We start from the raw sequence: 72,089 nt of genomic DNA on the forward strand, positions 1-72,089 counted from the left end.
TCCTTGGAAGGAAAGTTATGACCAACCTAGATAGCATATTCAAAAGCAGAGACGTTACTTTGCTAACAAAGGTCCGTCTAGTCAAGGCTATGGTTTCTCCTGTGGTCACGTATGGATGTGAGAGACTGTGAAGGCTGAGCGCCCAAGAATTGATGCTTTTGAACTGTGGTGTTGGAGAAGACTCTTGAGAGTCCCTTGGACTGCAAGGAGATCCAACCAGTCCATTCTGAAGGAGATCAGTCCTGGGTGTTCTTTGGAAGGATTGATGCTAAAGCTGAAACTCCAGTACTTTGGCCACTTCAGGCGAAGAGTTGACTCATTGGAAAAGACTCTGATTCTGGGAGGGATTGGGGGCAGGAGAAGGGGACGACAGAGGATGAGATGGCCGGATGGCATCACTGACTCGATGGACGTGAGTCTGAGTGAACTCCGGGAGTTGGTGATGGACAGGGAGGCCTGGCGTGCTGCAATTCATGGGGTCGCAAAGAGTCGGACACAACTGAGTGACTGAACTGAACTCTGTTAAACCATAGTGAGCTATATATCTCTGTAAGGAGTGACTGTGACGGATGACTGATGGTGAAGATAAATGCTAGTGATACCCCAGTGGTTTGGACATAGCATAATCACCCCTGCTGCTTAGAAAAGCAAGCATCTTGCTGACTAGGGCACAGTTTCTCCAGTGCATTCACTGCTTGCACGTCCAATTACCCTCCCTCACAGCAACCCCCATGCTCCTCCCTCTGAAAATCACTCCACTTCCACCTACTTAGTTTCCATGGGAACTGCCCTGTTCTTTCAAGACTCCATCCTACCCTGGCTGATGGGCCGCAGGGTAAGCACCAGATCCAAGCTGAGTTAATGAACCCCTTTCCTGGGACCTTTTTTTTTTAATTGTGGTAAAATATACATAACATAAAATTTACAATCTTAACCATTTTAAGTGTACAGTTCAGTACTATTAGGCATTTCATAGTTTTGTGCAGCCAATCTCCAAAACTTTTTTTCCATCTTGCAGAATTGAAACTATACCCATTAAGCAACTCCCCATTTCCTCCTTGCCCCAGGCCCTGGCAACTTCCTTTTTATTTTGTCTCTATGAATTTGACTACTTCAGATACCTCATGTAAGTGGAGTTGTATAAGGTTTTTTTGGACTGGTTTATTTCATTTACCATAATATCCTTAAGGTTCATCCAGGCTGTAGCATGTGTCAGAATTCCCTTCCTTAAGGCTGAATAATATTCCATTGTATGCATATACCACATTTTGGTTATCTGTTCATCTATCGATGGACAGTGAGGATTATTTCAACCTTTTGGCTACTGTGAATAATGCTATGAGCTCGAGTGTACAAAAACCTCAAGATCCTCCTTTTAGTTCTTTTGGGTATATATCCAGAAATGAAATTACTGGATCACATGGCAATTCTTTTTAAAGTTTTAGGAACACCAAATTGTTATCTATAGCAGCTGTACCATCTGACATTCCCACAAACAGTGCACAAGGGTTTCAATCTCTCTACATCCTCCTCAACACTTAAAACGATTTCCTTTTAATAGAATCCATCCTGATGAGTGTAGATGTTTCAGCACTTTTGAACTTAGAACCAGAGAAAGCTTCAGCAGAGTCTCTCAGATGTAAAAGCTGCAAGATGGAAAGTTTAGCTGTGATGGCAGTCCTGTCTCCTTCCACAGAGAAAGCCTGTTTGCAGTGACTGAAGCAAGGGGAACTCTGCAGCACCAGAGCAGCGACATTGGTGGTACCTGGGGCCTTGATGCTTCTCTGTGCTTGAATTTGATGAAACACCTCAGTAACTCTATCCTAAAACTCACTTTCTTGCTAAAGGTAGTTTGAGTCTGGCCTGTTTCATTTGTAACTGTTAAGTCTTACCTAACACAAACATCTTAGTAGAAGGGTTACTTCTTCAGGAATCTTATTTTTTTTTCTTTTTCTTGATATATATATGATATATATATATGATGCATATATATGTATATATACATACATATATATATATATATGATACATATATATATATATGATTCCTTCATATATATCAGTTCAGTTCAATTCAGTCATGTCTGACTCTTTGAGATCCCATGGACTGCAGCACGCCAGGCTTCCCTGTCCATCACCAACTCCTGGAGCTTGCTCAAACTTATGTCCATGGAGTCAGTGATGCCACCCAACCATCTCATTCTCTGTCGTCCCCTTCTCTTCCAGCCTTCAATCTTTCTCAATCTTCAATCTCAGGGTTTTTTCCAAGGAGTCAGTTCTTCGCATCACGTGGACAAAGTATTGGAACTTCAACTTCAGCATTAGTACTTCAATGAATATTCAGGACTGATTTCCTTTAGGATGGACTGGTTGATCTCCTTGCTGTCCAAGGGACTCTCAAGAGTCTCCTCCAACACCACAGTTCAAAAGCATCAATTCTTCAGCGTTCAGCTTTCTTTATGGTCCAACTCTCACATCCATATGTGACCACAGGAAAAACCACAGCCTTGACTAGACGGACCTTTGTTGGCAAAGTAATGTCTCTGGTTTTTAATATGCTATCTAGGTTGGTCATAGCTTTTCTTCCAAGGAGCAAGCATCTTTTAATTTCATGGCTGCAGTCACCATCTGCAGTGATTTTGGAGCCCAAGAAAATAAAGTCTCTCACTGTTTCCATTGTTTCTCCATCTGTTTGTCATGAAATGATGGCACCGGATGCCATGATCTTTGTATTTTGTATCTTGAGTTTTAAGCCAACTTTTTCACTCTCCTCTTTCGCTTCCATAAAGAGGCTCTTCAGTTCCTCTTCACTTTCTGCCATAAGGGTAGTGTCATCTGCATATCTGAAGTTGTTGATATTTCTCCCAGCAATCTTGATTCCAGCTTGTGCTTCATCCAGCCCAGCATTTCACATAATATACTCTGCATATAAGTTAAAATAGCAGGGTGACAATGTACAGGCTTGACGTACTCCTTTCCCAATTTAGAACTAGTCCATTGTTCCATGTCCAGTACTAACTGTTGCTTCTTGTCATGCATACAGATTTCTCAGGAGGCAGGTCAGGTGGTCTGGTATTCCCGTCTCTTTAAAGAATCTTCCACAGTTTGTTGTGATCCACACAAAGGATTTAGTGTAGTCAATGAAGCAGATGTTTTTCTGGAACTCTCTCACTTTTTCTATGATTCAATGGATGTTGGCAATTTGATCTCTGGTTCTTCTGCCTTTTCTAAATCCAGCTTGAACATCTGGAAGTTCTGGGTTCATGTACAGTTGAAGCCTCACAAGGAGAATTTTGAGCATTACTTTGCTAGCATGTGAGATGACTGCAATTGTGTGGTAGTTTCAACGTTCTTTGGCATTGCCTTTCTTTGGGATTGGAATAAAAACTGACCTTTTCCAGTCCTGTGACCACTGCTGAGTTTTCCAAATTTACTGGCATATTGAGTGCAGCACTTTCACAGCATCATCTTTTAGGATTTGAAATAGCTCAGCTGGAATTCCATCCACCTCCATCACCTTACTTCTTTATATAGATGGAATATAAATAATTTGTACATTTATAAAGCCCTAAAGGAATATCTTTGAAGAAGTACAACACAATGGCTAGAGCATAAGTTTTAAGTCAGCCCAAACTGATTTCATATCCTAGCTCAAGAAACGTTTACTGAGTGCCTTTCAAGGAGCAGGCCCCTTGTAGATGCCAGGGATGAAGCAGTTAACAGTGGACAAGAATCCCCATCCTCACAGAACTTTCTCTCTAGTCCTCAGCAAGTATTTGCATGTCTACTCTGCTGGCCATCATGAAGCTCTCTGTACATGTATGCCTGGTTATAAAATGGGAATAATACACTACCCTGTTCATTTGTTTAAAGAAATCATTATGAGGTATGTACTTGCGTGGGTGCTTAGCCGCTTCAGTGGTGTCCAACTCTTTGAGGCCCTGTGGACCGTAGCCTGTGGGTCTCCTCCATCCATGGGATCCTCCAGGCAAGAATATTGGAGTAGGTTCCCAACCCAAGGATCAAACCCGCATCTCCTATGTCTTCTGCATTGCAAGTGGATTCTTTACCCGCTGAGCCACCTGGGAAGCCCCCAAGTATACACGTCCTTAACACAAAAACCTGGCACACGGCAAAGCACTTAAGGAAGAGTAGCCATGTTTAGGGACTTCCCTGGTGGTCCAGTGATTAAGAATCCGCCTTGCAATGCAGGGTACACAGGGTTGATCCCTGGTCTAGGAACTAAGCTATCAAGGGGCAACTAAGCCCATGAGCTGTTAAGTTGAGTCTGTGTACCCTAGAGCCCATGCTCAGCAACAAGACGAGTCACAGCAATGAGCAGCTCTTGCACCGAAACTAAAGAGTAGCCCCTTTGCGCAGCAACGAAGACCCAGTACAATGAAAAAAAAAAAAGAGTAGCCATGTTTACATTTAGATATGCAGTTGTGTCTTGTCTCACATTCGCCTTAAGACAGGACTCACACCGTGGCAGGACTTACTCTCCAAGGAGAGCAACAGACAGTTATAGGCAACATGTGCGGTAGCAGAATAATGAGGAGGTCAAAGAACATGGTGGAGAAGAACACAAGACTTTGGAGCCACCCACCTGGTTTCACATCCCAGTTTGGCCTCCAGAAAATTACTTTTCTACTTGGTTTCCTCAACTGAAAAACAGAGGTAACAACAATGATGGTACCACCTCAGAGGGCTGTTGAAGGGCTTAATGAGTTATTATGTGCAAACTACTTAGAACACGACTGCTGTGTAGTACCATATGAAAGTACATGCTAATATCATGTATAAACTGCTATGGGAACATGAAGGAAGGAAAAACTAAGCCTCCCTTGAGGAGCCAAGGAAGCTTTGTCTAAGGAGAGGGCACCACATCTGGGCCTGGAAGTATGTGCAGAAGTTTACAAAGTGAAGAGCAGGGGAAACGGCATTTCAGGTAAATGAGACTGCTCATGCAAACAAGCTGACCCATGAAGAAATCATATGCATTAAAAACAGCAACAACAAGGACTAACAGCTGAAGCCTGGTTGGGTGACAGATAAAGCCTGAGGCACCGTTCCTGGCCATTAGTACAACGGAACATCAAGCCAGTCAGTTTCAAATATAATCTTGCCCTGATAACTTCTGGAAACTGACAACATACCATAAATCACCACTTAAGTAGCACTATTTTTTCCCCAACGAAGCAAATAAATCCAATTTATGCCTACCACTTACCATTGCAGCACCAAACACTATGCTGCTTTCAAAAGGACCTCATTTAATCCTTACAATGTCCCTTGCAATGGAGGTAGTAACATGATTTTATAAACAAGGCAACTCGGGCTACTTGAGCAGAACTTTCCCTGGGTCACACCAACAGCATATTAGACAGGCGGGCCTTCAGCTGCAGGTACAAATAGCAGTTTCTTTTTTCTCATATCAGTCTGGAGGTAGATGGTTACAGCCCTTACAGTGCTATCAAAATGCCTTCTGACTTCCCTCTCCACCACCTTTAGGGCATTAGCCATTGCCCCTAAGGCTCACTCAGTCTCATGTTAACTGTAACACTTTAATACTCATTTTAAAATCTCAACAGCCAAGAACTTCTCAAGCTTTACTTTTCGAAATGTTTCAAAGGTCAGCTCCTATCACTCGCTGATTTCACAGATGGGGATAAAAGATGTGCCCCTAGCAAGCTATCAGAGCTAATTAGATAAGCCAGCGCTCTTTCCACGAGACTAATTTAGTGTAGACTGCAAGTTGCCCACCAAAATCTGTTCTCCCATTCTTTTTTGGCACATGGCTTGACTCATTTCTCAGCCTTCTTTGCAGGTAGATATGGCCACAGGACTAAGTTCTTGCCAAGGCAAAGTGAGCAAAATTACGTGTGCCGATGCAGGGTCCCAGCCTTCCTCTACGCTTTGTCCCCTTCCCACTGACTGGAACCAGAGATGACCCAGCTTTAACCAGGCAGTGCTGACAACGCCCCCCAGACGATGGAGAGGCAACGTGATATAGATGGAATCAGTGTCCCTGGATGACCGCTCACAGCAGAGCCGCCCCACTGACCTGGACCGCTCACTTCGGAAATGCTAACTCCCCTCAGAGTTGTTAACGTGAGAAGGAAACAAACTTCTTTGTTCTTTAAGCCACTGCATTGTTGAGGCTCTTTGTCACAGCAGCTTAGCCTTTTACCCTAACTAATACAACCATGCAGAGGCCTTTGTATGTATTCAAAACAGCTTTACAAATGACCTGTTAGCCAGCTTTTCAGAAAACAGCCTTAACCACCCAAGTAGGTGATAATCAAATAATGAAATTCCTTTCTGTGCCTACTATCCCAAGATTTCTTCATCCCACTTAAAGGCTATTTAACAATTAAAAAACAGATTACTTATGTAGAAACCCACTAACTTCGAGGCTTTCACACAATTCAACAAATACTGAACTTTCTAGATGCTGGGGATATACAGACAGGTTGCTGAATTTGTAAAAGCCTTCTTTCTGGTTTTTTCTTTTTTAAATGTCGTGCTAAGTGTTTTAAGCAGAAAAAAATCTTTGTAGAATGTGGAACTGAGGCTAAGACTATAAATAATTATTGAGAATTGTCAATACAAAGGTTCAAACCACAAACCTAGGCTACAGATGAAATGTTCTCTTGCTAATCAAAATATTTTCAAGACTAAAAATCCACCTCTTTCCAGAGTTAAAATATTTCCTGTCTACTTAAAACAGCATTGTCTGAACTACAAGAAGTATCTAAAGTCTCATCAAGATTCCTACTTTATCTGTCCATTCTCTCTCGAAACTGAGAGGAGGCCAATTCATGTTGATATATGGCAGAGGCCACCACAATATTGTGAAGCAATTATCCTCCAAAAATTAAGAATAAACTGAGGGGAAAGGTTTTTACTAACAGAGGTAGATGGCCCTAAATAGCTTGCTGAGAGTTGGAGTTCCCAAAGCCATTTAGACAGCACTGCCACAGACTAGACTCTAGATACCTACACTGAAAGGTTCTGCTTGTCTAGGGATTAACTGGGGCACTTCTTATCCTCACTCTAGGCTGAACAGAATGCCCACAGGTGGTCCTCTCCTGCTCTCAAATGAGATCTGGTATGAGGCTGGGCAGCTGAGAGAGGAGACCTGAGCTTTGTGCTGGCTTTGTCACAACTTGCTCCATAACTATGAAACATCCATGTTTGGAGCCTCAGTTTCCCCACCTGTACAAGAAGGTGCTGAAGACCCTCTCACCTCTACATTTATGACAATCACTAGGCAGAACTGTTTCCTTCCCTACTGCTGCTGCTGCTAAGTCGCTTCAGTCATGTCCGACTCTGTGCGACCCCATAGACGGCAGCCCACCAGGCTCCCCTGTCCCTGGGATTCTCCAGGCAAGAATACTGGAGTGGGTTGCCATTTCCTTCTCCAATTCCTTCCCTACACACAACAGCAAAGTCATTCATGGGGCAGCAGGCCGAAAGGGGCAATCGACCTCAAGGCAGGGCCTCAGACCAGGACACCAGGCGGACTCCTAGTGAGGAGAGACTGGCTAGTGAGGATTCTGCCTTCCCCAAGGCCCTCTGCTGCGGGTACAGGAAATGTTATCTTGCTGAACTGACAGTTTCTAAGAACCCGGCAAAGAATCTGCCTGCTGACGCAAGAGATGCAGGTTCAATCCCTGGGTTGGGAAGATCCCTTGGAGAAGGAAATGGCAACCCACTCCAGTATTCTTGCCTGGAGAATCCCATGGACAGAGGAGTCTGGCGGGCTACAGACGACGGGGTCACACAGAGTCGGACACGACTGAAACGACCAAACAAGAATAGGGACAGTGGGCACAACCACACTGCTTCAGAGTGAAGTGTTTCATAAGTACTGGGTGCTTGGATTTTTCTCTTTCAAGAAATCCCTGATTGCCAGCTGCCACAGAGATAATTGGGATGGTTAGTTCAACGAGAAATTGTAGCTCCAGGTATTTCAGATGAATGGATTAAAGGCTTTTTAAGGAAGGATTGTTAAAACTAGTTTTTCCTACTTCTCCATTTAAATTTTTTTAAGGTTTAAAACATACTTAGCAACTTGAGTGAAGAGCATTTCAGAGACTAAGATTCCTCTTTAAATTCTGCCAGCTTAACACAGGGCTCAGCAGCTTGAACCCCGAATTCTGTGGCCTCGCTTCAATTCCAGCTTTGCCATGTACTGGCTTAGGTACCTTTGCTGAGCCCGTCTCCCCACTGGGAAACACACACAAAAGCAGTCTCTCTCTCCCAGGGCTGTACGAGAAGCTAATGTACATACACTGCGTGGTGCTGCCTGGCTCACAGTAAGGATTCATCTCTACTTCCAGAGGGGAGATGCCACCCCCCACCCCGTCAGCTCCTGAAGCAGTTAATACACGGACTGGGAAAATCACACCACATCTAATGTAGAAAATAAGATGATGTGGATTCAATGACAATTTCTTCTTTGACCAAAAAATACACTTATTCTTGAGATTCAAATCAGGTAATGTGGGTAAGGATCAATAAAACTCAAGGGACCCAGGACACCCCACAGACTGGGGGTGAGGGGTTGGGGGAAGGCAGTGAAGTTGTGAAATCTGGCTTCCAGATCACATGGTACTGTGTGCAGTCTTTGCTCCAGACTCATGCTGTGCCACAAGCACCTCAATACACACCTATGCACGCGCGCACACGCACACACACACACACACACACACACACACCAAGGAGGGGCAGGGCTGCGGATTACCTGTACTCACGGCTAGGGTCCTTTCTTTACAGCCCTTATCACAGCTGTAATTCTGTAACTATTTGACCGATGTGGGCTTTTTTAATCACTGAACCCCCAGAGTCTAGCACAGCACCTGGCTCAGTTCTAAAATATGTGCTGGCTGAATGAAAAAGCTGGCTACAGCCTGAGAATTCCTCAGAGGCTGGTTTTGGCCTCACCCTGGCATCTGAATGAAGTTCAGCAAACATGAGTGAACCCTGCTTAACGCCTGGTGTCAACTGGTATCCTTCAGGAGGGTGGTAAAGAAAAGAAACAGGAGACCTGCCTGAGGAGGCAGGAGAAAGCCACACACACTCAGGTATTGCCAACAAGTAAGGAAGCAAATGAAGCCAGTGTGCACTGCTTGTTATCTTTTGGGTAAGGAGAAGAAACAAGAACACACATTTGCATTTGTTCTTGTTTACTTAAAAAGACTCATGAGATATACATAAGAAAATGAATAAGTGATTATCTATAAGAGGAGAAGGGGATGGAAGTAGGAGTGAGATTTCTCAATGAATATCTCTTTTTATATCATTTTGATTTTTGAACTATATTAAAAAAATCTAAAAAATAAAACTTCTGCATAGTTCACAATACATTCACCAAGAACTGCTTCTTAAGGTCTGGTAGAAGTGCTCCTTCTTCCATGATCCCTCTTCTTTCTTCCCTCCAAGTGAAATTCTACACAGCCTCTATGGTTTTTGATATTCTCTTACCTAAATTTGTTGTTTGTGTATAGATAACAATATCTCAAGCTCTATGAAAGCAAGAATCACATTTCATTTTGACTCTGTACCCCTCGAGCCTACTCAGGGCCTCTCATATAGTGTGCGTGTGTGCGTGCTAAGTCGCTCAGTCATGTCTGACTCTTTGTGACCCCATGGACTGTAGCCCAACAGGCTCCTCTGTCCGTAGGGATTCTCCAGCCAAGAATACTGGAGTGGGTTGCCATGCCCTCCTCCAGGGGATCTTCCCAAACCAGGGATCAATTCCAGGTCTCCCGAATTGCAGGTGGATTCTAGATTCTAAACAAATAAAATACTGCTTAAGTGGGTAGTTAGTGCTTAATAGGTACAGTTTGTTGGGATGATGAAAAAGTTCTGGTTGCACAACATAAATGCTGCTGAACTGTGTACTTAAAAATGCTTAGCTTTATGTTACATTCATCTATGGCTGGTAGCTCAGTTCACTCCAGTAAGAGAGCTTCAACTGGAAATAACAAATCTCCAATTAAAAAAGAGTCCTCCTGGGACTTCCCTGGCGGTCCAGTGGTTAAGACTCAACACTTTCACTGCAGTGGGCACGGGACTGATCCCTGTTTTGGGGAACTAGGACCCCGCATGCCAAACAAACAAATGAAAAGACCCTTTCCAGATGTTTTCCAGGAATACAATTAAGTGCTCATAAACATCTGCTAAATAAACAGACAGACATTAAGAATGCTGACTTTGAGAAAAAGCTCTCATGTTGAAAACAAAGCACACGATATGTAAGTTAGACATCACATATACATCTTTTTAAGCACTAGAGAGGCTCCTAAAAACTTTTTCTTTATATTTAACTTTTAGTAAAAATAGATTCCTAACTCAGTAGGAATATACCAGTGATTATCACACAGGAGGAGCTCAACAAATGTCAAAAGTCTTCAGACTTTAAGTCCCAACCACCTCAGTCTGATTCTCTGCTTCTTCATGGAATTCCTGAAACTGGTTTGGTTCCCTTGGTTATCTCACTGGGGCTGATTCTTTCCTGCCATTCACTCCCATCCAGAACTCCGGAATTGTGGCTCACAATAACTCAGTCAGCTATAAAAGTGTCTGGAAATTAGGTATTTACAGCCAGAGTCAAGGACATAAAACTGTTTTTAAAGGGATACAGTGAATCCCAGTAGTTATCACCAAGATCAAATGTTAAAAAGTGCAATCTGTGCCTCTTTTAAAAATAGAACCTCTAAGATTAAAAGAAAAAAAAAAACCCTTTCCTGAACTCATCATTACCAGACCAGACACATCAGCCATACAGGGAGCTAACAAGACCTACTGTTTCCAGGGCAGAGAACATGAGACTTTAAAACCACAGCACTGAATGAAAGAACTGGACTCTTGCCACCTTTGCAAAGGTCACTGGACAAGTCCCTTAAATGCTGGCTTTCAGCTCTTTATCATTCTGCCCAAGAGATTCCTTTTCTTTAAGCTCTTTGTCATGGTCTGGGGAAACACTCTGACTTTCTACGGTGGTGACGGCATCTGAGTCCAACCTTCTTCTTTTCTTCAGTTGGTGCAAGTGGGATTTGGATTTCATATGTGCTAAGACAAAACAAACAAAAAAATTAGGATTTTCTACAATTAATTAATTCTGGTAGCATACAAAATTAACCATACAATTCTTGTCTCTAACAATAACAGGATCAACACATGTATTGGTATAGCTGCTTAGCATTTTAAAAAGAAGAATAAGTCATATGCCCAGCTAGCTAGCAAACTAGAGTGAGCTACAGACCATGAACCACATCTATCTGCTGGGTGCTTTCTATCACTAACCTGCACAACAATCTTGCGGGACAGTATTATTCAGCTCATTTTTTTTATACAGGAGACTGAAGTTCATGGAGGTCTTATATCTTTTCCAAGGTCACATAGCAGGTAAGCTCTTTGGCTTAGCTATAGCTCAAAAAGAGATTCAATTTTCCAGAATAGGGCTCTAGACTCGATTTTCCCATATGGGGCTGCCTGTTACAGATACATTTCAGCCCACGTGGCTCAAAAGTTACAAATCCAAATTCTTGTCTGTATTGTAGGCCTACAGTACCCTGAACTGTCTTCTCACTTCTTACCAGCTCGCTCAGGCTGCCCCTCTTGGTGTGAGAACCTTCTGCCTGCGTCAGATAAGCCATCTGAATGGCTAACCCAGACACTCACACTCTCCAGCACACAATGCACAGAGAGATCACAGCGAGTATTCTTCTGATGGTCCCTTTCAAGGGGTCACAGAAGCAGTAAAAAGCTACTCTCGGCTGATATCAATTTCTGACCTTTCACCCCAAAGGCAGTTCTCAGCTTGTACCTCAAAGATGTTCCTTTTTACTAGCCTGCTCTTTTTCAAGGAAATCTTATTTGGAAATACCTAAAAGGACAGAAAACGAGATTAAATTCTCTTTTACACTTACTCAAAACATCATTTTTAGGGATTTAGAAGCAAAGTAGGAAAGGAAGAGGTTAGAAGTCAAGGAAAAATTTACTTGAGGGAAAAAGTCAGCTTTTGTCTCCAGCTAGAGCCTAAGGCAAAAAATGACCTCTGGACTGACTCCCCATGGCAGCAGGAGATGGGAGCAAGGACTTGACAGATGGTACTATAGAAGGCTCACACAAGCTCCACTCACAAAGGCTCACAAATGTTGCTTCTCTATGGCAATCCCTGAAGGACATTCGACAAATCGAACCACTAAGTTTCCTTTAGAAAAAACAATCAGGCACTCTCTTTCTCGTCCCCTTTCATCATTATGAACCAACAATAATCGAGGCTTCTTCTGCTGCCTGGGCAATCACAGCCATCCCCAGACTCTGACAATGCAGTTCATTTTGCCAGCGTTAACAGTTAACAGAACTCATAGTTCTATTGGTTGGTATGGGGAGAAAAATCTACTTCTGTGAGAATCCCAACCATGCAAAGCAGTCCTCTGAACGGGAGGATTCCACTCACTGGGTAAAATACAAGTCCTACTTGTGCGTAAAAGGAGTGAGCTTTAAACAAGTTTCTGAATACCACGTAAATCCAAGGCTTGGCAGCTAGGGCCCTTTTGGGCTTTGCTGGATGACCGTAGAAATCCAACAGAGAACCGCAATGCGGCTGACTCTGTGGCGAAGACAGACCTAGATTCTGAAGCAAGGAGCTAGAACCCTGGGGCAGGCCAATCCTGGGTTGTTGGGAAGCACCTACTGGAGATACCACTTTTGAAGAATGTACTCAGGAGGAGTAACTGCACTTCCTGTCCCCTCTCAGCTGTTTCTGCCCCTTTGGTCTCTTGGGTGAGTTGCCCGGCTTCCCTTAAAATCCTACTTCACCCTCACTGAGGTCTAAACATGAGAGGCCATGAAACTCCTCTAAGGGAGGATTACAAAGTCATAGGAGCTCTGGAAAGTTAACTGCCAACCTCTCAGTATAAAATATCTACTCGAGGCAAAGGTACAGGGCATACAATCTTCCTTTGAAATTCAGAATACAGAGACAACTCTCCCGTTTGAGAAGGCCTCCATGAAATCTGAATACAGGCTACTAGAGGAATCTGGCCATCTTTTTACAAACAAGCAGACTCCCGCATTCAAGCTACCAAAGCCCTTAAATTTCATGAAGTCAGTGTGACCCGCCCTTACAGATTTCTCTGTGTTCTACCCCAGACTCTTACCTGCCCATTCACGGTCCCCAATGATGATTCGATCACAGAGCTCACACATGTGATAACTTCTCTTGTTCTCAGTTTCACTGCCTGGCATCTTTACTGGAGTGGCTGCAGGTTTGTGGCCCTGAAAGAACAAGGCAAGGATGGGGAAGAAGCATTTGTTCAAAGAGATCTGGATATCATTCTCTGATATTAAGAGGAGTGAGATTTTCCCAAGATTCCTTTTTTTCATCCCAGAGAGCAGGTGGGCTGTGAACAGATTTTAACAACAACCTTTCTGAATGTGAAAGTAGAAACACAGCCTCCAGGGATCTAAAAGCAGCCAGCCCTTCTGCTCTATTCCATGGAAAAGAATGCTTCATTCCCCAGCATAGCAACAAAGGTGTCAGCTACACAAAGCTCCCTGAAAATCAGACAATAGACGGGACCATGATTAATAATTACCTGGATGAAACTTCGCACAATTTCAAGGGCAGGTTCAAGAACAGACTCCTCCCACTTCGAAACATCAGATACTTCTAAGCCATATACTGGGGGGACACTGGTACCAGGTCCTAATGATGACAAAGAAAAGTCGCGAGAGGTCAGCTTCCAAGACCCAATCTACTCTGCTCCCAGGACTCCAAAATCCTCAAGGGAAAGATACGGGGCCAAAGGAATAAACATTCTGACCATGCCACTCCTTTTAATCAGTAACACAAACCAAACAACTACACACAGTCCAAGAAAGACCCAGAAGGTTGATGGGTCTGGAGCCAACACGTCTGGCTGTATAATCTAGAGTCTGAGGTGTGGGATCTTCCAGATCACTCAGGAAAACAACACATAGTAACAGCCCCAGTGGCCACTGTATGGGCTGCAATATAAAAGGCAGCATGTTATAGGGGGAAACTAGCAGCTTGAAGTGAACACCTGTTCTAAGGTCCATATCATCTGATGGTGATGTCACTCTGCGGCAAGAGAGTTCACAGCTTTCTTTAGAAACAGACACTAATCTCAGGTTTGTGTATCTCCCTTCAGCAGTCTGGCACTCACAAAACTCATTAATACCATACTGATAATCACGGGCTGGCAGCAGCAGGGTATCAGCCAGGGAGCTGCTGAATCTGAAAATTAGAAAAAAGCCTTGGAACTGAAGTAGTTGCGCCCTGTTTCTAAGAAACAGATCCAGAGAAGTCAGAGAAGTATTCAAGAAATACCCTATGGCGAATTACTTCTGAACAGAGGTAAGACCGGAGGTAGCCAAATGTACAGCTACAGGCATTTCATCCAACTGAGCCAACCATGTTTAGTCTCTGCTGCTGGCTTCCTCAGTCTGCGGACACACTAAATTGTCTTCCACATCTAGGTTAAGTCAGTTGCCTAAAGGCAAACAGCATCACCCCATGGACAAAAACATCAAAGTCCTCGGAATGCCAACGGCTGGCAGGTGCTGGCCTTTTGACTGTGCCAACCACAAATAAGAGTCTTCATAAACCGGACTGGGCTGCACCTGCCACCACATGGAAAGGTGAGACTGGGAGGGTGCAGGCGGCATCCACAGCACACCTGGCCGTGGCTAAGCTCTGCACCTGTTTCCAGGCCACTCTATATTTTCCTTTCCCTTCTAAGTCCTTTGTTGGGCTTCTGTGCCCTGTCTCAGCACCTTTCAACAAGTTCTCGGCTCCCAGCTGCTATTTCTGGCTCAGGTCCAAGGCCAAGCTGGGGTGGGGAAGTCCCTCTGGCTTTGTGCCAGAACCGTATCCCAGCAGACCAGCCCCTGGCCAATCACACATGGCTCCTGATTTACAGGGCAGCTGTGCCTTTCACTCCAGCACCAACGCTGTGTGGGCACACACACGAATGAGGAACGAGCATATGACGCACTGTGCCATCAACCCGGAGTGACTCAGAGATGGGGGGGGGTTATCGCAGCTTTACCACAGGAAGAAGTTCCAAATCATTACCCCCCAAAACCCCATCTTTTGTTACAGACTAATTGTTAGGTCTGGTGAAAAAAGAGGCTGTGTTAGAAATCTGTAGTAGTGAACTTCAGTTTCGGCTGACAAAAAGACTTCTGTCTAGAAGGACGTGCAGAGAAAGCAAGGTAAGTAGAAGAAGTGCACGGAAAACGCTGGCAGAGAATGAGAACTGAGAGAGCGATCCGTCCAACATGGACCAAGGCGTTTCTGTCCATAGGCACTGGGGCGGAGGGGAGGCCTCGGCTGTACTCATCTGTAACTAACTGAGAGCAGAAATTCAATGGCAAAGGTGAACAGGAGTTGATTCAAAAGCATATTTTAAAAGTGCCCAAAAGATAAAAACAGGGTTTCATTTATGCTTAACCTCCTTTAAATTAATCTTTTAGCTCATGACCACACCATTCCTGACCCAAGGCCCAGTACTAATGGTGTCCAGCTAAAGGTATGGGCTCAAGGAAACAAGTGTGGTGGGTGTACAGCTGAGTGCGGACTTTGGAGTCAGGCCTGCATCCAGTACTCTACTGCCTATTAGCAAGGGGATTTTGAGCAAGTTATTTAACTTCTCTAAGCCTCTATTTACTTATCCTCAGAAAGAAAAGGAAAATGCCCACCTTGAAGTCCCAGTAATAAATGTATTACACCCAATTTAGTGCTAAGGATATAGTACAGGGTCCAATGAATGAGAATTTCCTTCCCTTTTCCTTAAAAGTGCTATTCAACTGAAGTTAAGAGGTGCAGCAGCCTGAAACACCACGTATCTGAACACAAAAGTAATGCTAGAAGAACTGGTAAAGGCTTTGTCTTTTTATACTACTTATCTGGCCCCCAAACCATTTTAATTACGAAAGCCTTCCTACAGACATCTAATTGTTCTTCAGCTATAAAATTTGAAGCTAAGATCAACCCCAAACACCAACTCTACTAAGAAAATATTGCTACCTTGCTCTTACTAGCTTGCAGACAGTACTCAGGTGTTCAAGGCATAACGTAGCTTCTTCCTCAGGAAGAAGTGTTTCCTGAGGTATCAAAAGAAAATACCCCTGGATAATCACTTATGCAACACCCCCAGGTCAGATCCAGAAACTAAAGTTTACTTTTTGGATGAGCTGAGAATGCCGATGTTCTATTGAAAGCAGACCCAGAGCATAAGGAAAAACAATGAGACTTACTGCTCAAAAAACGGTTTTTAACCCATCGGTTTTGCTTCCGGGCATATCTCTTAGTCACTTGTTTCAGAGCCTCAATACCTGAAAGACAAAGCAGATATAAGAAGCTCTAAGTACTTCTCACTCTGCCGCAAGGAAGGTCCAGCCAGCCTGGCATTGGAGAAAACTAGCCACATCAGCATACTGGTGGATACTTGCTCCGTGAAAATCTCTGTTCTGAGCTGAAGGCCATTTGGGACTCTTTCAGCCTCAGTTCTTTCTCAGACCATACCAGCTAGACACTCTATCACTCAAGGATGTCCAAGGCTAGGTTAGATGGAGAATTCACACCTTTCTTTAGGAGCTGGTTTCTAATCTCTGGTGTGCATTTTCCTTCAGTGATCAGGTACTCGTGAAATTCCTTGAAGCCAATTGATTGGAAGATACCATGTTGATAGTCCTGGCTGGGAACAAGAAAGCATCAGCGGATAAGCCATTGCATCTGAGAGCTAGAGGACCCTGGAGATGATCTAGCTGAACCATTTCATCTCACAGATAGAGAAACTGAGATCCTGAGCAGTCAGCACCTCTCTGAAATCCTTCCTCTACACCCCCCAAACAGCTCCCAGGTTATTTCCGTTGAAAATTAACTCCTGGGAATGTTGGTGAGATTAGAAAACTGCAACTGTAACAAGTACACCAACCCTCCTTCCCACAAGCCGAGCCAATGCCAAGGACAAAGGCTAATAAACAAGTAGATCCAAAGCCAGTATTGTGTTTATGGTCTTTTGACCATAAGCAAGGAATGAAGAGTACGTGGAAGTAACAGCCAAATTCTCACCTATTTTCTGCAACTTTCTTCTCATTATAGCGTTTGTGAAAATCTCTTAGTTCATCCAAGAGACCAGCAGCAAGCATGTTATCCACCCTCTTATCCAAGCGTTCATCTAGAACTTGAATCAAATTAACTCATCAACCAGCAAGCCTGCCGAAGGTGCGTACTATACATGATGAATGCATAAGCTGCCACAAAGAAGAGAATTTGTTCAAATGGAAGAAAAAGTTCAGAGTCCAAAGATTATCTAATAATTCATAATTATATTCAGTCACAAACTCTGCAATTCAATAAAAACAGCAAGAATGAGGCATATCATCTTATTATATAAGGAGAAAGCACTAGCCGATTCAGAGAGTCAGGCCTCCTTCCACAGGGGCCTTCTCTTTCTCCTTTGGATCTCTCTGGATAGCAGCCCCCTTCCCATCCCATCTTATCTCACCCTTGGTATCTTATACTAATGCCAGGAATACCTTTACCTGCTTTCCAGACCGGTACCCAGGGAAATGACACTGTGCCTTTGGTAATGATAATAAAATTAATAGTGACCACTTGCTTAGCACTTATTATGAGCCATTCATATGCCACTAAGAATATGTTTTTTCAAAACAATGTTTTATTGAGGTATAGTTGACTTACTCTAAACATTTATATACAGCAATATATTACTATAAGCTTTATCTCAGATGGACTCTGGGATACTAAAGGACTTTTACCTGTCTGTTCCGCATGAAGCCAGAGGATGCATGGGTTAGGGAACTTCAGAGGGCCTCCAAGGGGACCACCGCCTTCCTCCGCATGTTGACGATGAAGAAATTCACTATGAGAGATTCCCGTTTCCTCAAACACTTGCAGGCTCCTAAGTCATTTGAAAGAGTAGAGTAGGCACATCCATAAAAACCATTCAGTTCAGTTCAGTCGCTCAGTCGTGTCCGACTCTTTGTGACCCCATGAATTGCAGCACGCCAGGGCTCCCTGTCCATCACCAACTCCCAGAGTTCACTCAGACTCACATCCATCAAGTCAGTGATGCCATCCAGCCATCTCATCCTCTGTCGTCCCCTTCTCCTCCCGCCCCCAATGCCTCCCAGCATCAGAGTCTTTTCCAATGAGTCAACTCTTCACATGAGGTGGCCAAAGTACTAGAGTTTCAGCTTTAGCATCAGTCCTTCCAAAGAAATCCCAGGGCTGATCTCCTTTAAAATGGACTAGTTGGGTCTCCTTTCAGTCCAAGGGACTCTCAAGAATCTTCTCCAACACCACAGTTCAAAAGCATCAATTCTTTGGCGCTCAGCCTTCTTCACAGTCCAACTCTCACATCCATACATGACCACAAGAAAAACCATAGCCATTAGGAAATATTAATTCTCAAGTAACATGAGAGTGGCTATTTATCATAGAATGCCTCATTGTCATTTTCACCGTTTAAGCCCCTGAACACATGAAGGTCTAGGGTTATATGGCAATCCTATAGCTACTCAGAAAAGAGTTATAAAGAAAACTTAAATAAAACTACCCTTCTAAACATACATAAAATTCTCTGAAATCTTTAGGTTCAGAAACAACAGGTTTCTTCTACACAAACAGAATAGGACATATTCACTTTCAAGTAAGCAGTAAAAGCTTGCTGGGATACCTTGTTATAAGCCAACAAGTCTAGTCTCGCTGGAATGCCTTTCCACAGTACAAAAGTATGTTGTATATCCAGCTCATCAACTTTCTTTTTAAATATGTCTAATGAAGAATGCTTCAGACTAATTCAGTACTCGACTACACACACAAAGATCACTGGAGAAAGAATCCACATACTTAAGCCACCATCTACTCTGTTAGTATCTACTATGTTATGCAGCACTAGGTAATTTAACTCTCAAATCTATACTCTACCACTCTGGGTGATAGCAACTTATCAGCTTGAAAGTGATCTATCCCTTCCTGATCCAATTCTACTTCCTGAAACCTTAACACAAGAGTAGAAACCCCTTGTCTTCCCCCATCACTGGTCTCGCAAAAGAGGACTTACGAGGGAAAAAAAGTAGTTTAATAGATATCTTACTTATCTGGAGGTTAGAATATACAGCCTCAAACAAAAAGAAAGATGAAAAAGGTCCTTGGATCTTCTTTTAGAGACTCTAGAATTCCTGCTCCGAACCTATTGTTCTTACTAAAATATACTCTCAACTCATTACTATTCTACAAGTAGCAAAACAAAGAGAAATGATAAGAATTGATTAATAAAAGGAATAGATAATCATACCATAAAACAATATAGAAATGAATGTTCATTTAGTATCCCTGAGTTTTCAAAAAAAATTTTGGAAGATTTCTATTAAAATGTTTACAATAAAATGTTTGAATACTGGAAAATATATACTTCATTTATCTAGAATATGCATTATTAACAGGGTGATACTGACCTCAAGGGACAAAAAACACTTAAATATCATAATCATGTGCAGCCTTCCAAAGGGTAACCGTAACCAAAATCTTCAAGGAGAGGAGGGAGGGAGTTACAAGAGAAAAAATTTTCTAAAAAAGCTTAAAGGGCAGAGTGGATAATAGAGAAGGCTTAAGAAAACATTGATCTAGAACACTTGAGTGGAGTATTTCATAACCCCTATCAATACCAAAGGTTGCTACAATATTTAAAGTGTATAAACATCCATATAGTAGATCCTCATTAGAGCCTCTACTCTGCCAGATATGGTGTCACCTCCAGCAATGCATAAAAACACACCTAAGTGGTGATCATATTGTAATGTATAGAAGTATCAAATCACTATGATGTGCACTAGCAATCAACACAGTGTTCTAGATCAATTATACTTCAAAACAAAAGAAAAAGAAATCAGATGTGTGGTTACCAGAGGCTGGGGTGGGAGAAGGGGGCACTGAATGAAGTCAGTCAAAAGATACAAGCCTCCAGTTACAGATAAGCAAGTACGAGGCATGTAACGTACAACATGATAAATAAAACTAACACTGTTGTAAGCTATAAGTGAAAGTTAAGTGGGTGGCCTAAGAGTTCTCATAACAAGAGTTCTCATAACAAGAAAAATGTTTTTCTTTCTTATTTTCTATCTATATAAGTACACTAAACTTATCGTGGTAATAATGTAATGGTATTTGTAAAAATAATCATTACGCTGTATACTTTAAACTTATACAGTGCTGTATGTCAATTATATATCAAGAAAACTGGAAGGAAAAAAGTAGGTGTAATAACTGATAAAATGAAGATGTGGTCAGAAGTGAACAGAATATGGAGTCAATGAAAATGCATATTTATGGAGGAAAAAATAAACCATCTAATACTAGGGAGGGAGGAAGAAAAACACACATAACACATGAGGCTTCAATTTCAAAATAACCTAAGAAAACATGGTTAATAAACTAAGATCATCTCTTTCTTCCCTTCAAGAAAGCCTCCATGTGTTAAGGTGAGCTGATCAATATAAGACAATTTATAAAACTCACCTCCAAAAAAAATAAATAAATCAAGTTATGGAAAAAAAAACAAAATTAAAACCTGCCTCCCAGTGGGCAGTGTGCTGGGGCAGAACTCAGCCACTGCTGTATGCCAGAAAAAATTTATATGAAAACTGTTATACAAGCAAAGATCAGATAGAAAATGAAGCAAGAGTACACAGGCCTTAGGGAACAGCTGCACTGTATTACGAATTTTACACGTGACAGCAAAGTAGGGTGCAACTATTAATTGAGGGAATTGGACTAAGGCAGTAACTCAGGGCCTCCTAACCTGCTGTCGGAGAAGGCGATGGCACCCCACTCCAGTACTCTTGCCTGGAAAATCCCATGGGCGGAGGAGCCTGGTGGGCTGCAGTCCATGGGGTTGCTAAGAGTTGGACACGACTGAGCGACTTCACTTTCACTTTTCACTTTCCTACATTGGAGAAGGAAATGGCAACCCACTCCAGTGTTCTTGCCTGGAGAATCCCAGGGACGGGGGAGCCTGGTGGGCTTCCGTCTATGGGGTCACACAGAGTCGGATACAACTGAAGTGACTTAGCAGTAACCTGCTGTGCTAGAACACATCAATCTCCACTAGACGCTATTACCAAACCTGTCTCGCCACCCAGGCACCCTGAAGAACTGACTGCCCTCTACCTCTCAAGGGGCTTGGGGTCAGTGGCCCCAGCTTTCTTACCTGGCCACTTTGCGCTTGTCATGTGGGTGCAGCTTGGCAGCCATTTCCGGGTCAACCTGGCTTAGGCGTTTGTGGAGAACATGGCCATCCTCCTTTTCAAGCTCGACTTTTCGGTCGATCACTTTCTTAGTGCCCATCTCCTGCGGCTATCAAACAAAGGTTTAGAGGTAAATTTAATTAAACAATTCAACAAACACTGATACCCTGCATGTGCCAGGCACTTTGGTTAAGTGTTAGGAACACAACCTAGATCAATCAGAAGGTCTTGCCATATAGTGAGAGATCATAAACAGAAAATCCCAACACACCACGGTAGTGCTATGAGGCCACAGCAAATAAAGAGAAAGAGGATCTACTGTCTAGGCAAGTACTCAGGTACACTGCTTCCTTGTCAGAAGTATGAGCTACCCTGACTAATACATCTATATTAACACATCCAGAAGTCTAGCTTCTCAACAAGTGTGATCCAAGAATGGACCAGAATTTCCAGCACATTATACTGAATAGTTTGCAAAGTCCCACCCTATGCAATACCACCTCTGTAAAAAAGGTTGATGTCAGGTATCTCCCTGACATACCGATTGTTACAGCCATGAAATGCTGAATCAGACTAACGTACTGTTAACTTACATGGTGATGCTAATTAGTCCACAGAGAAGCATCTTTCCCACATACAGCCCGTACCCTTAGGCCAGCCTAGGGGAGCACACTTCACATATGGAAATTGGCACTTGCTTCAGAATATTAGGTAGGAAAATTAGTACAGTTGCTGAGTATAAAAAATAGGCAAGAGTCAACTTTCCTCCCACTAAAATCAGCTGGCAAGAAAGAAGAACCCATTTCCTCATTGAACTATAAGGGAACTAAACATACCTTAGCATTGACAAGAACTTTCCAGAGCAGAGATTCGATGTAATAATTGGTTCCTCCCACGACAATAGGAATTTTATCTCGGGCAAATATATCTTCAATGTGAACGTTAAGAAAGACATCAAAATATTTACTATTAAGAAGAAAATGCTAACTCACTTGGAAGTAGGAGATAAGTAAGAAACCACATTCGTCATATTTTTGATACTAGTCTTCACTGTTTCTCACGAGTTCTCAGAATCATTTCCTATCAGTTCTGGAGAGATTTGCATAAACCAGAGACAGATGCATGATGGTAATTCCTTCCAGTTCTAGAACTTTCTAAGCCTTGCTACTCAAATTCAAAGCTTGCTTAGTATTCCAAATCAGCTTAACAAGCACAAGCCTAAAGAACTCTCACAGAACCAAGTGTTAGCTGCTCAGGAAGCCACGAAAATGACATCCATTATGTGACTTTGCCTTCTAAGGCAAATTATGAGCTGGTAGCTCTAAGCCATGGTTCTTAGACTCAGTCAGTCTTCACCATTCTGGGGTAGTAGTATATATTTCACACTTGAAACTCTACCAGATGACCTGGGAAGCACAGGATGTAAAGACAAACAGATTTCAATTACCAGCTCCAACACTCGGCAAGTCATTCAAGCTATCTAAGCTCCAGCTTTCTTACCTATAAAATTCTCCTGAGTTCTTATGAGCATTACATGTGACAATGCAAATAAAACCCCTAAGACAATGCTGAAATACTTTTTTCTACTGAGTAAGCACTCAATTTACTTGTCATTATTGTTCTCATACCCCTGCTACTTGGAATTCTTCTCTTTAGAATCTCTGTTAAACAGATAATATCTACTTTAAGAGGAACTGTGCTTCTGAGGGTATCTGATAAAGAGACTTTCAACCTAGATAAAGACTCATTTATACATTTCTTCCCCTTGCCAGCCACTCTGTGGGCACAGAGAGATGACCTCTTTTCTATCAGAAACCCTCTACAAGAGGTTGGGGTAGGGTGGGGAGAAAGATGTTACCAGTCAAGGATTATAAGAAATACGTCCATTTTTTAAAAAGAGAAACAAATTGTATGTCCCCCCTTTAATTAAGTATAAGATTCTTCCTCCATAATGCATGGAACTACAACTTCATCATTTTCACTGCTGATACAGTACTTAAATAAACAAGGCACATTTTATATATTCTTCTCTAAGTAGGAACTTGGGTATTTATATGTTTTTGCTGTTAAGAGCAATAATGTTGTTAAAATGAGATCTATCACTTATCTCCTGGTATACTTGTGGCAAGGTTTCTTTAGGATAGAAACCTAGGAACTGAAATAGTTGAAATACACCCTTACCAATGGCTAGTGGCTAGCGTAAGTCACTCGGTCACGTCCGACTCTTTGTGACCCATGTACTATGGCCCTCCAGGTTCCTCTCTTCATGGAATTCTCTAGGCAAGAGTACTGAAGTGGGTTGCCATTTCCTTCTCCAGGGGATCTTCCCAACCCAGGGATCGATCCTGGGTCTCCTGCATTGCAAGTAGATTCTTTACTGTCTGAGCCACCAGGGAAGCTAGTATTCTTACCAATAAATTCTTGTATTGGTAATACAAGAATATATCCAAATCTAGCTATTTTCCTTAAAAAAAAAAAAAAAAAGACTATTATGGGCATAGATGGTAGTGACAGCTGCTCAATGTGAATATACTTAAGACCACTGAACTGTACACTTATAAATGATAAATTTTATGTACATTTTAACACAATAAAAAAGAAAAAAATGAATTAAAAAAATTTTTAAAAAAGACTGTATCTACAAAGTCCTTCCCTACTCTAATCTCACATAACTACTCAATTGCATGTTATTTCATTTGTTTTAAAGTTTCATTAGGAAAAAAAAAAGACATTTATTTAACTCTGAAATCCATCTGGAACTTATATCACATATAATAAGGACCTGATTTCACTTAAAAAAAACATTAACTGCCCCAGGAAAAATTAATAACTACTGCATTATTTCTTCATTGTTTTGAAACACCACCTTGATCATAAAATACATACATATATACATACATACATACAACTTCAAGTTGTATCTGGCTTTTCTTATCTGTGCTATAAATTTGTCTAGTATTATATAATTTTCATGCTATAACAATTATTATGACTTTTCAATATGTTTTAATGTATAGCAGTCCATATAGTAAAGGCAGTTTGGACATTAAAATATAAGGGCAGCCCTCCATGTTGTTCTTTTTTCCAAAATTTCTTTGGTGTTACCCAGAATTATTTTTTCCTACTATAATCCCATTATATTTCTAAATTAATTTCTTGTCCCCATTTAAAGGATGGGAAACAAGCTCAGTGGGTAAATACTTTACCCAATGAAATGACATTTATATGGTCAAAAGAGGTAGTTCTAAAACTAGGACACAGATTTTCTGGTTCCTAAGTCAGTGTTCTCTCCACTAAAACAGTACTTTCCAAATTTTAATACGCCTATGAATCACTTGGGACTCTAGTTAAATGCAGACTCTGATTCAGTAGGTCTAGAATGAGGCCCAAATCCAGCACTTCTGTAAGCTCCTAAGTGATGCTGACCCTGCAGTCTGAGGGCAAGATTCAGCAGCAAGGACACTGTATCTTTCAATCCAAAGAGTTCTAATGGGGATGCTGCTGTTGTCTTGGGTATCTCTGCTCAGGAGAAACTGTCAGTACAAAGAAAAGTTCTTTCTTGGCTTGGACTGCCATGCAGCCACCAAGCCTAGCTGCTGTCTCCCTGAAGGATATCAGAGCAGTTGCTTTGTTCCTGAAGTCCACCACTGTGTAATTCGTCACAAGAGGATCCACAAAGCTGATCATGTGGTGCTGGCACAGCCTCTGCTCTTGGGCAGAAACTTTATTGGTGATGATGTCGAGACCTTCATAAACCTAGGGGAAAGAAAATTAGCGTGAAAGTCATGTATTCCATAAGATGCACACCTTATGGGCAGAAATGATTGATGATCTATTGCTCGCTGCAGCCAAACACTTGACTGACCCAATCACCAGAGGAAATGTCTTCTAACCAGAGCACAGCCAGATGCACATAATCCAAAACAAAAGATGCAGAAGAAATCAGAACACTTTTTTTTTAACCAAATAGTGGTTACTAACTTAAACTTAAAGATAAAAAGTATATGTAAATCGGTGCCCAAATAAGAACTAACTCTGTAAGATTAACTGGAGGTTCTTCGGCCTGAACTCCGAGCCTTTACAAGTGGGCAGGTTGCTTTATTTACTCTACTTATCACAAGTCTCCAGAAAGGTAACATGCTGTGTTGCACATAGTTCTACTTCAAATGCTTAGATATGTTTTGGATTTAAACGGCTCTGAAAGATTTTCAGAGTTTGTGTGAGACTGGCTCCATTTGTGGAGAAGTGGTCTATCTACAAAGATAGATATAAAACGCGCATATACACACTTTGAAGTCAAACCCCTAATACTGCTGAACTCTTAGCAGAAACACTGTGCCAAATTACTGCTTCAGGGGGTCAGCAAATACAATCTAAATACTCAGAGGCAATATCCTGTCTGTAAGCTCTTGATCTGCCAATTCAACTAAAAAGTTCAAGTGTACTTTTTCTAAATGCAAGGTCTCAGATGGAGAACAGATCTGAAAATACTAGTTTGAATATAGGGATGAATGCTTTAGATTAAATGTTCTCTCTGTAATCACTGATTCTACAGGGAGCACTGAATGAACAAATAATAAGTTCCATAGAGCCCACAAAGATGTTAAGAACGTTTTTTATCTCACATTTCCCTTTACTTAAATGGGTATCAAGTAAGTACAACAATAAAGTATAATGGTTAAGGAGGAAGGACCCTGGCGCCAGGCTGCCTCAGATCAATTCCTAACTCTGCCACTTACTAGTTATTTGTACTTGGAGTAGTCAGTTTACAAATCTCTGTGTGCCTTAATGCTTCAGCAGTAAAATGAGGATAATAATATCTATCTTACACGGTTGTTGTGTAAATTAAATGAGTTAATACTTACTTAGTTTTTGCCTGTGTTTAGTTGCTCAGTCGTGTCTGACCCTTTGTAACCCTGTGGACTGTAGCCCGCCAGGCTCCTCTGTCCATGGGGATTCTTGAGGCAAAAATACTGGAGTGGGTTGCCATGCCCTTCTCCAGGGGATCATCCCAACCCAGGGATCAAACCCAAGTCTCCCGCATTGCGGGTGGATTCTTTACCATCTGAGCCACCAGGGAAGCCCAAGAATCCTGGAATGGGTAACCTATCCCTTCTCCAAGGGAACTTCCCGAACCAGGAATCAAATCGGGGTCTCCTGCATTGCAGGTGGATTCTTTACCAGCTGAAAATTCCATATAAAGGTCATTATATTACTACCATCTATATACTACTACAACAACAGGAGAATGGACAGTAACTTCAGTGTCACTATCACTCTGAAGCCTCTGTGCTCTTAGCTACTGAGGTTACATAACGAACAAGGATATAAACTATCTTCAAACAAAAAGAAAATGGTTAATCAGTAAAACAGCACAAGAAAACATATAAACAGAGCCATAGAGAAAGAACTAGCTCTGCCTTTCACCCGTTTATCTGTGCCTGACAACAGAATGACGTTCTTACACCTGAGCACTGACGGAATCTTAAATTGTAGGGAGCTCTTTTCTTTGTATCTTGAACAAGACTTCCTGCAAAAGTTATAAAGTGCAGTAGCATATACTGGGATCTGCTGTGCAAGATAAGAAAACTATAGGAGGGAAAAAGAATGAATAATTGTTTGTTCCTCTCCTTTTCCCACAGCCTTTAATTGGCTCTGCTGTAGTTTAGATTTCAAACGACCCAATGTTAAAAGAATTTACACAACTTGATTTTGCCAGTAGAGGACTTCTGACTATAAGTAGATTCTCATTTTTAACACTGAGATTAACATTAAGGAAATGCACAGCTGCAAATGTATAATTACCAGCCCTTACCTCCAAAAAGGCCAAAATGTAAACACAGTCTCTACCAGCACATTCTATCAGATATGTAGATAAATTTGTAGATACATTTTCATCCTATATTCTGCTTTTAGGTATATTTTCTGGAGCCCCTTAAAACAGCCAATTTTAACAAACACACATATATAAATCAATCCCAGAATTAAACTCACCTTATTTGCTGAAGGCAGTGGCTACCTATTGTACTATTTATGGTATATACACAAAAGCCAACAAATATCAGGAAGAATAGTTTTAAATAACCAGAGTTCTTGCTCACAGAGTTAACAAACTAAAAACTGTAACAGAATCTTAGTTACCAATGTAAATTGTTATCTTTGAGCAACTTGTTAGTAATCCTTTGTCTCCTGTACCAGCAGATTAAAAGAAACTGAGCATAAAGATATGGGTGATACAAACAAGGTATCTGAAAAAAGAATTACTGTTAACATTTAGGTATAATATGCTTTTATAGTATAAAAATATAGAATTTTTATTATATTTTTACTGAATAATAATTGCCAACATCCGCTGGATCGTGGAAAAAGCAAGAGAGTTCCAGAAAAACATCTATTTCTGCTTTATTGACTATGCCAAAGCTTTTGACTGTGTGGATCACAATAAACTGTGGAAAATTCTGAAAGAGATGGGAATACCAGACCACCTGACCTGCCTCTTGAGAAATCTGTATGCAGGTCAGGAAGCAACAGTTAGAACTGGACATGGAACCACAGACTGGTTCCAAATAGAAAAAGGAGTACATCAAGGCTGTATATTGTCACCCTGCTTATTTAACTTATATGCAGAGTACATCATGAGAAACGCTGGACTGGAAGAAGCACAAGCTGGAATCAAGATTGCCGGGAGAAATATCAATAACCTCACATATGCAGGTGACACCACCCTTATGGCAGAAAGTGAAGAGGAACTAAAAAGCCTCTTGATGAAAGTGAAAGAGGAGAGTGAAGAAGTTGGCTTAAAGCTCAACATTCAGAAAATGAAGATCATGGCATCTGGTCCCACCACTTCATGGGAAATAGATGGGGAAACAGTGGAAACAGTGTCAGACTTTATTTTTTTGGGCTCCAAAATTACTGCAGATGGTGAATGCAGCCATGAAATTAAAAGAAGCTTACTCCTTGGAAGGAAAGTTATGACCAACCTAGATGGCATATTCAAAAGCAGAGACATTACTTTGCCAACAAAGGTCCGTCTAGTCAAGGCTATGGTTTTTCCTGTAGTCATGTATGGATGTGAGAGTTGGACTGTGAAGAAGGCTGAGCACCGAAGAATTGATGCTTTTGAACTGTGGTGTTGGAGAAGACTCTTGAGAATCCCTTGGACTGCAAGGAGATCCAACCAGTCCATTCTGAAGGGGATCAGCCGTGGGATTTCTTGGGAAGGAATGATGCTAAAGCTGAAACTCCAATACTTTGGCCATCTCATGCAAAGAGCTGACTCATTGGAAAAGACTGATGCTGGGAGGGATTGGGGGCAGGAGGAAAAGGGGACGACAGAGGATGAGATGGCTGGATGGCATCACTGACTCGATGGACGTGAGTCTGAGTGAACTCCGGGAGTTGGTGATGGACAGGGAGGCCTGGTGTGCTGCGATTCATGGGGTCGAAAAGAGTCGGACACAACTGAGCGACTGAACTGAACTGAACGGTGTTTCTACATAGCAGTATGTAACATACTGAGGTATACAGTATATTAAAGTACTGCAAATGAAAGCATACATCTTTAAAAAAAAGAGAAATTGAAGCTGCGTAGATAAAGGATTAGTGGTTGCCAGAGGCAGGGGTATGGGGTGGGCAAAGTGGGTGAAGATAGTCAAAACATACAAACTTCCAGTTATAAAATAAGTAAGTCATGAGGATGTAATGTACAGCATAGTTAATAATAACTACTACTGCATATTAACAACTTGCTAAGAGTAAATTTTGGCGTCCCTGGTGGCTCAGATGGTAAAGAATCTGCCTGCCAATGCAGGAGACCCAGGCTAGATCCCTGGGTCAGAAAGATCCTCTGAAGAAGGAAATGGAAACCCACTCCAATATTCTTGCCTGGAGAATTCCATAGACAGAGGAGCCTGGAGGCTACAGTCCATGGAGTCACAAAGAGTTGGACATGACTGAGTGACTTACACACACACACACAAAACAGTAAATTTTAAAGGTTCATCCCAAGAAAAATAATCTAACTATGAATGGTGACAGATGTTAACTACATTTGTCATGGTGATCATTTCACAATATACACAAACATCAAATCATTACATTGTTTAACTGGAACTAATATATATGTTGTATGAGAATATATTAGTTCAGTCGCTCAGTTGTGTCCGACTCTGCAACCCCATGAACTGCAGCACGCTAGGCCTCCCTGTCCATCACCAACTCCTGGAATTTACTCAAACTCATGTCCATTGAGTTGGTGATGCCATCCAACCATCTCATCCTCTGTTGTCCCCTTCTCCTCCTGCCTTCAATCTTTCCCAGCATCAAGGTCTTTTCAAATGAGTCAGTTCTTCGCATCAGGTAGACAAAATATTGGAGTTTCAGCTTCAACATCAGTCCTTCCAATGAATATTCAGGACTGACTTCCTTTAGGATGGACTGGTTGAATCTCCTTGCATAAGAATATATATACCTCAATAAAAGAATTTTAGAAGTGATTCAAGGTAATGTTTAGGGCTTCCCTGGTGGCTCAGCAGTAAAGAATTTGCCTGCAATACAGGGGATGTGGGTTTGATCTCTGAGTTGGGAAGATCCTCTGAAGAAAGAAATGGCAACCCATTACAGTATTCCTGCCTGGGAAATCCCATGGACAGAGGAGCGTGGCAGGTTACAGTCCATGGGTTGCAAAAGAGTCAGACACAACTCAGCACTAAACAACAGCAAAGTTATGTATATAATGATGTTGCTTCACTCTTTTCCATTCTAATATGACTTTTGGCAGTTATTGATATGCTGTTAAAATTGTGTTTACAAATGACTATGCAGCTTGTGATCATAATAACTGTGTATTGCAAAATTTTACTCATGAATAAAATTGTTAACAAGCAAGAAGGCAAGGGTAGATGAAAAGCATAGGTAAAATATATCTATATTTGCACTGTACAAGAGCAAGAATGATGCTGAGAACATATTTGTTAATAAGACACAAGAGATATGAATCACGGAATCAAATACATGGCTATGACTCAAGTAAAATTCACAAACATTATTTATAGTAATAATATTGTTTTATGCTTTGTCTTTCACAGAGAAAAAGAAAGTTTATATATTATAAATCAACTATACTACTTCGATTTTTAAATTAATTAATTAAAGTTTATGATGACTGGTGTCTGAGTTCCAATAATGGGGGAGAAAGAGATTATCACTGGAACAAGACTAGCCAAGCTTTCATAATTATTGAGCACAGGTGACAGATACATGGGAGTTCAACTACTACTTGCTCTACTTTTTTATATCAGGAAATTTCTATAACAAAAAGACTCTTTCAAAAAACCTGGATGCACTTTATTAGGATGGTTATTATTTAAAAAAAAAAAAGTTGGTGAAGATGTAAAGAAATTAGAATCCCTGTACAATGCTGGTGGGACTATAAAATGATGCAGCTATGGAAAACAGTACGGCAGTTCCTCAAAAAGTGAAAAGTGGAAATATCATAAAAAAGTGAAAGTGACAGTCGCTTAGTCGTGTCCTACTCTTTGCAACCCCGGGTGGCAGCCCACCAGGCTCTTCTTCCAGGAATTCTCCAGGCAAGAATACTGGAGTAGGTAGCCATTCCCTTCTCCAGGGGATCTTCCCCACCTGGATTGAACCTGGGTCTCCTGCACTGCAAGTAGATTCTTTAGTGTCTGAGCCACCAGGGAAATACCTGATTCAGCAATTTCACCTTTAGGTATGTACTCAACAGAATTGAACGCAGGGAGTTGAACAGATACACACACACACACCCACACACACCCACACACACACCCATGTTTACAGCAGCATTTTTCACAACAGCCAAAAGGTGAAAGCAACCCAAGTGTCCATCACAGATAAATGGATAAACAAGATGTGTCCTATATTTATTTACAAGGGAAGATTATTCAGCCTTAAAAAGAAAGGAAACTCTGACACTTGCTATAACATGTGTGTGAAGTCACTTCAGTCATATCCAACTCTTCATAACCTTATAAACTGTAGCCGGCCAGGCTCCTCTGTCCATGGGATTCTCCAGGCAAGAATACTAAAGTGGGTTGCCACGCCCTCCTCCAGGAGATCTTCCCGACCCAGAGACCAAACTTGCATCTCTTACGTCTCCTGGTTTGGCAAGCAGGTTTTTTACCACTAGCACCAACATGGGTGAACCCCAAAGACATTATGTCAAGTGAAATAAGCCAGAACAAAAGGACAAATACTATATGATTCCATTTATTATATGACATATATCATATTACTAGATGATATATCGTCAAATTCTGAGACAAAGTAGAATGCTGGTTGCCAGAACTGTCCCTGTCATTCTGCCAGGGGCTTGGGGCAGAGAGGAATGGGAAGTCAATGTATAATGGGTACAAAATTTTAATCTGGGAAGAGGAAAAAAGTCCTGGAGATGGTGAATGATGATGGCTGCAGACCAATCTGAATGTGCTTAGGGCCACTGAAATGGTAAAATGGTAACTTCTTTGTTGCGTATATTTTCCCAATAACTTTAAAAAGGCTTGACAGAATTCAGACACAATGAGAAGCTAATGAATATTAGCAATAAGATAAAATTTTCAAAGATTTGTTGAATTTTTCAATTCTTTTGAATATATAACCCAGAAGTAGAATGGCTGAATCATACAGCATTTTTCAAAATTATTGAGAGGGCTGGTAATGTTCTATTTCTTGAACTGAGTTGTGGTTACACAGGTATTTTTACTTGTTGATAACTTATTGAACTATGCAGTTATGAATTATGTGTTTTATGGTGTACATTATTTATCCATTAAAACCATACTGCTAGGCCAAAAAGTAAAACAGAGCAACATTTTATATATTTGCATTAAGGACAAACATGTAAACAAACCTGGAAACCAATCAGTTTTATAAATGTCACATTTGGTTCATATTACTGTAAATGTCACAACTGGGCTTATAATTTTATTACCTGCCTGGAAAGCATCATTCCACCAGAATAGGTCAGGTATGCAGCTGATTGCCTGACATTCTGCCTATTTCCCAGCTTTACCTATAGTTTCAGTGAAACTCTGAAACTACCTACAGCACAGTCAGCTCCAGGTGCTAGAAGAGCTAAAGGGATCTGTGTTATCTTTTAAAGCCAGCACATCACTCTGCTCCATTTCCCATTCTCCCATTGGACACCTGTGATCTGTCCTCACAGAAATGACTGGATATAATTTTTTTTAATTTTTAAATAAAAATAAATAAAAGAAATGATGGGATAAAACGCTTCTCCACACAAATCAGATTTTGACAATACTAAGAGAACTTTGGCCTCTTTTTGAGGCCTGATAAATGAAATACTCTAAGAAACTGCAGGTTTAACCTACTTATCCAATTATCAACAAAACTGGCTTATCTCAGTAGACATTTACTGAGAGTGCACTATGAGCAAGATAATTTGCAAGATGTTAGGTGTGCAAAGACTTAGAAAAGGCCCTTGTCCTCAATCTCTCCTTGCTATTCTTTGGAATTCTACATTCAAATGGGTATAACTTTCCTTTTCTCCTTTGCTTTTCACTTCTCTTTTCACAGCTATTTGTAGGGCCTCCTCAGACAGCCATTTTACTTTTCTGCATTTCTTTTTCTTGGGGATGGTCTTGATCCCTGTCTCTAGTACAATGTCTCGAACCTCCAACCACAGTTCATCAGGCACTCTGTCTATCAGATCTAGTCCCTTAAATCTATTTCTCACTTCCACTGTATAATTGTAAGGGGTTTGATTTAGGTCATACCTGAATGGTCTAGTGGTTTTCCCTACTTTCTTCAATTTAAGTCTGAATTTGGCAATAAGGAGTTCATGATCTGAGCCACAGTCAGCTCCTGGTCTTGTTTTTGCTGACTGTGTAGAGCTTGTCCATCTTTGGCTGCAAAGAATATAATCAATCTGACTTTGGTGTTGGCCATCTAGTGATGTCCATGTGTAGAGTCTTCTCTTGTGTTGTTGGAAGAAGGTGTTTGCTATGACCAGTGCGTTCTCTTGGCAAAACTCTACTAGCCTTTGCTCTGCTTCATTCTGTACTCCAAGGCCAAATGTGCTTGTTACTCCAGGTGTTTCTTGACTTCCTATTTGTGCATTTCAGTCCCCTATGATGAAAAGGACATCTTTTTTGGGTGTTAGTTCTAGAAGGTCTTGTAGTCTTCATAGAACTGTTCAACTGGGGATGTCTGGCATCGTCTAAAAACATTTTTAGTTGTCACAAATTGGTGGTGGGGGTGCCATCTAGTGGGTAGAGGCCAGGGATACTGCCAAACACCCTTCGATACACAAGACAGCCCCTGCCTCCACAACAAAGAACCACCAAGCCCCCAAAGTGTCAAGAGTCTCAACGTTGAGAAACCAGATTCAGAGAAATTTCACCTTGGAGATACTCCTCCCCAGATCTGTACAGCCTAAGGTCCCCCTCCTTTAAGCTCCAATCTTTGGGGGCTGTCATGCTGTGGGGTGGCTCCAAGGAGTGTGCTAATCAGAAGAGGCACTGGGCAGATCCTGGAGCTCTGTCTGAGGGCCGGTTGGCTATGAGGCACCAACACAGTTGTCTACAAGCAAAGGGAAACACTGCCCCCAACCAGTTTGGTTCCATCCTCCAAGTTATCTTCCCCCTTTTGACTTCATTTACTTCCTAATCCAAATTATATGCTGAAATCCTTTCCTCACTTTCTCTGAAGGCATTTTCTTGCCTCTAGGGATTATACCTACCTTGAAAACCACAATCTTGGATTATGCATTAATCTATAATAACTATCTATCCATCTTCTCTGCTGGCTGATCCCCAACTGCTCTGTGGATATCTCACTCACTCAGATCACTAGGAAACCCTGACTGCCAAATATAACATTTTTCTACTAAGCTCTCGAAACACATAATGGAAAATACAAAAATCTGATACACCCAAACTCTCCTTCATAAATCACCTCCTTTGGGACTTCAAATGGCACTGTCTCTTCCAGGTTTTCTTCCTATTCACAAGACCTTCCACTGATCTATTAGCAATGTCTGTCATGGGAAAAGGGGGCTCCCTCAGTGGCTCAACGGTAAAGAATCCATCTGCAATACAGGAAATGCAGGTGACTCGGGTTCGATCCCTGGGTTGAGAAAATCCCCTGGAGGAGGAAATGGCAACTCAGCAGTATTCTTGCCAGGAAAATGCCATAGAGGAGCCTGGCAGGCTATAGTCCACAGGGTCACAGAGAGTCAGACACAACTGAGCTACTAAGCTTGTCATGGGAACAATACTGAGAAATGGCAGTCTTTACAGCATCTATCTGCCATTTCTATACTATAAACTTTCTCTGGGAGACCCCCAAGGCCTCTATAACCATTTTTTGCGTGTGTTTTTAACTCCCAAAATCCTATCTACAATCTAGTTCTCTCTCATGATGTACATTTAACTCCCTCGCAGACATTTCCATCATCAGTGAGAGCTATAAAATACAGTATTGACGTGGTTCACAGTAAGGACTCTAGATCTGATTGCCAGGATTTAAATCGTGGCTTCACAACTTACTAGCTATGTAACCTTGGCCAAGGTATATAACCTCTCTGTGCCTCACATTCCTTATTTATAAAGTAAGTGAAAGTCACTCAATCATGTCCAACTCTTTGCAACCCCATGGGCTATACAATCCATGGAATTCTCCAGGTCAGAATACTGGAGTGGGTAGTCGTTCCCTTCTCCAGGGAATCTCCCCAACCCTGGGATTGAACCGGGGCCTCTTGCATTGCAGGAGGATTCTTTACCATCTGAGCCAACAGAGTAGCCCAAGAATACTGGAGTGGGTAGCCTATCCCTTTTCCAGCAGATCTTCCCAACCCTGGGATTGAACCGGGGTCTCCTGCATTGCAGGCTGATTCTATACTAGCTGAGCTATCAGGGAAGCCCCATTTATAAAGGAATTGCTACTGCTAAGTCACTTCAGTCGTGTCCGACTCTGTGCAACCCCATAGACGGCAGCCCACCAGGCTCCCCCGTCCCTGGGATTCTCCAGGCAAGAACACTGGAGTGGGCTGCCATTTCCTTCTCCAATGCATGAAAGTGAAAAGTGAAAGTGAAGTCGCTCAGTCGTGTCCGACTCTTAGCGACCCCATGGACTGCAGCCTACCAGGCTCCTCCGCCCATGGGATTTTCCAGGCAGGAGTACTGGAGTGGGGTGCCAGATAACCTTAAATCTAACCTCAAAGGATTATTGTAAAAATTAAATAAATGATACAGTAAAGCACATGGAATAGGCCACCCTATAGGAAGCAGCAATACAAAGTTATCATCATGTTTATCACCACCCCAAGCAGGCGCTGAAACCTGCTATTTCCAAAACTGACCTCCTTACCTTTCTACCCATACCTGAGTGAACCACCCAATCACAGTAAAAACTAAATGATCCTAGTATCTCTCTCTCTCATTTCTAATCTCCCTCAAGTTCTATCCATATGAGTTCCTAAAATTATCTCAAAGCTTACCACTATCACATTGCCCACTGCCATTATCAACTGAAGGCTTTATGATTTCTCAACTGAACTGTTCCATCAGCTTCCTCATTGATCTTCCTTCCTTTAGGGTATAACCCCTCCAATTTAGTACACACCGTAGCCAGTGATTTTTCTAAAATGAAAATCTGGTCTCATGAGCCCCCAAACTCTTTAGCATCACCTCTGATGAAAGCCTACTTTGAGATCTCTCCCCAGTTCTCCCCAGTCTGTGCCTGTCCTCCATGCTCCCACATTTACCTCTATCACAGAACTTCTTGTACATGAGAAATGCATCGATCTCCTCCACTAAACTACAAGTTCTGAGGGAAGACTGTATTTTATCTCTAGTTCCAACATGTAGCACAGTGTCTAATACGTGGCATATATTCAATGGATACTCCGGGCTGGAGGTATAGAGTGCTAGATTTTATGCTAAAGTTATGCTGCCTCATTTCACCAGTGAGGAAACAGAAATGTAGACACATTAGGCAATCTGCCCAAAGTCACCCAGCTATTTAGTGGCAGAGACAAACTGTGAATCCATGTCTTCTTACTTCACAGTCAGTGTTCTTTTCCTGCTGCTGCTGCTGCTAAGTCGCTTCAGTCGCGTCCGACTCCTAGCGACCCCATGGACTGCAGCCCACCAGGCCCCTCCGTCCATGGGATTTTCCAGGCAAGAGTACTGGAGTGGGTTGCCATTGCCTTCTCTATGTTGCTAATCTCTGCTCCACACAAACCAGCTTTGTGAATTTGGAAAGTCAGTTTTTATTCCTGGAACCTCAAGTTCCTCACATCTAGCAACGCTTCTAGTTCTAATAGCCCAAGTTTCAAGAAAAGTTTTGGCACAGAGGGTGAAAGGAAAACAAAAGTTTTTTAAGATGTTGACACTCAATAGAAAGGGGATTTTCTTTTTTAATTAAAGTAATTTGAATTTGGTTATTCAGCTGAAGAGATGTTGAAGAGTAGACAAAAGGTCAGTCTCTTGGCTAACTTTTCTTTCTTAATAAAATGATAACTTTTAAAATAACTTACACTTTACTAGATTAGAAACAATGAATTAGCTGCAGAACATCACGGCAGGCAACTACTTCTTTTAGCTTTGTTTAGCAGAGATCCAACTGCAGACATGCTGAATAAATCAGACAGATTAAGATGCCTCGAAAGTAGGAGAACCAGTACCTTGACATGTTTAGTCAGTCTGGTAATAGAAGTGGTTTGAAATTTATAGTGCCACGGATGGCTTTTACTTTCCTATAGAGATCTCTCTTCAAAGAAAAAGGGACTAGAATCACTATGATTATCAAATTAAAAGTGCACACATAATATGTATGTGATGTGTTCTTTCAGCAAATCTATCTTTGTTGTTGTTGTTGTTGTTGTTATTCAGTCACTAAGTCGTGTCTGAATCTTTGAGACCCCATGAACTGCAACACGCCAGGCTTCCCTGTCCTTCACTATCTCCCAGAGCTTGCTCAAACTCATGTCCATTGAATCAGTGATGCCATCCAATCATCTCATCCTCTGCTGCCCCCTTTCTCCTTTTGCCCTCAATCTTTCCCAGCATAAGGTTCTTTTCCAATGAGTCGGCTCTTTGCATCACATGGCCGAAGTATTGAAGCTTCAGCTTCAGCATCAGTCCTTCCAATGAATATTCAGGCCTGATTTCTTTCAGGATTGACTGGTTTGATCTCCTTGCAGTCCAAGGGCCTCTCAAGAGTCTTTTCCAACACCACAGTTCAAAAGGACCAATTCTTTGGTGCTCAGCCTTCTTTATGGTCTAATTCTCACATCCATACATGACTACTAGAAAAACCATAGCTCTGACTATATAGACCTTTGTCGGCAAAGTGCTATCTCTGCTTTTTAATACAATGTCTAATCAATCTTACTTGGTGGCAACAAGCATCTGAAACATTTTGACATCTCATAAGTACAGAGAGATCAGAACAGAGAATGCAAAATTAGCACATACTTTAAGTGAAAATATGAGAAATTTTGCAATGCAGAGCCTTTGCAGTGGGTGCTTAGAAGTCCACCTGCAAACACTGATGAAGCATGGATATAAGGAAATTCAGACATAACATAACCAGTCTAATCACCTGAACTTTTATACTGAGAATACGAGGCTCAGAGAGCAACCCTGGCCACATAACTGACAGCAGGGGAGGTAGGACTAAAGCAGGGTGCTTTGCCTATAACCCAAGCAGTTTCTGCTGCCTTTTGCGGGGGGGGGACCATGACACATGGCATGCACGATCTTAGTTCCTCAACCAGAGATCAAACTGCAGCGGAAGCACAGTCTTAAGCACCAGACTGCCAGGGAAGTCCCCTCTGCTGCCTCTTATCAGTAGAATTTTTATCCTCATTTGACCCTAGTCTGTTTGCTTGCCTGAAGTAATGAATTTCTACTGAGGTGAAATTAAATTTGAGAAGCTGAGGAGAAAACAGTTACCATACACTGAACCCCTTCAAAGTTTTCAAGAGGAAACATGATAGGGCCTCCCTGGGAGTCCAGCGGTTGGAATCCACCTAGCAATGCAGGGAACACCTGTTTGATCCCTGATCCGGGAAGATGAGCCACACGCTGTGGAGCAGCTAAGCCCGTGCACCAAAACCACCGAGCCCGAGTTCTAGAGCCTGCGTGCCGCAACCACTGAAGACCACACACCTCAAGCCCGTGCTCCGCAACAAGAGAAGCCGCTCCAAAGAGAAGCCTGTGCACCGCAACCAGAGAGAGCAGCGCCACTCACCGCAACTGGAGGAGGCAACAAAGACCCAGCACAGCCCAAAGTAAAGAAAGAAAGAGTAAGTGTGACAGAAAGCTAGAAATAGACACACAGACAATGCCATATGAATATAGTGCTAAGACAGAAACAAAAGGGCTGGTTTAAGAGAAGAAAACAGAGTTAATGATAAAGCTTCTATTCTGTGGTCATCTTTACAGCCTCAAGATTGGCCCACTCTTGATGGCTTCACTGATACTTCTTCTAAGGATGGAGAATAATAGCTGAGGTGCTCCATTATTTGGAGGTGTATGTCTAAGGCAGGGAGAGGAGCGTAGCACACTGGATCCAGAAAATCCAGGTTCAAATCTGGCTCTACCACCCAGTGGTAGCCTTCATGTGGCAGGTTTAGTCTCTAATTTCTCTTTGCCTCAAGTTTGCCTCTGTAAAATGGGGATAAAAACAGCACCTACACTCCTTGCTGGGTTATTCTGAGGAATACAGTTAATACATGCAAAGTGTTTAGAACTGTGCCAGACAGATGGTAAGCAGCACACACAATACTCGGTATCTATATTTTCCTTGGCTTTTTGTGGTGAGATCCCTGACTAGGGTTTGAAAGAACAGAACTGCAGAGCACCAGAGCTGAAAGGGGTTTCAGACACTGTGACAAATAGATGCTGTATGGCCCACAAAGCGTAAAATATTTACTATCTGGACTTAAACAGTTTGCCGATCCCTGATCTGATCCGATCAGTTTCCCCTCCCTAACACAGCCAAGAGGAAATTAAAGCCTAGAGAGCAGTAGGAACTTTCCAAGGTTATATATACAGTGGTTAGTGACAAAGCTGGGACTAAAACCCAGTTTTCCCAGTAAATAAAACTGCCTACCAGGCTAAATGGGCTTCCCTGATGACTCAGTGGTAAAGAATCTGCCTGCCAACAATGCAGGAGACTGGGGTTCAATCTCTGGTCTGGGAGGATCCCCTGGAGAAGGAAATGGCAACCCACTTCAGTATTCTTGCCTGGGAAATCCCAAGGAAAGAGGAATCTGGCAGGCTACATTCCATGGGGTCACAAAGAGTCACACACGACTTAGCAACTGAACAACAACAACCAGGGTAAAATAAATGAGCCAATGAAGACCTCAGAGTAAAAACCAGGACTGTAAGTCAGGAGAGAATACTGGCTCCTGAAAAGTTAGGCAATCACGTAATCTGAATCAACAGTATTTACTGACTACCATAAGCCCATGCATCAGCATTTTTTTAATGCTCTCTGGGTGATTTCAAAGAAAGCTGAAGGTGACAACCACTGTTCCAAGTATTGTGCTAGGCAGCAAGATGTGGAAAAAAGAGAGAGAGAAAGGAAAGTAGCTAACCAAAGGTATGCAGACCTAAGTAAGCCTGGACAATGCAGGATCACCTACATGAGACTCCAAGACGAGAGTAACAGGCAGAGTGAAGGCAAGGAGGCCCTGGATGTATTTTCATTTACACTAGAGAATCAACATCTTTTATTTACATCTGTAAATTCCAACAGCTCAATGGATTATCAACTTCAGTCATGAACTCTTTCTAAAAGAATGTTAAAGCTCACTTGTACTCCTAAAAAGTGTACAAGAATATACAAATTAAAAGCCTTCATATACAAAAAAAATCATAAAAGTCAAAAGACAAATGACCAACTGAAAAAATATTTTCAATTCATGAGACTGAACAAATCAATAAACACAAAAATGAAAACCGCTATATAGAAGTAAGCACAAGAGATATTGAACAGGAAATTCAAAAAAGAAACAGACAAATGGGCAAGGCACCCTTGAAAAGACAATTTATCTCAAAATGAAATTTAAATAAAATCTATTTGTTGTCCACCAGACTGACAACCATGAAAAAGGTGGATAACACACAGAATTGCAAGGGTAAGGGGAAATAGACATACCACAGGTAAACTTTATTGAAAGCAGTCTGGCAATGTGTGTATACTCACAGCTGATTTACATTGTGTGTGGCAAAAATGGCAAAAGCCAACACAATACTGTAAAGCAATTATGCTCCAATTAAAAATTTTTAAAAACTGATAACAAGAGAAAAAAATGTAATGTGTGCAACTCAAACAAAAAACAACAGACCCAATTTAAAAATGAGCAAAGGACCTGAACAGACATTTCTCCAAAGATGATACATGAATAGCCTACGAACACACGAAAAGATGTCCAACAGTCACTAGGGAAGTGGAAACCCAAACCACAGTGAGATACTACTTTTAGATCCACTAGGGTGGCCACCATCTTTTTTAAGGTCAGTGTTGGAGAAGACGTGGAGAAACTGAGGCCTTCATACATTGATAGTGGGAATGCAAAATGATATAGCCACTGTGTAAAACAGTTTGGCAATTCCTCAAAAAGCTACAGAATTACCACATAACCCAGCAATTGTACTCCAATCCTAGGTATATTCCCAAATAATTTAAAACAGATACTCAAATAACATGTAAACCTATGTTCACAGCAGCAGTATTCACAAGAGCTTAAAGGTGCTAACGTCCATCAGTAGATGGATAAACTGTGATCTATCCATACACTGGGATATCTATTCAACCATAAAAAGAAATGAAGCACCAACACATGCTACAATCAGTGTAAGTGAAAGCAGTCAGACAGAAGGTCATGTGTTATATATCCCATTTATACAAAATATCCAAAACAGATAAAATCTATCTGCTCCTAGATAAAATCCATCTGTTCCTAGATACAATCTATCTGGGATCTAAAAGCAGACTGGTGGCTCCCCGGTGCTGGGGGAAAGGGAAACTCAAAAGTAATGGCTTAATGGTTATGGGGTTTTCTTTCAGGGTGATGGAAATGTTTCAGAACTAGATAGAGGTACACTGTGAATGTATTAAGTGCCAATAAATTATTATTTTTTTTTTTTGGCTGCACCTCAAGGCATGCAGGACCTTAGTTCCCCAACGTGGGATCAAACCAGTGTCCTCTGCAGTGGAAGTGTGGTGTCTTAACCACTGGACCACCAGGAAAAGTCCCTGAATTTTTCATTTTAAAATAGTTAATATTACATTAATTTAACTGCAATAAGAAAAATTTAAGTACCTCCTCTAATAAAGCTCTTAGAAAACTGGAAGAAAGTAACATGTGCACCCACCCTCCCATCTGGCAATCCCGTTCCAGAAATTTACCCTGAGAGAGAATTACACAAATAGGAAGAGATGTGTGTGCAAAGATGTTCGTCTCAGCATCATTTATTAAGCAAAAAACACAAACAAACCCAAAATTAAACTTATTAAATGTCCTTCAGAAGAAACATGGTTAAGTAAATTATGATATACCTATGAAATGGAATACTACACACAGATCAAAAACAATAATGTAGAAAGTTGTACAGCTTACATTATCTAATCTCACGACCTATTATAAAGGTACAGTAACTAAAGACAAAGTGATACTGGCAAAAGAATAGACAAACAGATCAATGGAACAGAATAGAGGCCCCAGAAGTAGACTCACAAAAACAGTCAACTGGTCTTTGACAAAGGTGCAAAGGCAATTCAACGGAGAAAGAACTGTCTTTCAATATCAGATCTGGTTCAACTGGACACCCATACATATCTCAGAACCCTATATAAAATTCAAAGTAAATCACAGGTCTAAATGTAAAATGAAAAGCTGTAAAACTCACGTGTGTTTGTGTGTGTATATATATATGTGTGTGTGTGTGTGTTGTATATATAAACTTCTTTTTTAAAGAACAGGAGAAAAATTAGCATGTCTATGAGTTGGCAATGCGTTAGTGTTTTGTTTTTTTGTCTTGCTTTTTTTTCTTTTTGGTCGGGTCCCCTGCTTATGTGATCTCAGTTCACAGACCAGGGACTGAACCTGGAGCCATGGCAGTGAAAGCACCAAGTCCTAACCACTGGATTGCCAAGAACTCCCTGCAGTGAGTTTTTAATATATGACACCAAAGACACAATCCACAGAAGAAAAAATAGAGGCACTGGACTTAATGAAGATGTAAAACTGTTTTGTGAAAGACACTGAAAAGAATGAAAAAATAAGATACAGACTAGAAGAAAATATTTGCAAATAGCATTCTATATAAAGGATTTGTACTCAAAATACATTTTTTAAAAACCTCCTAAAATTCAACAATAAGACAGCCCCTCCCAAAAAGAGATCAGACAGATATTTCACCAAAGATATACGGAGAGAGCAAATAAACATATGAAAAGATGTTCAACATCATTAACCTTTAGGGGAATTTGAATTAACCACAATGAGATTCCAGTACACGCCTCTTGGAACTGTTAAAATTAAAAGCGACAACAACAATACCAAATGCCGAAAGAATGCAAAGAAACAAAAATTTTCATTCACTGCTGGTAGAAATACAAAATGGTAGAGTCATTTTGAAAAACAGTTAGTAGTTTCCTAAACTATTTTAGAAACTATTTTCTTAGTTAACCAGTCCTGTAAAGTTAAATCATTACCTATGTTTATAATAGCTTTCTCTAAACTGGAAATTCAGATGGCGTTTCATAGATGAAAGGACACATAATGTACAATGGAATAATACTGAACAATAAAGAGAAACAGACTCATGTAACTACACGGAAGAATTTTAAACGTATTTTGCTAAGTGAAAAAAGTCAGACCATGGACTTCCCTGGTGAGCCAGTGGTTAAGACTCTACACTTCCACTGCAGAGGGCCTGGGTTTGACCCCTGTTTGGGAAACTGAGATCCCACATGCTACCACATGGCCAAAAAAAAAAAAAAAAGGTCAGACCCCAAAGGTTGAGTACTGTATGACTCCACATATATGACCTTCTAGAAAGGCAAAACACAGGTGGAAAACAGATCAGTGGCTGCCAAAAATCGGTGTAGGTAGAGGAGGTGACCACAAAGAGGACACACAGGCCATTTTTAGTGAACAAAGCGGCTCAGCACATCTGATGGCAGACACCCGACTCTCTCCATTTGCAAAACCCAAAGAACTGCACACAAAAATGAATGTACTCTACCATATGCAAACTTAAAAATAATACTAACCAGAATGACTGAGGAACCAGGACAGAGTGCAGTCTGCAATAAATGAATCTAATTATATTACAGATGTATCACATAATCTCACTGAAGGGGGAGGAGGGGAGTTGACCTAAATAACTTTGAAAAACAATGTTATGGCTAGATACTATATGGCTAAAACGGCAAAATGAACTATACACACACATTATACTCTAGTTGGTAAATTTGTTTCTCACAGGATTAACTAGTTAAACTATTTTACAGGTTGTACAAAAAAATAAAATATTTGTAAACAAGGAGAGCCAGGTTTATTACTCTGAGGAAGAAGTCACAAATAACAAGAAGGAAAGATCAGAATAAAACCTGTGGTGGAAAAGAGTCAGAGATATCAGTATAAACTCAAGTTTATTTTAACATCTACATAGATAGATACAGAAATAAACATAGATATTTGGGTATGCATGAATTAGTGTATGTACGTATGTTGCCTAGCTTTTCCCACTGAAGGGACTAGAAGCAATGATATCCTAGTAGCAACAAGCACAATTAGCACCCAGTACTTTGTATCTGAATACCACTCACCAGTAAAAGGAACCAAGGCTCCTCGGAAAAATGGCTGATTCTAGAACTGAAACAGGACAAACGTAAGATGAAAGCATCTTGCAGTGCCAGAAAGTAAGAAAGTGCTAAACAAACAAATACAGGCCATGCCAAAGGATGCTAGCATCAACATGAAAGAGCACCCAATAATCAAAGCTGAAACAGTCTGAACAGTAAAATAAATAACTAAGTACAGGATTATGGCAGAAAGCAAAGAGGAACTAAAGAACCTGTTGACGAAGGTGAAAGAAGAGAGTGAAAAAGCTGGCTTAAAACCCAACATTCAAAAAACAAAGATCATGGCATCCAGTCCCATCACTTCATGGCAAATAAATGTGAAAACAACGGAAAGTGACAAACTTTATTTTAAGGGGCTCCAAAATCACTGCAGATGGTGACTGCAGCCATGAGATTAAAAGATGCTTGCTCCTTGGCAGAAAAGCTATGACCAACCTAGACAGCATATTAAAAAGCAGAGACATTACTTACCAACAAAGGTCCATATAGTCAAAGCTATGGTTTTTACAATAGTCATGTATGGATGTGAGAGTTGGACCATAAAGAAGGCTGAGCACTGAAGAATTGATGCTTTTGAACTGTGGTGTTGAAGAAGACTCTTAGGAGTCCTTTGGACTGCAAGGAGATCCAACCAGTCCATCCTGAAGGAAATCAAGCCTGAACATTCACTGGAAGGACTAATGCTGAACCTGAAGCCCCAGTACTTTGGCCATGTGATGCGAAGAGCCGACTCATTAGAAAAGACCCTGATGCTGGGAAAGACTGAAGGCAGGAGGAGAAGGGGATTATAGAGGAGAAGGTTGGATGGCATCACTGACTCAATGGACATGAGTTTGAGCAAGCTCCGGAAGATGGTGATGGACAGGGAAGCTTGGTGTGCTCCAGTCCATGGGATCGCAAAGAGTTGGACATGGGCTATCTTTGACATCCCTGTGTAAATCTATAGTTACTTCAAAATTTAAAAGCTAACAATAATGTAGAACAGGATTTCTCAACCTCAGTACACTATATTGACATTTGGGGCCAGGTAAACCCTTTTTGGGAGGAGCTGTTTTAAGTATGGTAGGATGTTCTACAGCATTCCTGGCTTCTGCCCACTAGATGCCAGGAACCCACCTTTTCATTTGTTATAACCGAAAATGTCTCCAGAGATTGTCAAGTGTCCCCTGGGGTGGGGGTGGGAGGGTAAATTTCCCCAGATTGAGATCACTGATACAAAGTTATATACATTAACACATAAAGAAAACTGTAACACATTGTTAAGGGTGGGGGGGGTGGGCAAAATACAGAGCAGCATGAAATGTATGAGTCAACTTATATTAAAAAGAATCACATGAATGAACCTGAGGTTAGGCTAAGTGAAATAAGCAAGTCACAAAAAAGACAAATATCATATGATTCCGCTTATATAAGTTATGTAACAGTAGTCATCAATAACCTCAGATATGCAGATGACACCACCCTTATGGCAGAAAGTGAAGAGGAACTCAAAAGCCTCTTGATGAAAGTGAAAGTGGAGAGTGAAAAAGTTGGCTTAAAGCTCAACATTCAGAAAACAAAGATCATGGCACCTGGTCCAGTCACTTCACGGGAAATAGATGGGGAAACAGTGGAAACAGTGTCAGACTTCATTTTTCTGGGCTCCAAAATCACTGCAGATGGTGACTGCAGCCATGAAACTAAAAGATGCTTACTCCTTGGAAGAAAAGTTATGACCAACCTAGATAGCATATTCAAAAGCAGAGACGTTACTTTGCCAACAAAGGTCCGTCTAGTCAAGGCTATGGTTTTTCCAGTGGTCATGTATGGATGTGAGAGTTGGACTGTGAAGAAAGCTGAGCGCCAAAGAATTGATGCTTTTGAACTGTGGTGTTGGAGAAGACTCTTGAGAGTCCCTTGGACTGCAAGGAGATCCAACCAGACCATCCCAAAGGAGATCAGTCCTGGTTGTTCACTGGAGGAATGATGCTGAAGCTGAAACTCCAATACTTTGGCCACCTCATACGAAGAGTTGACTCACTGGAAAAGACTCTGATGCTGGGAGGGATTGGGGGCAGGAGGAGAAGGGGAGGATAGAGGATGAGATGGCTGGATGGCATCACCAACTCAATGGACGTGAGTTTGAGTGAACTCCAGGAGATGGTGATGGACAGGGAGGCCTTGGCGTGCTGCGGTTCATGGGGTCGCAAAGAGTCGGACACGACTGAGCGACTGAACTGAACTGAACTGAACAGTAGTTCAGGATGGTGGTTGCCAAGGCTGGGAGGATTTACTTAATGAGTACAGAGTTTTAGATTTTTTTTAATTTGAAATATCTAATTTTCTTTATTTTTTAATCATTGTTTTTTATTGAAGTATAGTTGATTTACAATGTTGCATTTATTTATGATGTATAGCAAAGGGTTTCAGTTATATATATACACACATTCTTTTTTTATATTCTTTTCCATTATGGTTTATAATCAGATATTGAATATAGTTCTCTGTGCTATACAGCAGGGCCTTGTTTATAGTTTCAGTTTTGCAAGATGAAAAGAGTTATGGAAATGGAGAGTGGGTATACAACACCATGAATGCATTTAACACCACAGAATTGTATAGTTAAAAATGGTTAAGATGATAAATTTTGTTACATGTATTTTATAATTTTTGTAAATTGGAAAAAACACATACACATACGTGTATGAATACACAAACAAAAGGTCTAGAAGGATGTGCACCAAAATGTCGAAATGGTTTATCTTTGGACACTAAGATTACGGTGATATTTCCTTGGAACTTTTGTATATTATTTGGATTTTTTTAAACAAGCATGTTTTGTTTTTTCCAAACACAAAAAGGCTTTGTTCTCCATCTTTTTTCCTTACAATGCTTCCAGTTCAGTAACCAAAACCCTATTGGTTCTGTCTCCAAAACATCAAAATGATTAACCCTTTTCCCAGCCACAAGTCAACTCCAGCCCCTCTCACCCAGGCTAATGTAACAGAATCCTAAACTGTTTATCCCTCTCTAACCCATTCTCCACCCAGCCTCAGAGTTACCTTCTGAAATATTTCCTATCATTCCCACGTTTAAAACCCCAAACCCCATGGCATGCCTCTCAAGGGCCTCAGGGTCTGTATTTTTAGTTTCACCTCTGACTACTATCCTTCCAGTGTCTATGCCAATGACAGTTGCTGGCCATGCCTTGGAAACATACCAGGCATTTTCACCCTTCCTTTACTTTGCTCATGCTGTTCTTTCATCAGGAATATTCTTTTTCCTTCTCTGCCTGCTAAAATGTATACAGTGGTATATGGGAAAAGAATGGGATGAAGATGAATGGATAAACAAATAGGAAGAGATGGAGAAAAAAGCACAGAATAGCACCGACGTGAGGGTTCAAGAAGTAATTTTTAGGGGTGAGATAACAATAGTGTCTACCACCTAAGGCTGCGGTGAGCATATTAAATGAGATAATACAAGACAAACTTTTAAAACACTGCATGACATATATTTTTTTATTGTTATCATTTTCGGTATAATTATTATTCACAGCACAGTGGTAAGAGCTTGAACTCTGGCTGCTATGAGGAAGGAGCAGTGGCGAAGTTCCAGCTCAGAAGCTCTGGGTAAACTGAAAAAGGGAACCTGGTCTGATTCAAATTCTCTAAAGAACCCAACAAACTACATAAGAAACCACAACCAATTCGGTTAAGCCGTACTAGAGCACATACAGAGCGCACAGGTGAGTTCTTGTGTACCCCAAATAACTGACACCCCCATATAAATACTCCTTCGTGAAGTAAGGTGTTTCAGCACCCAGCCCCCAGCACTGAAACATCAGAGCAGCACCTCATCCTCACAAATCTGAAACTGCAACCCACATGTGCTGTCTTATGTCTTCCCATTTAGCCGGTAGCCACTTCTCTTTCCTTATATAACACGGCAGATTTAACTCTAAAGTTCTTCCCACAGCTGCAAAAAAAACTAAATATATGTGTACAACCCACCCATGCTTAATAAGGTAGCCAAAGGAAAACCAAATTCATTCACAATGGAGGTGAACCCAGGGACCTAGAAATGAATATATATATATATACATACATATACATACACACACATTTTTTTAGATGATATATTTTTTAAATACCCAAAATTTTGGGTATTTCCTCTGGTCCACTCTCATGCTTAGTCCTTTAAAAGACTGCCTCTGTCAGTTGTGGCAAGGGGACTCTGGACAGCCCTCATTCCTCTCGGTTAACAGGTTTTTGTAGCTTTCATTTTCATGTCCTAGTAAGCCACTGTAACCCACTATCCCATCTCTTCTTTCATATCCCTCCCCCATGAAAGCCAGATCTCCCTTGAGCACTATCAGACAAGCAGTCCTTTGGTTTAAAAAAAAAAAAAAAAAAAACACTGCTCCTAAATTATGTCCCAAAGCAGACAAAGAACGCAGAAGTCCACATTTATTAGATGACACATAGCCTGCTTACTAGTCAGACTGCCAAAAATAACTGCTTCTCCTCTTGGAGGTTTAGGCAAACACAAGGGAACTGTGCTCCTATGTACGACTACTGCTTCTCCACAGAACTTGAAGAACTAATAAGGCATTAGAGATACTTCCTCTCTATAAACCCAAATAGAACACTTTGTTTATTTTCTCTTGGCATATAGTTGGCAGTCTGTATTTCCAGGCAGCCACTGTACATCTTTTGGCAAGTGCCTTCAAATTTCTCAGTACAATGTTTCATCCAGTCACTAAAGGCGAAGCATTGTACCTTAAATTTACATGCCAAGAAAAAGACTGAAAAAAAGACCTTCAGTATCATCTTCCTGCAATATATCAGACACTACACGAGTTAGAAGATCCAGATCCAATTCCCAGGTGTGCAAGTGTCTTGTAGTGTGATCTCTAGTCTGCTCTTTAATCTTTCCGCAACTCAGTGTTTCCATCCTGGAAAACAGAGATTGTATTACCTGTCCTTTGAATTCAGACTTTTACTGCTAGCTGAGAATATGTATGCTTCTACAATTTGTGAAACTGGAGTTCGGAAAACTCAGAAAATTAAGCACAAAGGTTGTTTTTCACTTTTGTCAGACCTACCATGAAAAGTCCACAGTTGAGCCCAGAAGTCCCTAAGCAAGTGATTCCTCCGAGGGTTAGTTCTGACTTCCTACTCAACAAACCACTGACGCAAGAATGAGAGGCGAGAGGCAAGGCAGGGCCTCAGGTGTTATCTGGCTATAAAAGCAAGTCATTATCTACCACATTCTGTAACAATATTATCACCCTAGACACAGGACCCTTAACACCCCGTGGTTTTATCTCAAAGAAGCTACCTCAATACTTAACGCACTTACTTCTTCAATGTTTACAAAAACAAGTACTTTCCTTGGATGAAAACTGCCCTGCTGGGATTGCCTTGGGGATGACCCAACAATTAAGGTAGGACAAAACGATGATACAAGAAGTATGAGGCGCAAGACAATTTAAGATTTAAGACAGTGTTTTACAATCCTTTCTGAGTTACTGGTATACTTCTGAGATTATTAAAATTCAAATGCTGGTTTAAAAAGGTCAATCTGGAAACTTGCAAAAACTTTCTAATTGTCGCACTTTCCACTTGGTCACCCTTCAGTCTCTGTGGCTCTTGTAACAAGTAAGTTTACTGCTCGTTCTAGGCTCTCTACAAGCCCTTCGTTTCTCCTCTGTTCCAGTAAACATTCTCTGCCTTTGGTATCATCAAATTATTCACATTAAATTATGTCTCAGCTGCAGTAAGTTTTAGCCCCCTGAGCAATGCATCACGTGGCCACCACTTAGTTCAACACTCAACTTGAGGTATCATGATGAATTCACACTACAATTCACAATATGAATCCTAAAATACATTTTGTATCTTGACCAAAATGTAACATATTCCTGTGAAGGATGCTGCTGCTGCTGCCAAGTCACTTCAGTCGTGTCTGACTCTGCGACCCCATGGACTGCAGCCCACCAGGCTCCCCCATCCATGGGATTTTCCACGAAGGAGTACTGGAGTGGGGTGCCATCGCCTTCTCCGTGTGAAGGATGAGTGTCATACAAGTTAAGAAGTACTCTCTAATGACTGACTCCCACAGCTCCTGCCTCATCCAAAAGGGAAGACAGTTTTGCATATAGATAAGGAACTGAGCGTGTTAAGTAGAGACCTATGTCCAACTCTGGGTCTGCTACGCACTGTAAGACCTGTGAAAAGATAATTGTATCTACCTTACAAGGTTACTGTGAGGACAAAAAAGCATATATAGAAGCATTTTATAAAAAGTGCTATACAAATTTAAGTTATGATTCTGCTTGTGGATTTAACTGAAACTGTTCTTTCAAGAAACTGGTTAATAAAAAATAAAATTAGAAAAGAAGCTGGTTAACTCCAACATTAAGAATATCATTCACTGGGACTTTCCTGGTGGCACAGTGCATAAGGATCTGCCTGCCAATGCAGGGGAGACGGGTTCAATCCCTGGTCCAGGAAGATTCCACATGCCTCAGAGCAACTAAGCTCGAGAGCCGCAGCTACCAAGCCCTCGTGCCAGAACTAGACTGTGTGCTCTGGGGGCCGGGAGCCACAACTACTGAAACTGCTTGCTGCCACTACCGCAGCCCAAGTGCCTAGAGCCTCTGCTCTGCAACAGGAGAAACCACGGCCATGAGAAGCCGGTGCACCATTACAAAGAGTAGCCCCTTCTCGCCGCACCTAGAGAAAGGCTTCGGGAGGCAATGAAGACCTAGTACAGCTAAAAATAAGTTAACTTTTAAAAAAAACAGTATCACTTGCTTACAAGTTTGCCAAAAATTTTTTGAGTCAACCTCAAGTCACTGAAAAGCCTTATCTCTTTCTATTGCTTAAAAAGCAAGCAGAGAAAAAAAAAAAAAGCAAGCATAGTAGCACTACCCTATCAGGGGCATGGTAAGCAATGGTAGAAATGAAGAACTATGTACACCCACAGTGAATGGGGCAGAGCTACTTTATTTCATTAATTGAAATGAAAAGTAAAACTCAAAGGTCAAAGTTTTCCAACGGGTATGAGAGGAAATGTTATGAATATCCCAGGTATAATCAAAATTAAACACAATCTTCCTTGGTGGCTCAGACTGTAGAATCTGCCTGCAATGCAGGAGATCTGGGTTCAATCCCTGGGTCAGGAAGATGCCCTGGAGAAGCGGATGGCTACTCTCTCCAGCATTCTTGCCTGGAGAATTCCTGGACAGAGCCTGGCGGGCTACAGTTCACGGTGTCAAAAAGAATCACGACTGAGCGACTAACTCTTTCATAGCCAGTTCAGAAAGCTCAGTTATCGTCAAAGTGTTTTTCATGCATTAATCCTCATGGCATCCCAAGGATGAAAGAAATTTAATTCTCATATTCTAGTTACTTACAACCACAGGAAGAATCTAAATGGATCAAGATGTGTAATTTTGATAAGACAGGCCAACAAATATTTCATCAAATGTTAAAGATCTACCATATCATCAGCACTGTACAAGACACAAAGTGTCTAACCAATGTGGCCTATCTTACCTTGAGCAAGACCTCCAGCAAGCTCAACCTTGTGGTACACAGATATGAGTAAAGAAACATTTCTGAATAATGGATAACAGCTATTACAGAGCAATCACCAACCCTTATTGCCAGGACCCGCCAACTTACTTCAAAACAGATGTAAAATTAAGATGTTCTATTGAGAACACTTTCCTGACAAGTGTGGTATATGAGGAAGAGGGGGAAACAGGGAGCAACAGTGTGTTGTTTTAAGTAAGATGGTCAGAGAAGGCTTCAATAAGATGACATCTAAGTAAAGACCTAAACAAAGAGAGTAAAAGACGCACACTTATGGAGGGGAAAAGGTTCCACCAAGCAGAGGAAACCTCTGAGCGTAAGATTAATGTGGATCATACCTGCTGCATTCTCCACACACGTGCTAGACTTTCCCCATGGATGTAAGATCTAAAATTTGTAGTCTCTCTCCTCTCCACCTCCCACTCCCGTACCTTGCAAAGCATCATGAAAATCTCAGTTCAAACATGTATTAATTTGCTTTGTTTCATGTTCAGCTGGACTAAAACTCCTTGAGGACAAGGACTGCAGTTTTGTCTCTCCAAAAGGGCCTTGCAGAAAATAGCACCAACCATATTTTTGGACTTCCCTGGTCGCTCAGATGGTAAAGCATCTGCCTACGATGCGGGAGACCCGGGTTCGATCCCTGGCTCGGGAAGATCCCCTGGAGAAGGACATGGCACCCACTCCAGTACTCTTGCCTGGAGAATCCCATGGACGGAGGATCCTGGTGGGCTACAGTCCATGGGGTCCTAAAGAGTCGGACACGACTGAGCGACTTCACTTTCACCATATTTTTAGCACTTACTACCTGCCTCCTATTATATTAAGTGTTTTACATATGTAATCTGTTTAACCATTGCAATAATATTGTGTTACTAATTTTATTCTTCCTATTTTACAAAAGAAACAAAGACATGGAGAGGTCAAGCTAAGGTTGCATATCTTAGAAAAGGCAAGGCTGGGATTTGAGCTAAAGTCTGTCTCTCAAAGTCAGCAGAAAGTAGAGGTTGCAAACAAATATTTGTTGAATTATCCCAATCACCTGATATGTGCTGATGGTCAGTTCAGTTCAGATGCTCAGCCTGACTCTTTGCAACCCCATGAATCGCAGCAGGCCAGGCCTCCCTGTCCATCACCAACTCCCGGAGTTCACTCAAATTCACGTCCATCGAGTTGTCACCCGAAATGAACTGAGGGTGGAGACCATGCCCTAGAGGTTTATGGGGTACAGTGGGGAGACGGACTGCCCCTCCTTGCTGAGGTTCAGCAGCAGGCATTTCACACTAAGCATCTCATTTAGTCTGTAAAAACTCTTAACTTGTAATTCTTCCATCAGAGATTTGCCCCAAATGTCACCCACCCTCAGTCGAAGCACAAATCACGACCTAATTATTTAGGTCACCTTATTTAGGCCGATGGCAGATTATGGAGGAGAATCCAGGTCTCAAGACTATCCACGGTGATCCATTCCCTCAGTAGACAATCATACATGGTAAATGATTTATCCTGGTTTCGCTGGAAATTCTAAACAGCAAAAGCTCTGGAATAATTTTCAATCAAAAGGTATGTATTGGACATCTATATGTCAACCTTGTAAGTTCAAATACCATCGCCTCCACATATTCGCTTTGTGACAACGCGGTGGTCGTTTCGCCTCCCAAGGTGAACTCCCTCATCCGTAAAAGGAAAATAATAGAACCCACACACCAGACAGTAAAGTCGTCAGCAGTAAATGAGATGTTGGCACGGTGTCTCGCGTATGGTGGGCGCCTACTAATTATGGCCCTTCCTCTGCCTCCTCCGCCCCACAAGCTTCGGAGTTCACCCACTTCCACCAAGCGACAAGATATCCACTCGGCCAAAGGCCCGCACGCGGTCTCCGGTTCCCCAGGCCGGGGACAGCCGCACTGTCATACCTGCATAGAGTCAGCGCTGACGATCTCGCCACCGAGCCGCTGGCCGAGCTGTAAAGCCAGGGTGGATTTGCCGGTGCCCGTGGCCCCGAGAATCACTACGAGAGGTAGTGTCCGCTGCAGGCTCTGGAGCCCAGGGCCCACAGACACAGCTCTTGCAGCTGCAGCCGCCGCCATCTTGGAGGCGTCTGCGCTTGCGCCGGATCAGCTGTCCCCATGGCAACCGTCAGTGCGCCTGCGCGGCCCTCGGGCTCTAGAGGGAAAGGGCGAAGGGAAGGAGGAGACAAGGGACTAAGGTCCCCAAGCTCAGAAGCTCCTGCTGTGACTGCCATCAACTAGCTAGTGTGAAAACCTCAACTACCTCCTCTCTTAAATGGGAACATATCAGCCGTATCTAAAATAGATTTATACCTATTATTCTTTTTTAAACTAGCACCCACTTCTTTTTCTTCATAGCCCTAATTATAGTATGAAATTATGTTTTGACCTCTATTGTCTGACTTTGTCTCCAGACTGTTAGTTCTGTAAAGGCAAGGAACAGATTCTGCCTGGGACATTACTGTATCTCCAGTACAGTGGGTGCCTGTGTGCGTGCTAAGTTGATTCAGAAATGTCCAACTCTTTGCAACCCTACTGACTGAGCGACTTCACTTTCACTTTCCACTTTCATGCATTGGAGAAGGAAACGGCAGCCCACTCCAGTGTTCTTGCCTGGAGAATCCCATGGACAGAGAAGCCTGGTAGGCTGCAGTCCATGGGGTCGCACAGAGTCGGACACGACTGAAGCGATTTAGCAGCAGCAGTAGCAGCAGCAGCAAGAACTTCAGCCGGCCAGGCTCCTCTGTCCATGCGATTCTCTAGGCAAGGGTACTGGAGTGGGTTGTCATGCCATCCTCCAAGGGATCTTCCTGACCCAGGGATCCAGTATAGTACCTGATATCAAAAAGATACCCAATGATTTGTTAATGGAGAGAATGGCTTGCCTACTTAGTGCTACAGCCAGTGAGCTCAGAGGTGTGATCTTCTTTAGGATCAGATCTTCCTAGTTCTCAGGAAAAGAGGGCTGCTGTTATGTTTTCATCCAACAACTCAAACTCAGACACAATCAGAAGACAAAACAAAATTTGTCATCTCTTTGGTGAAAGGATGCAAGAGATGAGGTGAGAACAGAGAGAAATGGAGAAGGAAATGGCAACCCACTCCAGTGTTCTTGCCTGGAGAATCCCAGGGACGGGGGAGCCTGGTGGGCTGCCGTCTATGGGGTCCCATAGAGTCGGACACGACTGAAGTGACTTAGCAGCAGCAGCATGAATAAGTGCCTACTTCAATTGTGAATTAATGATGGCTTAAAATATTACATTTTTGCAAATAAAACTTAACACTGAGAGCTGCTTAAGAGCAGGAATACCTTGTTTTATTCTTCTTGGGATCCTCCAGTTCTTAGTATGGCTTCTGATTTAGAGCAAGTGGAGGTTAATAAATGTATAAATGAATTAAAAAAAAAAAAAGAACAGAGAGAAAAATAAGCAAGTAAACAACCTACAGCTTACAAAGAGGAAAAATAAGGAAGGTAGAAGGGATATAGTAACAACCCTCAGATTAAAGTAGGGATGGGGAAAAATCGGGTCCAGAGAGGACCAAAATTCTGAAGACTCCACAACCTTTAAGAAAGGGCTTTGGGGGGATTCCCTGGTGGTTCAGGCATTAAGATTCCACACTTCCACCACAGGAGGCAGGGGTTGGATCCCTGGTCTGGGCATCTGGATCCTGGGCACCTGGTCAGATGAGCATGGATTTGAATTCCAACTCTGCCACTTATCAGCTGAGTGACTTCACACAATTAGCTTAGCCTTAGTTTTCTCATCATTAAATACCTCTCAGGGTTGCCATAAGGAGAAAATGAAGTAATGTCTGAAAAGTGCCTACTACAATGCCCTGGCACATAATAACCACCATTTGTTGAACACTTTGGGTTATTATAATAGTAACACCCCATCTGCCTCACTAAAGAGGTAAGAGCAGCCGCCTAAGGGTAGAGAAATTTCCAGTAATGTGTGAAAGTGCCTAAATACCTATTCTACTCACCCCTTGTTAGCAAGTTCAAGAGTTCTAATTGCTTTCTCCCTGGGATTACTACTTGGCTCTGCCTAGCTCTCAGGTCACGTCACCCTTGGGCCAGAGGAATCACCCCTGGATGGTTACAACATGTGATAGACCTGTCTAGAAATGACTGCCAATAAACACATTTCTCAATCACTTGGATCACTACTGGCATAATGGCTACTCTTGCAAACCCAGCGTCAACCTTGTAGTCACATGTCCCAGGGTCCCCTGTACCTCCTTTTCTCAATCCAGCCTGCTTTGATCAAAAGCCGTGTTCTCTCCAATTTGTGGTATCCGCCTGGGGCCGGTTTTAAAATCGAGATGTGTGGCCACATATTGGCAGACAATCTCACATGATGGTTGTTAACTGTAGAGCCTTTGCCTGGAGATTTTCTGAGGGTACAGTTACCTTGACAACCACCAGAAAGAAGGAAGGCCAGAGAAATGATGCAAATAAAGCAAAAGGGAGGCTAATATGATGATGACAATCTGACCATGACAGAGGAGGCCCACTTACAGATGGGAAAGCACTGTCTGAGTCATGACCAGGTGACTGTTGTGAGAGAAAGAGAGAGAGAGAGAGGAAGGAGGGGGAAGTGGAATTTACTACTGAGAGACCAGAAGAGGGAGAGGCTGGTTACCGAGGCAACAGGGGAACAAGGAATGAAAAAATGGGGCTTCACCACAGCAGTAGAAAATTGCTTCTAACCAAGCAACACAAGGACTGTTGCTATAGAAACAAAGAGAACAGGGATCCTATAGACCATGGGGAGAACTATCACTGAAATACTGAGCAGGAATTTCATTCTGACTCCTAAATCAGAATGCAGCCTGTAGTCCTAAACAAATGAGGAGAAGGGAGAAGTGAGGGGAAAAAAAAAAAAATCATGCTATTTCCATTCATTGTAGTTCTAATTCTGCCAGCCTCACCAAAGGAGAATTGGAACATATTTTTAAATTTCTCTGGGCTGTTTTTTTGGACCTAGGTCTCCCTAATGATCTTCTGAACTCGAAACTATACTAAGAATAGTTCCTTAAAGATAACCTGTAACTTGAAATCCTAATTGGAGAGATTAAGTTCAAGTAAAAATTGGGAAATTGAAGTCTATAATCAAGAGTTAGTAAGTATTTCTAAGAAACAATGTGCTCAGACATGTCCAACTCTTTGCAACCCCCATGAATTATGGCCCCCCAGGCTCCTCTGTCCATGGAATCCTGGAATGGGATGCCCTTTCCTACTTCAGGTGATCTTCCAGACTCAGGGATTGAACCTGTGTCTCTTGTGTCTCCTGCATTGGCAGGCAGATTCTAGCACCACCAAAACCCTCTAATGGGAGCACTGCAGGGAAATAAAGAAACAAAAGGTGACAAAAGGGAGTCAGAAAAGCTATTTGTAGTCATGCCCAGGTATTAGCCCTGACCCCTCTCTGCTTTGTATGAGGCCAGATGGGAAGCAGCTCAACCTATTCAGAAAGACAGCTCAAGAGGAAAGGCAGTCTCTCACTTAAAATATATGTGTATATCTAGAGCTGGAGGATTCAGAAGCCCATCTTCAATATATTCCACTGCTTACCGACTATTTGGAGTAAAAAAAAATAGTTTAAAAGGCAAAAATGCAGGCTTTCCTGGTGGCTCAGTGGTAGAGAATCCACCTGCCAATGCAGGAGACACAGGTTCGCTCTCTGATACGAGAAGAGCATACATGCCACGGAGCAACTAAGCCTGTGCACCACAACTATTGAGCCTGTGCCCTAGAGCCCACATACCGCAACTGAAGGCCATGCACCTGGAGCCAGCATTCTGCAACAGGAGAAGTCACCGGAGTGAGAAGCCCCAGAACGGCAACTACAGAGTAGCCCCTGCTCACCCTTATTAGAGAAAAGCCCGCACAGCAACAAAGACTCAGTACAGCCAAAAATAAATAAAATTATTTCTTAAATGCTGGGACAGGTTCAGTCTGGAAGAGCACGTCTAAAACGCAGAAATGAGATACTAGGGAGACGAATTACTTGGAGGATAATACTTCCTGCCTGCCCTTCTTTAAGTCCACAGTCTGCCACCTAACTGTCACTGCCTGTGTATGTGTATGCTCTATCCTAGGGCAGATATAGCCTGGGCAACATCTATGTTGCCTTACCTTACCGTTAGGAAACTGAGATCAGTACGGGGGGTGGGATGGGCGCGGAAATGTGGCTGAAAAGGAGAAGTGCAAAAAGGTAGAGGGAAAATCTGGACAATGACCCAATTAAAAAAATTTTTTTTAAAGAAAGAAAGGTAGGGAGAAGCCATTAGAGTGGAATGATCATTCAAAATGGAGCATCCAGAAAGTTTGAACTTTCTGGAGTTCTAGAGGATGCTGCGACATTTACGACAGGAGGAGGAATGTGTCATGAAAGGCCTGAAGCATCTGTTTCTAAAGTAAGAGAAGAAAGTTGGTTCAAACACAAACACTAGATTTTTGGTACAATCCAAAGTGCCAGAAATTCCCTGGCAGTTCAGTGTTTGGGACTCCATGCCTACACTGTCAGGACCCTGGGTTCAATCAGGGAACTAAGATCCTACAAGCCACATGGTGCAGCCATAACATTTTATTTTAAATCACAAATTAGGGGGACTTCCTTGGTGGGCTAGTGGCTAGGAAAATCCACTCCCAATGCAGAGGGCTCAGCTTCATTCCCTGGCCAGGGAACTAGATCCCACATGCCATAACTGAGACCCAGCACACCCAAATAAGCATTAAGAAAAAAAAAAAAAATCACAAATTAGGTATTTCCCCGGTGGTCCAGTGGTTAAGAAACTGCCTTTCAATGCAGGGGATGTGGGTTCAATCCCAGGTCAGGGACTAAAATCCCTCATGCCTCAGGGATCTTAGCCCATGTGCTGCAACTATTGAGTCCATGTACCACAATCCAACTCAGCTAAATAAAAAAATATTTTTTTAATCACAAATTAAAAGATAAAGTGCTTTGCAGCCTGATCCCCATCCTAAATTAAGAAAAATGTTTCCTGCAGGGATGTTTCATGATGAACTTGGTGCCTGTATTTGTTTCCTCAGGCTAGCATAACGAATTACCACAAACTGGCTTAAAAACTGGCTGGCTTAAAACAACAGAAATATATTCTCTCATAGTTCTAGAGGCCAGGAGCCCAAAATCAAGGTACTGGTAGTACGGGTAGAACACTCCGTGCTTCCCTCTAGTGAAGAATCCTTCCCTACCTCTTCCAGCTTCTGGTAGTTTTTGGAAATTCTTTATATTCCTTGGTTTTCAGCAGTGTGACTCTAATCCTGCCTGTCTCACTCTAAGATGACTGTCAGATGACTCTAAGATGCCTGTGGCCATCTTCTCTGTTGTGGGTGTGTCTCTGTCCCCACCTCCCTCTCTAGGATCCTAGTCATTGGATTAGGGACCATCCTAATCCAATATGACCTCACCTTAATTTGATGATATTTGTAAAGACTCTATTTCCAAATAAGGTCACATTCACAGGCTCTGGATAGGCATGAGTTCAGTTGGGGGACAAAATACAACCCAGTACAGTGCCTGTGAGTAATTACAACACCCTCCATTGGTTTGGTGGATGTCTGTTTCCATTAATGTTTCCATTGGTGATTGGCCAGCTCAAATCTGGGAGTATCAGAGTGCTCAGAACAAGTGAGGGGAAGAGAGTGGAGTTCACCATGTTGTAGGATTTATGTTGTGTTATAGAGTTTTCTCCAGAGCACACCAGAAGAAGGAAACTTCTAGGACTCAGGGAGGTTGAGTGATTTGCCCAAACATCACATAGGTAGTAACCCCAAGTTCCTGTTCTCAAACGGAGCTCACTTCCTGCCTTCCCATATCGCCAAGGGAGCCTACACATGCACAGGGATCCCCAAAGGCTGCAAAATCAGAGTAGGGAGATGCAAAAGGAGAAAAGATGCAGAGCCATCAGAGGTCCTTTCTGTTTCTAATTTCATGGCTTCTTCAAGCCCCCTCCTCTGCTTCTCTGGCCCTTTCTCCTTCCTGTGACTTAGCACTGTGGGCCTTCATCAGCTTTGTATCTTGGTGAGTCTTAAACCTGTATCTTCATTTCAACTGCCTTTCCAAAGTTTTAATGTCACATTTCCAACTTCCTGTTGGGTGCTCTATTTTGAATGATCCCACCACCTCAATCTCAATTGTGTCCCAAACCACAATCGGTTTCTTTTCTTGACTTCCCTATTTCAAAGAATCACAGAGGATGTTTGTGGTAAAAGGATCCTTTTAGAAATCTAGTGCAACTCCTCTTGTTTTACAAAAATGAGACTACCTGGCCTGAAAATCAGACCAGATCCCTCCCCAGATTTCACATAACTTGCCCAATCCTCTCTTCCCCATAGCTATTCCCTTAGCTTAGAACACCTTCCTCCTCTTCACTTAGCCAAATACTACTGGGACTTGTAGTTCCAGTTAAAGTCACAGTATCTCCAACAAGAACTCTCTCGATGACTCCAAAGTGCTCTCTTCCCCTTCTGAGGCTTGCAGCCCTTGTTTGAGACACATATTGACTTATTCTGTGATCATGTTTGCATGCTCATAAACTTCCATTAAAAAAAAAGAAAAAAGCAGAGACATTACTTTGCCGACAAAGGTCCATCTAATCAAAGCTATGGTTTTTCCAGTAGTCATGCGTGGATGTGAGTTGGATCATAAAGAAAGCTGAGCACTGAAGAATTGATGCTTTTGAACTGTGGTGTTGGAGAAGACTCTTGAGAGTCCCGTGGACTGCAAGGAGATCCAACCACTCAATCCTAAAGGAAACCAGTCCTGAATATTCATTGGAAGAACTGATGCTGAAGCCAACGCTCCAATGCTTTGTCCACCTGATGTGAAGAACTGACGCATTGGAAAAGACCCTGATACTGGGAAAGATTGAAGGCAGGAAGAGAAAGGGATGACAGAGGATGAGATGGTTGGATGGCATCACTGACTTGATAGACTTGAGTTTGAGCAAGCTCTGGGAGTTGGTGATGGACAGGGAGGCCTGGCATGCTGCAGTCCATGGGGTTGCAAAGAATCAAACATGACTGAGCAACTGAACTGAACTGAAACTTCCATAAGGAACCATCACTTCATATATCATTGTTCTTACTATGTGGCAGGAACTATTCTGAGCACTTACATACAATAATTTATTTTTAATCTTTTCAACAGTCCTATGAGGTAAGTATTAATATTATATCCATTTTAGAGAAGGAAACTTCTAGGACTTGGAGAGGTTGAATGATTTGCCCAAACATCACGTAAATAGTAACCCCAAGCCCATGTTCTTAACCATTATACTATGCCATCTATAGCAACTTTTGTGAATATTTTTATATCTCCACAAGACCTGGCTCTAACCCCTTATTCCAATATTTTTCTAAGTGTGACCACAGGATTCCATCTTCCTCCTTGCTTATCAGCAAGGTAGATTCTTGGCCCTGACCTACTACATCAAGGTTTTGGGGGTTTGTTTGTTGTTTAGTTGCTAAGTTGTGTTCAACTCTTTTGCAACCTCATAGACCGTACTAGTGGAGAAGGCAATGGCACCCCACTCCAGTACACTTACTTGGAAAATCCCATGGATGGAGGAGCCTGGAAGGCTGCAGTCCATGGGGTTGCTGAGCGTCGGACACAACCGAGCGACTTCCCTTTCACTTTTCACTTTCATGCATTGGAGAAGGAAATGGCAACCCACTCCAGTGTTCTTGCCTGGAGAATCCCAGGGACGGGGGAGCCTGGTGGGCTGCTGTCTATGGGGTTGCACAGAGTTGGACATGACTGAAGCAACTTAGCAGCAGCAGCAGTAGCAGACCGTACTAGCTCACCAGACACCTCTGTCCATGGGAATTCCCAAGCAAGAATATTGGAGTGGGTTGTCATTTCCATCTCCAGATTCTTAAGACTCACCCAGGTGTGAGGATCACTGTCTGAACAAGAATACACATTAGAGGATTTAATGACTGAATGGAGTCATTGACTTCAGCTCAGTTTGAAGACACTGCAGTGCCCAGTAAGGACAAATGGAGGGCCCATATGTGCAACAGCGTCACGGACTCCCACCCCCTGCCTACCATGGGGCATGGAATGCTGTGGACCAGTCAGACTCAGGTCTTTGCCCTTCTTCCCTTCTCTGCTCATCTCAGTCTCCCAAAATCCTGGCTACTCCTTCCCTGATGATTTATTGCCTCTTGAGGCATTAATACATCTACCCCAGATTATTTTAAGTACTCCTTCTGGGAAGATTTCTTATTTTACCAATCCCTTCTATCACCTTTTAAATATGACTAATTGGTGTTCTAGGTGGGGCTTGCTAAATGGTTTAAATAATACTAATCATTTACTAAGCACTTAGTATTGCTCACAACAACCCTAAGAAGCAGGTGCTATGATTTATACTTGTTTTATAAATATGGAAATTGGGACTGGGAGAAGTTAATAATTTGTCAAAGGTCACAAAGCTGGAAAATGGAGAGCTTGATTTGGAACTGAGCTCTGTTGGTTGTGGGAGGTTACCTAACCATACTACTTCCCACAAGTTTAGAGGTGATTCAGCAGTTACTTCTTGGGCACCAACTTGACCCCTGGCACTGAGTATTAATTGTTTAATAACTTACCTGATTCAAGACCTTAAGATCATATTTAGGTTTACTCACCAAAAGAATGGCAATCTTAATACAGGCACGTGCATGCTCAGTTGCTTCAGTCATGTCCAACTCTTTTCGACCCTATGCATTATAGCCCACCAGACTCCTCTGTCTATGGGATTCTCCAGGCCCGAATACTGTGGCAGGTTGCCATGCCCTCCTCCAGGGGATTTTCCCAACCCAAGGATGGACCCCTCATCTCCTGGGTCCTCTGCATCGCAGGCCTGGTGGCTCAGATGGTAAAGAATCTGCCTGCAATGCAGGAGATCCAGATTCAATCTCGATCCCCCGGAGAAGGGACTGGCTACCTACTCCAGTATTCTAGCCTGGAAAATCCCATGGACAGAGGAGCTTGGAGGTCTTCAGTCTGTGGGGTCCCAAAGAGTAGGACACCACTGAGGGACTAACACTTTCACTTTCCTTTTTTTACCCACTGAGCCACCTGGGAAGCCCAATCTTAATACATTTGATCCCTTTAGCAGCAGTTCTAAATAAAGACATTAAGAGCTGTCCACCAAGCTTAAAGTAGAAATGTCCACACCCCCATGGAACTTTAGCTGACGTATTTAGAGACCTCCCCTTTACCCTCCCTAGTCACCCAGTCATCAGTCATCTCCCACTGGTTATCTTATCCTTCGAGTCCTCTTTCACACTCCCTATCACCTTCCAGATCAACAAAACCATCCCCACCCCCCACCTGCCCTCACCGCCTGCCCCTCCACTCCCCCGCACCCATCCCTTCTCCTTCTAAAGTGCATATTCTGAAATATTCTGACTCCAGGGGCACTTAAGATAAATTCAGCACTTCTAAGATAGTTCAACCTGTCTCACTCCCCCTAAAATAGCTACCAATAGGGGCAGGAGTTAAGCACTCCATTTAGCCTTTGATTGTCTAACAGAGCAGATGGCCTTTCTTTCCCATGCCACGTATGTCTTCTCAGCTGTTCCTTATTATCTACGTCCACATCTTTGGGAGGGGTATGTAGTCCCTTAAGTGTACTATTCAGAGGCAAACCTAATTTGCAGAAATTTTTCTCCGAAATCCAGGAATAAACTCCTGGCTATTTTCAGACAAAGATAGAGGTAGGAGTCTGCAGAAGTGAGCTAGGAAGGAGCTTAAAATACTTCACATTCCAGAAACACCCTTTCTTCCCCCCAGGAGATGGCTTTATTCCCACTCCTTTCTCAGCAGAGTTTCAGACTCAAAGGAACTGAAACTTAGAGTCAGGCAAGTCAGGCAGTCTGCACTAGCTGTCTGGGCTCAGACAAATGACTTCAATATCTCTGAGCTCCAATTTGCTCACCTGTGAAATGGGGCTGATACCATCCTTTCCTCCAGGTTACTGTGAGAATTAAACTATGTAAAGCAACATTAGCATCAGCTTTAGGCCCTGTACCTAGGAGTTCTTAGGATTTTACTGAGCACTTGTGAATTTTTTCAACGTCTAGTAAAGGGAGAGAAACCCCTACAAATTTTCTTAACAAATGGCCTCAAAAGCAGAATGGGGACTTCCCTGCTGGTCCAGTGGTTAAGAGTCCATCTGCCAATGCAGGGCACATGGGTCTGATACCTAGAAGATCCCACATGCCTTGGGGCAACTAAGCCCATGTGCCACTACTAGTGAGCCCGCGCTCTGGAGCCCATGCACCGCAGCAAGAGGCCACCATAATGAGAAGCCCTCGTACTGCAACAAAGAGTAGATGCTGGTTGCGCAACTAGAGAAAGCCAGAGCACAGCTACAAAGATCCAGCACAGCGAAAAAAAAATATGTTATACTCAGTGGGAACAGAGCGACTATAACTAAAAGAGGGATATGGAATTTTAAGGAAAGTATCCCAGTAATCCAAGTCTGTTTTTATCAAACAGCTATTTATGCCCTGGCTTTGGGGACCTAGAGGTCATAGGGGTGGAGTGGGAAGTTTACCTGACAGAAGACAGGTTTTGGGATTTGGATTCTGATCTGTGACCTTGAGCAAGAAACCTGTCTGGGGGACTTCCTGGTGACCCAGTGGTTAGGACTCCATTCTACTGCAGGGGGCATGGGTTCCATCCTTGCTTAGGGAACTAAGATCCCGCAAGCCACAAGGTGTGGCCAAAAAACAAAAACAAAAAAACTCTGGGCTCTAGTACCAAGTGGCAAATTATTGCTTACTTACCAGGCTGTGATGAGAGTCACTTTGTAAATGCGAGGAATTTATAGTAGCTTTTGGACTCAGGCTTCGTGGGAATGCAGGTGGGCAATATCGACCCAGGTCTCAGCTGTAAGGCAGGATTACATGAGATACAGTGGCCTTCTCCTACCATGATGCTCATGGTTTTTCTGACCTGCACCTGTTTTCCTTTCCTAGTCCTAGAACGGGCTTCTCTGGGGCAAGATGAACCTACTCAACCCACAAACGTGGCAGAGTGGCTGGTCACGGGCCATGTGCTCCACTTCATCCCAATAAGTAGCAGGCACAGTGGCCCCAAGGAGACAGTTCTAGCAAGCAGTTAAGTGATGAAATTCCCTACTTCCTCTACACATCGCATGATAACAAAAGAAGCTGATCATTATTATGTGGTGGTGAAGACCTCTGGCTCTAGAGACAGGCAGAGCTGGTTTCAAATCCCTTGAACTCATTTACTTACTAGCTGTGTAACACTGGGCAGTTATGTTTCACTCTTAGAACCTTGGTTCCCTCTTCTGTAGTCCTGGCACATGATTGGTGTGGTCTAACATGTAGGAAGGAGCAAGGTGTTTAGATATAGGCAGTGCTCCATCAGGAATGGCTATTACTAAAGTCTCCCCTCTTGCATTTAGAGAAGTTTCTGAGAACTATGTTCCTGTATTAATCAAAGGAGAAAGAAAAAAAAATCACATTATATCACCAATTCTCATAAAATTTTTAAAAAGACATCCTGCAAGGAAGTCCCTGGTTGCCCAGTGGTTAGGACTCTGTGCTTCTATTGCAGGCGGCTTGGGTTTGATCCCTGGTCAGAGAATCAAGATCCTGCCAGGCAGTGCATGCACGCATGCTCAGTCGCTTCAATCATGTCCGACTTTTTGTGACCCTATAGACTGTAGCCCTCCAGGCTCCTCTGTCCATGCGGATTCTCCATGCAAGAATACTGGAGTGGGTTGCCATTCCCTTCTCCAGGGATCTTCCCAACCCAGGAATCGAACCCACATCTCTTCTGTCTCCTGCACTGGCAGGCAGGTTCTTTACCACTAGCACCACCTGGGAAGCCCACAAGGCGGTAGGCATGGTTAAAAAAAAGGGGGATTAAAATACCTATGGTAAGAAAAGTACCACCTGAAAAGATTTAAGGCTTTACAGTTTAAAAGCAGCTTAGAGTCTGGTGGTCCAGTGATTGAGACTCTGCACGGTCACTGCCAATGGCCCAGGTTCAATCCCTGGTAGGAGAACTAAGATCCCACAAGCCTTGCAGCTGAAAAAGAAAAAGTCTACATTTAATGCCTGCCAATCCCTGTGATAAGCTTCCCTCGTGGCTCAGTTGTAGGGAGTCTGCCTGCCAATGCAGGAGATGTGAGTTCGATCCCCTGGAGAAGGAAATGGCAACTCAATCCAGTATGCTTGCCTGGGAGATCTCATGGACAGAGGAGCCTGGCAAGCTATATAGTTCACAGGGTTGCAAAAGAGGTGGATGTGACTTAGCAACTAAATAGCAACAGTCCCTTGGGAAGTAGCATTTATCCCCATTTTACAAGTAGGGAAACTAGGGCTTTCAGGTAAAGGTAAAAGGCACAGGATGAATTAATGGTGGAACACCAGGATTTCAAGCCTTCTAAAATACAAATCCAGCACTCTGGAATTCACAAGACAATTTTGTGTTTACTGAGTACTAAACTTACGTTGTTTAGACATGTTTGAAATGGCATTTCAGGAACCCAGGGTGGAGTGACCAGGTTAGCAACATGGTTAGAGATCACTTGTGACTACCCTAAAAAACAGTGTCCCTTGGTTCTGGGGGACATGGTGGGCATAAGCTGCCCCCCACCCCCCCACCTCTGACACATTTGAGAAATCTTTTATTAGAAGATGTCCCAGAAGGCAACATTTTAAAATCAGGCAATCAGTATTCACAACTAAATACAAAATTTCAGGTAAATCTACCTTTTAAAATAAATCAGACTTTTGCAACAGAATTGCCCCAGAGTTTTTTTTTTTTTTCTTGTACAAAAACAATTAACACCACTTTGCAAAAGGCATACAAAAATACAGTATTAAAAAAAAGACTGCTCCCAGCATAATACCCAACAGCAGCTTATAAAACACAAGCTCTTCAGGTGAGACATCAATAACCTACATCCCACCTGTTCTCCAAAGACAGTTCCCGAAGTCAGTTGGCTTCCCAAAACCGTGCTCCAGAAGCAGGGGGCTTTTTGCAAGTTCCACTGGGGTTCTCTGAGGCCAGGAAGCAACCTCAGGAACAGACCATCATGCATAACAGGTTTAGAAGTAGCAGCTGGCTTCCCAGAGCCACATATAGCACTCTAGAATTCTTCCCTCCCCCATTTTCAAACCCCCATCCAGTAGGCACCTGCTGCCCTGGGCGGAGTGCTGGAAGGGCCGATCTTTCTTCCAGGCTAGACTTAGGGGCTGCTGAGGTTGCCCATGTGACACTTGTTGGGTTAGGTGACTTTCTTAGCCCAGAGGCTGTGCCTGGAATCCACCTGGAGAGGCTGAGCCCAGTTGGGTAAAATCCATCATGGTCCACTGAGCAGAGCTCCTGGAAGCTTCTTAAAAACCCACCAGGAAGCTAATCCGCCTTCTGGAGCACTGGATGAGTCCCAGCGGCTCTCCCAGTAAGAACTGCAATAAGGCCCAGATTCTGGGAATGAGATTCTGACTCATGTCAGGCTGGCAGAGGGCCCAAGGGTGGCTAGAGGGACAGGAAGCTCCTTGGAGTTGCAAGAGAAGCACAGGTTTGTATGGTTCTAGCATCACCGACTCAATGGACATGAGTTTGAGTAAACTCCAGAAGTTGGTGATGGACAGGGAGGCCTGGCGTGCTGCAGTCCATGGGGTCACAAAGAGTCAGACACGACTGAGCGACTGAACCGAACTGAGTAGAACTTCAAACTTATCATTCAGGGGTTGAGATGAGAGGGAGGTGGGAAAGAGGAAGTGGTACAGCTCTTCCCCTTCAGGTGCCTGACATCTGCTTTGAGAGGATTTCCAAGATGGAAAACACCTGGGCAGGGAACACGTTCGCATCCAGGACTCCAAACCTTCCCCCAGCCACAGGCTGGGACCCTTGCCCTGTGTCCTGGGGAAGTATTTCTGACCTGTGGGAAATAGCCTTAGAGCCCATTGCACAACAAAAGTGGAAGGAAACCAAAAAAGTTCCTGGTGAGGATGGGATGGTCTCTGCCCTCAGAGGAAAGGGTCCGGAGGGCCTTGAGACAAAGAATCTAAGAGGCCAAGCGCTTTAAAAGTTCTCAAGATCGCAGCATGGAGAGTGGGAGGAGGGGTGTCACCTAACATGGGAATACATGTTAAAGGTTTCTGACTCCTCAGCTACTGTAAAGTGTCTGACAGTGAGGTAATGGTCCCTGTTGATCAAGTCTGCGAGCTCGTCTTCACTTAAGACAGCTCGTATGTCTCTTGGAAAAAGGAGCCTGGGGAGAGCATCCAGGCCCAGCTGTCCTAGCGTCACCCCAGAGACACCAGTGGGAGCATCCTTTCTCAGTCTAAGGCTCATCCGCAGTGTGAGATTTCATGCAGGCTGGAGCCCCCTGACAACGTCCACCACCTGTTGCATAGCACCTGTCAGGCTTTTCTTCGGAGCTAGTGAGCTCAACAGACCCCAAGTCTCCTCAGTGCTGCCTGCCTGAGAAGCCAAAGGTGCCAGAGAAGCCACTGCACTCCCGCAAGTCAGGGCAGAGGGAGAACCGGGTTGCAAGGTTTCCAAGAATGCGAGCCCTTCTTGTGTGTGCAATGCATTCTGGGAATCTATTGTCCAGGCCACCCCACCTGAACCGAAATGTGCAAATTCCTAAGGGGGAGAGGGGAGGTTAAAAAATAAACTTGGGTCTCTGTGAAGACAGAGCAGTCAGACTTTGGTCAGTTAGTAGCCACTGAGGTACGCGATTCTCTTCTGCAGCTGTTGCTGCCGACACCGGAGCTGCCTTTTCTCCGTAGCCATCCTCTTCTCAGCTCCCACTAGGGCTTGCAAGTATTCCAAGGCCTTGCTCAGGATCACTACTTTGGGGGCCTTGGAGCAGGTGGCCAGGGTAGGGACCTGATCCCTCAGGGCCAAGAACCTGGAACGGAGGTCATTCCGCCTTTTGCGCTCCAGGAAGTTATGGTTCTTCCTCTTGGTTACGTCCTCAGTGTCAGAACTGACAGGTTTGGGGTTGCAGGGCTGGGAAGGCTCGCTTTCTACAGGTGGGAGACTCACAATTTCTTCATCTGCCTCATCTTCCTTTTCTTCTGGTGCTTCTCTCTCCAGACCGTCTTCACGGGGCCCTGGCTCTGGAGCCTCTCCTTGGGAGCAGCTTTCTGGAGGAAAACGGGCAGCATAGTTGTGCTGTTGTTGATGGATGGAGATGTGGAAGTGTTTCATGCAGGGGTCCAAAGGGTCTGCTCGCACCGTGATGGTGACTGGCTTCCGGACACCCAGGGACTGCCTCTTCTCCACTGTGACAACGTCAATTTCTTCACCCTCTGTCCGAGAAGAGAGATCAACAGAAGAAACACACCCCATGAGAAACACATACACAGACCCTATGCTGGAGTTTGGGAAAGGAGGTGGCATCTTCCCAATTTTGATATAAACAAATTCAAGTGGGGAGAAAGACAACTGATTCAATTGTATCAAGGCTAAGGGTGGTGTGAAGGAAAGGAAGGGAAATAAGCAAGAAGGAAAATATTCTCCAATTTCTCTTTGCACAGCAAGGCTTAGATAAGAACAAAAGGCAGACCCAAGCCAACAGCCCCCAGTCTGCACAGGCTCTCCCCTCCCCCTCTGTCGGGATGGAGAAAAAGAGCTATCGGCCTGGGACAAAGTTTTAACTATAAAGATCTTCCCCAGTCGGGCTCTTTCATATCCCATCAGAATTGTAAATGAGGGGTCTGTGGGCAGAGCTGCCCTTTGTTCCAGCCCAGCACAGCCTGCACTTGGGAATTGTTACTTTTCACAAGTTATAAATCCTATTATTCCCCCACCTCTCTATTCTGCCATCCTTTTCAGCAGAAGAGTCAGAGAAGGGAGGGCTACAACCCATCCCTCCTCACCCACAGAGGGGAGGGAAAGGGTTTCCCTTAGGAGCATTTTGCTCCTGGGTTCAATGGGTTTCTAAAGTCATCCATCATTTATAGGTCGCTTGCCCCACCCACTTCCCTGGACCAGAAGAGGATTGGATTTGTAATCGCAGGTCGGCAGAAGCCGCAGGAACTTCACAAAGGTACAAAAGACCATTTCCAAGCTACCTGTTTTAGGGGGTCAGGAGTTGGGGCGCAGGAGTTGAGCGGCAAGGGAATGTCTTGATACAGGGGCCAAAACACTAGCAACACCTGGACATGCCTCTATCATTCCCTTACTCCAAGATCTCTTAGGTTACCCCAACCAGGAGAGGGACAATTAGGGGAGAACGTTACAGCTCCGCACTGTTTTGCAGCCTCCACAGAGAAGGCCACCTTTATGCATTTCAGCCTGACAACAGAAGAGCTCAGTTCTCAGCCTCTTTCGCAAATCACGAAGCTTGAGCCCCTTTGTCAGGAAGGCTTCCATTGTGTGGACAATCGCATTATTTCTCCATTAATAAAACCTGACCATTCAGCCCTCCTGGCCCCAAGACCTGTGATTGGCTGGCTGAGCTGAGTTTGGAATGCGGTCTTACTCAGCCCCGAGCCCCTATTGGCTGAGCTTTGCCGTCAGTCACTCTCCCCACCCCCCTCATTGTTTGCAATCTGTTGCATTTTGTTCTGGGCCATGTGGCCTGTGAGTGAACCAGGAGCTTGCAAACAGGTTCAGGGTAAAGGGCAGGTTAGAAAATGATTCAGGAGGCTTCCCCACATCCCAAACCTTTAATACTTCAGAGTTAAGCCCCATAGCTGGGGAAGGTTCTGCCTAAGAAAAAAATGTGAGACACCATTCTCCTTTTCAGAGAAAATGTCTAACTCTACCTAGACAAGGACATGTCCTCAGCTGGATGATCAGGTTAAACTCCCTAACATGCAAAGGGAGAAACTGAGACCCAGATCAGCCAAGTCCACATAGCACCTGTATAACATTCTGGATCTAAAACTAAGATCTCCAGATTCCCAAAACAATGCACTTTCCACTCTACCATATCAGCTTTTGCAGAGATACATCTTTATTGGTTTCTTGATCTCAAAGTTCCCATTCCAGCCATTAAACAAACAAGGTCTTGGTGTAAAAAGCAAGCAGGTTAAAAATGACCTTAACAAAAGCAAGCAGGTTAAAAGTGAACTGGGAAAAATTTTTTTTTTACTTTTAATTGTGTTTCCTTCCTTATGTTCACCATTAAGTGTATGACAACCTCCAAACCCATTCCCCAGTTCCCTCTAAATGGTCACATAAATTATTCTTAAAAGCTACTTGAGTTTTCAGTCCTGATTTATCTGACACAAGCCTCAGTGTGCACCCTATAAAACACCCTCCCCAGTATTTCTCATGGGCACCTCGAAGAAGAGGTTAGGCTAAGAATGACATAGTCTGGTGGCACAGATGCAGCAGGCTGTGCTCAGTGAGATGTACACCTGCATTCAAGGATGGGGCAGGGGAGCCTGTGACCCCCAGCACTAACCCCAGAGCTTAGCACAAAGTAGAGGCCAGTGAACATTTGTTGAATACAAATGAAGCAGCTGAAAGCCCTCAGATGAATTGTTCCTAGAGGAACACCTTCCCACCACAGGCCAGAGCAAAATGGCAAGATGTACCACTTCTCAGATAACCAATAAGTTCCTCTAAACACCAGAGAAGTGCCTGGTTGGGATGGAGGATTGAGCAAAAGAAGCTGGCCGGATGGCAGGAAGCTGGCGTTCACTTCTGGCGATTTCCTATTTCTAAGCCTCGGTTTTTCCATCTGTTAATGGGGAGCAGTCATTCCTCCACTACTGTCTCATGGGTGATGGTGAGGATGAATACGTGGTAAGAGGTGGGGATGGAGGAGGAGCCATTATTGTCATTTTAAAATAAAGCAGGCAGGAGACCAGGTTTTTTAAAGGATGAAGGCTTTGGCTTTGCACAAAAGGCTTCTCAGCTTCTCTCCCCAAGGGAGTGAGTTTCCCAGAGAAAGAGACAGCAACAAAAAAAATTTAAGTCTGGAGTGACCCTTAAGGGACCCCTTCCAGCCTTCGGAGGGCAGAAATCCCCTATGGTCCAATCCCCGTATTGTTCTCCCTAAGCGCCAAGCCTCACCCTGTCTCCCTTGTCCCCTGGGGCTCCAATCATCATCAAAGGGACGCTGGCTCCCACGCCACTTCTTCAAACTGTTTACTAACACTCCCACGTGCCAGACAGACACCGCTGGGGGCTACACCGGCAGCTTCAGCCGAGGAATAGGGAGGTGGCGGAAGGGCTTGCGCAGACCCAGTTGCCGGACCTCAGCGGCAGAGGTTTGGCCACCCATGGGGTGCCCCCTCTTGGATGACCCGGGGC

The 72,089-nt window shown here is 42.8% G+C and overlaps 2 protein-coding genes across 3 annotated transcripts in view; both read right to left on the minus strand.

The window, feature by feature from the left end:
- Positions 1–10,326: 10,326 nt before the first annotated feature.
- Positions 10,327–53,915, minus strand: TRIT1 (tRNA isopentenyltransferase 1). The gene is made up of 11 exons (XM_070368191.1): positions 53,710–53,915; positions 24,928–25,070; positions 22,151–22,247; positions 21,278–21,423; positions 17,826–17,968; positions 17,116–17,227; positions 16,626–16,738; positions 16,299–16,376; positions 13,613–13,722; positions 13,175–13,292; positions 10,327–11,078 (listed from the first exon to the last, which is right to left on the minus strand). Exons 1-11 carry the CDS (start codon positions 53,881–53,883, stop codon positions 10,909–10,911), a joined length of 1,404 nt encoding a protein of 467 aa, XP_070224292.1. The 5' UTR covers positions 53,884–53,915; the 3' UTR covers positions 10,327–10,908.
- A 12,406-nt stretch (positions 53,916–66,321) lies between these two features.
- Positions 66,322–72,089, minus strand: part of MYCL (MYCL proto-oncogene, bHLH transcription factor) — a 6,848-nt gene continuing 1,080 nt past the window's right edge. For both annotated transcript variants that reach the window (XM_070368192.1, XM_070368193.1), the window contains exon 3: positions 66,322–69,130. In XM_070368192.1, coding sequence (XP_070224293.1) covers positions 68,532–69,130 — 599 coding nt within the window. In that variant the 3' untranslated portion in view covers positions 66,322–68,531. The remainder of the gene's footprint in view (positions 69,131–72,089) is intronic.

The sequence above is a fragment of the Bos mutus genome, chromosome 3 (assembly GCF_027580195.1).
Source record: "Bos mutus isolate GX-2022 chromosome 3, NWIPB_WYAK_1.1, whole genome shotgun sequence".
Lineage (NCBI taxonomy): Eukaryota > Metazoa > Chordata > Mammalia > Artiodactyla > Bovidae > Bos > Bos mutus.

Excerpts from the sequence above, each read along its gene's own strand:
- TRIT1 (XM_070368191.1), bottom strand. The coding sequence starts at position 53,883 with ATGGCGGCGGCTGCAGCTGCAAGAGCTGTGTCTGTGGGCCCTGGGCTC. Across the intron at positions 21,424-22,150 it reads AAGTTCTTGTCAATGCTAAG|CCGCAGGAGATGGGCACTAA; the intron begins GTATGTTTAGTT and ends TTTGTTTGATAG. Across the intron at positions 17,969-21,277 it reads GACAAGCGCAAAGTGGCCAG|GAGCCTGCAAGTGTTTGAGG; the intron begins GTAAGAAAGCTG and ends CAAATGACTTAG.